General features: G+C 38.1%; 3 protein-coding genes and 1 long non-coding RNA gene across 4 annotated transcripts; all 4 read right to left on the bottom strand.

Annotated features, from left to right (window-relative positions):
* Nucleotides 1-26,950: 26,950 nt before the first annotated feature.
* Nucleotides 26,951-27,403, bottom strand: LOC115962854. Its single transcript, XM_031081734.1, has one exon. It carries the CDS (start codon nucleotides 27,401-27,403, stop codon nucleotides 26,951-26,953), a length of 453 nt encoding a protein of 150 aa, XP_030937594.1.
* A 10,450-nt stretch (nucleotides 27,404-37,853) lies between these two features.
* Nucleotides 37,854-46,129, bottom strand: LOC115975297 (mitochondrial inner membrane protein OXA1-like). Its single transcript, XM_031096025.1, has 10 exons — nucleotides 45,925-46,129; nucleotides 44,946-45,434; nucleotides 44,112-44,202; nucleotides 43,695-43,742; nucleotides 42,364-42,422; nucleotides 40,723-40,798; nucleotides 40,492-40,623; nucleotides 38,974-39,081; nucleotides 38,672-38,726; nucleotides 37,854-38,435 (listed from the first exon to the last, which is right to left on the bottom strand). Exons 2-10 carry the CDS (start codon nucleotides 45,422-45,424, stop codon nucleotides 38,176-38,178), a joined length of 1,308 nt encoding a protein of 435 aa, XP_030951885.1. The 5' UTR covers nucleotides 45,425-45,434; nucleotides 45,925-46,129; the 3' UTR covers nucleotides 37,854-38,175.
* A 1,243-nt stretch (nucleotides 46,130-47,372) lies between these two features.
* LOC115974922 lies at nucleotides 47,373-53,801 on the bottom strand. The gene is made up of 3 exons (XR_004088035.1): nucleotides 53,658-53,801; nucleotides 53,434-53,502; nucleotides 47,373-47,431 (listed from the first exon to the last, which is right to left on the bottom strand). It is a non-coding gene; the product is annotated as an uncharacterized LOC115974922 (long non-coding RNA).
* A 3,106-nt stretch (nucleotides 53,802-56,907) lies between these two features.
* LOC115962846 (probable inactive purple acid phosphatase 29) lies at nucleotides 56,908-63,881 on the bottom strand. The gene is made up of 3 exons (XM_031081722.1): nucleotides 63,608-63,881; nucleotides 57,529-57,968; nucleotides 56,908-57,363 (listed from the first exon to the last, which is right to left on the bottom strand). The coding sequence occupies exons 1-3, from the start codon at nucleotides 63,879-63,881 to the stop codon at nucleotides 56,908-56,910; spliced, it is 1,170 nt and encodes a 389-aa protein (XP_030937582.1).
* Nucleotides 63,882-72,089: the final 8,208 nt, after the last annotated feature.

Below are 72,089 nucleotides of genomic sequence, written 5' to 3'. Positions count from 1 at the left end.
AAGAAGAGGGAAGAGATGAAAAGAAAGAAAAAAGGAGCAAAAAAGGGAGAAGGAAAAGCACCAAGATGGATCTGGTGCTGGGAAGAAGAAGAAAGAGAGGCAAAAGGAGGCACCAGTGAACGAAGAGAGGAAGAAGCAGGGGCATATGGTCCCTGCCTCAGTCCTGACTCCTAACACACTGGTGCTGTGTTAGGTATGCTGATAAGAGAGCGGTTGGTACCGATGATGGATGTCCTCGACTCAGTCACGCCGAAAGTTTGACGTGACGAGTCCCTGCTTCGGATTTTGGCTAAAAGGAAGGTGAGATAGATTTTGAGTCTTCGCCATCCCTGCCCTGACCATGCCATTACGAGCTTTATTGGAACGTGGTGTTTACCGGGGGGGGGGGGGTATGGCTCCTGCATTACTTGTGGTTATGGTGAACGTATTATGATTTGGTATATAACTAGTGGGTAAAGTAAACGCTAAGGGAGACTAAGGATTTCAGATCTCAGAAGGATAAAAGGGTTTCTGTACGAGAGCAGTAGCCTCCTATTTGTCTTCTTATAGGAAGGGCAAAACGGAAGGTATTAATTTCATCCAGGTTTCCAAAAAAATCTGCAAACAAAGATGTATCCGTTCCACTTCCCCACCTCATCAAACGAGCCGTTGAACGTAAATGAGTCTTGTAAATAGAAGTCATTAAAAGTGCGTTTTGGATAACCAAACGGCGAGAACGCATCGGAGTAAAATCAAAAGAATGTCTCGTAGATCGTTACATTTCCTGGACAGATGGAAAACCGCCAACATAAATGAAAGGCCGAATTAAACGAACCATAATATAGGCCCGGCATTACCAAAACCCCCCTTTTCCAACCAAGGGGTTGGACAGCAGGGTTTTGAGGGGTTATTGTGGGGCCCAAGTGATTTATGGGCCAGGCCCATTCACCCATGGGGAATCCAAAGGTCCAAGCCGAGGAGGGCTATGGCCCAAGCTCGATAATATAGAACACAAGGTAGCCTTGGGATACAGCCGAGGACAATTCAGTCCTCGACAGACTCAAAATCCCACCGGAGAGAAGGGGTAAAAACGGTATAGGACTAAAACTTGGAAGAAAAATCTAAGAAATATCAAGGGAAAGCTGCCCTTACTGCCATTCAATACTCTGAACCTGACAGAGCCGTATTCTATGGCTTTTACAACCACCCCCAACGACTTTGGGTATGGGCTGATGGGACAAGTATCAGTCTTGGAAAGGTTGACCCTATACGTGGATGAAGGACAATGAACGCAGGCGGATATAAAAGGAAAAATAAATAACCTAGAGAAGAGGCTGGGAAAAATGACAAAAAACCAGAGCCTCCCAGCCCACCTCCAGGAGTAAGATTCCAGGGGTGAAGAAAACTTAACCATGTATGAACACCACGGAAAACCCACCGCCTGGTGACCAAGGCCTAGCCTTTCAAACCCACGCTCTACAAATGATATTGTATGGGCCTTTTTACGTGCGAGCCCAACACCGCTACGGTTCGTCACGAATTGAGTCCTTACAATTGGCGCCGTCTGTGGGGAAGGCTTGTGTATTGGCATAGACGGTTGGTTGAGAGAGTTCCTTTGCCATTTTTAACAACTGGTTATAGAGTTGTAGTGTAAAGATCCGCTAGGGGCTATGATTCTTGACTAGGGGCTACGTTTGCTAGCGTCGATCGCTTAGATAACTCTAGGGGCTTGGCTGAGGAGCTAACTCCCCTAAAACCAAGGTCCCACGCCAAAAACTAGAGGAAAACTAGGTTTTGGACAGAACCAAGGCATTGCATGGTCCTCGGACTCAAGCCTATGGGGAAACCAACTACTTGGATGAGGAAAACTAGGTTTTGGACAGAACCAAGGCATTGCATGGTCCTCGGACTCAGGCCTATGGGGAAACCAACTACTTGGATGATGAAAACTAGGTTTTGGACATAACCAAGGCATTGCATGGTCCTCGGACTCAAGCCTATGGGGAAACCAACTACCTGGATGATGAAAACTAGGTTTTGGACAGAACCAAGGCATTGCATGGTCCTCGAACTCAAGCCTCTGGGAAAACCAACTACTTGGATGAGGAAAACTAGGTTTTGGACAGAATCAAGGCATTGCACGGTCCGACCTAAGAAGGTAGTTCAACGCCGGCACGTTGACGAAATTTATCCGAGGAACAACGTGAACTTTATCTGCAAACAGCCAAGAAAAGTGGGGTTAGTTCATGAAATTTTCCAATTACAAAGGAAGCGAGAAAAATAAACCCCTCAACACTAAATCCTTTCCCAAAAAGGATTGGCCCTAGAGACGCCGCACCTGGGTTTCCTGCCCGAGTTGGACAATGAATACCATCGAACCACTCCCCTGAAGCAATAAGGAAGTCGTTCTTCACGGTCTTATTGGATATTGGGAGGCAAGAGATCAACCTAACGACCTCGGATCGGGATTTGAGACAATACCCTTCATCCCCGAGGCGGTGACACTCGTACAGATAAGCCACATCGTGCCAAGTAAGGCCTAGATTCATCCGCTCGTCTAAGACATCTACACAGCCTAGTATCTTGAACATATTCGGGGCACACTGATACGGCGTCAACCTATGGTTGAACAGGTATTCTCTTGTAATCCTACGCATGGGAAGTGTCATCCCTCCCTCTATGAAAGCAATCATGGGGATAACAACTTCTCCCTCGCCTCTATCTGTTAATACTCCTTCAAGAGGACAGTACTGCAGCCCCACCCCCGGGGGAATGTGGTATTTTGCCTAAAAGCCTCCATAGTGGCCGGAGTTTTCACTAATTTTTCGAATCTACCCATCTGAGCCGAACTAGAGGAATGAGGGTAAAGACCGAGAAGAAAAATAGAGTCCGAGGAGGGAATTGAAACAGCGAAATGAACGAAAAATTACTGGTACCTTCACAAAACGCTCAAATGGGACGCCTGGAAATCTCTCTTGGAGGAAACGCTTCACGAAAAACGGCTACGGTGGCGTAACGGACGCAAGTGTTCGTATATCTCTGGGATTCGAGGGAGTTCTCTGGAGTCCTTTGAGGATTATGAAATGCAGATAAAAAGAAGGAACTGAACCCCTCTGACGTCTTATATAGCCGAGAGGAGAGAGAAAAGATCACTCCTGCCTAAAAATACGAGAAAAAAACGATGGCCGTTCAATCCACGCCACACCGTTGGATGAGGGGGACATAACGCCTCCAGAAGTTAATGGCCGCGCCTCGTAAATTGTAGCGCTTCAAAAGTAACGGTTCGCACGCGCGCCCCAAGCTCTCCTTATTTCCATCCTCTCACTAACATCAAAACCCCGCTTTTCTCCTCGGAAGGAGATAAAAAATCGGAGTTTTGAAGGGCTATTGTGGGGCCCGGCCCAAAAAATAATAGGCAAGCCCAATTCAGGCCCGTCCGAGGAGCATACCGTCCGAAGAGAAATCACAGATAAAGCATTACTCAGTCCCAATAGCGCCAAAGAAACCTGTCCGAGGAGTAACTCCTCCTCGGACATTACGAGGCCCAGACGAGGAACTTACCCCAACCATTTTAGTTCATCCTCCCAACATATAAAATGAATAAAATCCAAAAAATCTCATGGAAAGCTGCCACCACCACATTAATTGCGCCCCAACCACCCTCTTGGCCGCATTAATGAGGAAAAGACCCCTGAACAGTACTGCCTTGGCCTCTGCAACTCACAAAGGGAGTGATAAGGGCGTTTGATGGGACAGGTGCTCAAGTAGATGCTTAGATGATCAACAAGTGTAAGGTTGAGATGAGAAGAGGAGAACTATATAATGTAGTGGAGTCCCTCAAAGAAAAGGGACGGAAAACTGTATTCGGAACTGAAGAAATAGAATCATATGTTAGAGATCCATTCTTGTGTTTTTATTTTCTGCAACAATACTGTCCATGTATCAGACCGAATAGGCTCACTGAGGCTAAGTTTTTTGACCCATCTTCTACAAATATTTATTGTGGGTTGCGCCTTTGGGCCAAGGCCTGATCAATAGAATTTGGGCCAGGAAAATCGTGCAACTACATTACCCTATAGATAATTTATTGTGAAAACCATTGATTTGTTTTTATGCTCAAACAAGCTTTTGTTGTGGAAATTTTAACAGTTCCGAATTTGAGAAGCTGAGCTAATATGGAAGGTGTTGGCTCAACATATTTGGAATTGGAGGCCTAAGTTATAATTTTAAATGAGTTTTTCTATATTTAAAATCACTTAACTAATATTTAGCTAGTATTTTATATTATAATGTTTTAAAATTAAAATTCATAATTTCTAGTTTTTAATATGACTAATTTGTTTAATGGTGATTGTGTTAGATTTTTATTAATCCATAATTTTTTTGGATAGAAATGCTAGAGTTATCTATACTACTAATAACATGATTCCCTTACTTGGGTTTCATCACTTTGCATACCAAAATATTCACATACAAATTCTAAAATCACATACTCTATAGTTTAATTTTATTTGCTATGAAATACAACAAAAAAGTTAAAAGTGTAATTTAGCATTATATAAACCACCCAAAATCCACTAACCATGTTCATTTCACCTAAGTTAGAATCCAAATCCCCTTAACTACATACCATTTGTTCTCTATTTGAAAAGTCTGTTTTCTATTTGAATTCAAAAACTCTCAATTATGTTCGATTACTTTTTTTTTTTTAATTGTTTTTAGGGAATTGCGAATGGTTACTTTAAAGAAAAGAAAAGAACCTCTCCTGTCCAAAACAAGCACAGTTCTATTTAAAAAAAAATAAATAAACACTTTTTTTTAAAAAAAAATGTTAATCTCAAACAAAAAGAATTAAATTTAAAATAAAGTGATTGTTAGAGATATATTAGCTCATTAGTATAGACCCAAACCTAATTCTACTTTGTGTACAAACCAAGTCTCCTACTTGTACTAGAACTCTATTAGTCTAGAGTTTAGTCTACTATATATACACATGTTATGATTCATTATAACACAGGATTTGTACTACACTCTAATATATTATTGATGTAGCCTTTTAAGATTTCCTCTGTAGATGTAGGTCGTTAGGTTGATCACGTAACCCTCATGTGTTATTGCGTTCTATACTTTATGCTTTCGCTTCTGCATCCATACTAGCATATTCAACATGGTGTATCAATGCTAATATTTAACATGAGTGAATGATTGTATTTCTCAGTGTTAGAAATACTGAATGATTGTATTGTATTTCTCAATGAAAGAATATACATGAGTGCCTTTATATAGGAGGCATATGAGTGCAGTACAAGTAAGAGTGTAGTACAAGAATGTGTGCTATACAAGTAAGCTAGTTGGGCCTAAAGCCCACAACACTATACACGTTAACAGCCTCTCTCAAACTCAAGGTGGATGTGAGACTACTTGAGGTTGTCAACCAAAGTACGAAGGCGTCCCTTAGGATGTGACTTGGTGAAGATATCTGCAAGTTGATCTTTAGAGGAGATTGAGATCAGCTTGAGAGCACCATGGACAAGATGAAAACAGATAAAATGACAATCGATCTTGATGTGTTTAGTCTGTTCATGGAAGACATTATTGTGAGCAATATGAATGGCACTCTGGTTGTCACAATAAAGAGGAGTAGCAGAGGATGTAGACACACCTAAGTCTTTGAGAAGCCATCGTAGCCAAAAGGGCTCAGATGTGGTATCAGTAAGGGCACGATATTCTGCTTTAGTACTGGAGCGGGCCACATGAGTTTGTTTCTTGTTTTGCCAAGAAATCAGAAAAGAACCAAGAAGAAAGCAATAACCAATGGTGGACTTGCGATCAGTGGGATCTACTGCCTAATCAACATCAGAAAATGCACGGAGAATAAGAGGAGACTGAGTAGAGTAGAAAATACCATGAAAGAGAGTGCCCTTTAAGTATCGAAGAATGCGTAGAATAGCAGCATAGTGAGTCGATCGTGGAGCAAACAGATACTGGCTCACCTGGTGAATAGCATAGGAAATGTCTGGACGAGTGACAGTGAGATAAACTAGGCTACCAACCAAGCGTCTGTAAAGAGAGAGATTAGACAACGGTTTTCCCTTTGAGGGAGTTAGATACGCATTAAGCTCAACTGGTGTGTTGACAGTCTTGCTATCAGTGAGTCTAGCTCAAGACAAGAGTTCAAAGGCATACTTGGCTTGAGTAATATAACGTTTATCTGTAGAATGAGTGATTTCAAGACCCAAGAAGTAGCTGAGATGTCCAAGATCTTTCATCTCAAACTGTTGACTGAGAAAATCCTTAAGTTCTTGAATGCCACTGAGATCATCACCAGTTATGATCATATCATCCACATACAGAAAAGTAAAATAGTACCTTTGTTAGTGCGACGAAGAAATAAGACAGAATCATAATTACTAGCCATGTAACCCAAGTGAGAGATTGTAGAGCTGAATTTGGCAAACCAAGCTTTTGGAACTTGTTTAAGGCTATAAAGTGCACGTCGAAGGTGATAAACCTTATTTGATTCAATAGAGTGACCAGGAGGAGGTTACATATAAACTTCTTCACTTAAATCCCTATTAAGGAATGCATTTTTGACATCCATCTGAAAAAGGTCCCATTTACTAGCAGCAACAACAGCTAAGAGGGCACAAACAGATGAGATACGAGCAACCGGAGCAAAGGTCTCTTCATAATCAATCCCATACTCCTTTGTAAAACCTTTTGCAGCAAGACGAGCTTTGTAGCACTCAATGGACCCATCAGAGCGAGTCTTAATCTTTAGATCCACTTACAATCAACCACAGATTTCCAAGGGGAGAGTGTCACCAAATCCCAAGTATGGTTTTTAGATAATGCATCAAGTTCCTCTTTCATTGTTGATGGTGTTACAAAAAACACCAACTCCTGAACTCGTCCATATGGCTCGTCCAATGAAAGACCGACTAGGGCGAACCAAGCATATGCAGTGATCGTCCCAAGCGTCCTTGATGACCTCGTCCGTCTTTGGACGGATGAGGTCCCATGGGAAGCTTGTCTATCCTTAGAATCATTTGGATAAGGACGAGTCATCCTTGATAGTCTCGTCTGTCCTTAATGAAGAATGGACGAGTTCATCAGATTGGACTACTATGTGCCAAATTCTCCATTAACCACAATGGAATGCAAGTCCAACTGAGGTAACTTCCATGGTGGTTATGGAAGTTACCCCAAATTCTCCGGACTCCTCGACAATAGGAACGGTTATTAAACAGATAACTGTTTCACACATGCTATATAAGCATTCTTCGATGAGAAGGTAAGCCATTCAGACATTTTTATTTGAGAAATCACTCCCTTCTTACAGAGAATTCCAAGTTCACTAACTTCATCATCGAAGGACTTTTGGCCGGTCCCCATCGGTCCCCTCTGACTCAGTAATTGCTTTCAGGATCAAGCCCTAAGATCATTAGCGCCCGAGACTCATCAACCTATTGATTTCCAAGGAGCTATCAATTGCAATCTGCCATAAAGGGTCAATGGAAGCCTCACGATAGGTGTGAGGCTCGTGTAGTGTAGCAAGGGCAGTGTAACAATGATAGTCAAGTAAATGTGCAGGAATAGATCTTACCCGAGTTGAGTGATGAGATGGAATGTCTTGTGCAAGATCTTCAGGCGGAGCAAGAGTAAGGGACTTAAGCTCAGGGTTGGGGTTGGGTAGCTCATCGTCGACCTGCTCATTAAAGGGTGAACGAGGAAAGGGATCAATGATATTTGGTGGTTGGACAAAGAAGTCTACAGGAGAATCATGAGCAACTACAGGAGGATCAGGAGCAGCTATAGAAGGAATATGTGTCTCATTTGGAAAAAGATTTAAGACAGAGAAGGAAGATAGGGTGGCATGAAAGTGAGAGAGCTCGACAAAGAGGCGATGTTCCCAAAAGACAACATTGCGGGAGATACAAAGACGATGAGAAACAGGGTCATAACACCGATATCCCTTTTGAGTTTTGCCATAGCCAATAAAACAACAAAGCGTTGACCGAGGCTCCAGTTTGTTATGCTCATGTAGCTGAAGAAGAACGAAACAGATAAAACTGAAGGAGCGAAGGTGATGATAATCTGGAGATGACCCAAAAAGACGCTCATATGGAGTTTGATTTTGGATGACAGGATTGGGAATACGATTAATAGTATGAAGTGCAGCTTCGCCCCAAAAAGGAGCAAAAACTTTGACAAAGAGAAGGAGAGCACGAACAGTGTCAAGAATATGATGAAGTTTTCGTTCGGTTTTACCATTTTGCTGAGAGGTACCTGGACAAGTTAGTAGATGAACAGTGCCACAGGAATGCAAAATAGCTTGGAAAGCATATTGAGTATATTCAAGAGCATTATTAGATCGAAAAATTTTGATGCATTTGGAAAACTGAGTTTCAACCATTTTTACAAAATTAAAATATACTTGCAATAATTCAGAACGATGTTTCATATTAAAAATCCAACTATAGCGAGAGTAATCATCAACAAAGATAACAAAATATCGAGATCCACTAATACTAGAGACAGAGGAAGGCCCCCAAACATCAGAATGAATAAGGTCAAAGATATCAGTGGATATTGATTTACTAGTATTGAAAGGCAAAGCTGGTTGTTTTCCTAACTGACATGAAATACAATTAAAATTTTCTGTAGACATTGAACCTAACAAACCTCTAGAAGCCAATTCTTAAACCCGAGAGGAAGATGCATGACCAAGTTGGGCATGCCAAAGTGCAAAGGAAGGAATAGAAGAAACAACAGCAATTGTAGCAACAGAAATAGAAGCAACAAATGGAAGACGAAGGTTGTCCACGGGAAACATACGCCTAACTCTGGGACCGGTCCCAAGCTCCTATCCCGTTCTTGAATCTTGCACAATACACCCAAAATAATTAAAGATAATGCGATAACCCAACTCAGCTAATTGTCCCACAGAAAATAAATTGTAAGAAAGGTTAGGAACATTAAAGACCGTAGGAATCGAGAGATTGGAGGTTAAAATGAAACCTATATTATGACCAGACATTGTGGAACCATTTGTTGTGTGAATATGAAGAGGGTGTGGTGTAGGTTTAAGGTCAGAAAATAAGGACGAGTGAGGTGTCATGTGATTGCAACAAGCAGAATCCATAAACCAAGAGGTAGGAGACATACTAGATAAAACCGAGAGAGAAGAGGGATAAGATGCATTACCAACCATTCGAATGACATTAACGATGATGTTTATAAGGTCATTTCTGGAAATGGTGAAAGTGGATCTAGAAGACTGAGACTGTGCAAAGACGGGAGCCATTGGTTGGACACTCTCAACTTTAGCAACAGTAGTAGTAGAAATTGAAACAGTTGAGTTGTTGTGATGATAGCAAGTCTCAATTTCGTGGCCAAAACGCTTGCAAAATTGCAAAAACGTTTGTTGGATTGTCGACGATGATTATTGTAACAAGAAGAAGACCTATCCTTATTCTTCATTTAGAAGTAAAATATGCAAAAACGGACTACAAAAATGAAATCTACGTGAAAAAACTGGATAAGGAGTACCTGGACTGCAAAAAGTCAACACTGGAGAAAAGTTAATCATCGGTCAAAGTTAACGCAAGTCAACGGTATGGTCAACAATGACGTCAGCTGACGTGGCGGGTGACGTTAGCAAAAGAGTGGACGATGATGTTAGCAGATGACGTCACCTAGGGCTAACGTCAGCAAGTGCAGATCTAGCGCGTGGAGAAGACTGTCAGCGCGTGGAGTGCGTGAGCTTTGGCGTAGAATCGTTGGGTGGCACGTGTAAGCTCCGATGACGGTCAGGTTTCCACGAAGTTGTAGATCAGCGGAGGACGATCTTAGTGGTACCTATAAAAACACAATCGGGGCAAGGATCACGGCGGCGATGGTATGGCAGTGGTCTCGAGACTCTGAATGACGGTGGTTGCAAGTCCGAAACTAGAGACGATGACTAAAATGCGTTAGAGGTTTAACGGCAAATGGCTGTAGCAGCAGTTGTAATGGCGGAAGCAATTGTGAGTTTGGAATAACACCATTGAGAGACAAGACTACAAAGAAAAAGTCAGAGCGATGGCTCTGATACCATGTTAGAAATACTGAATGACTGTATTGTATTTCTTAGTGAAAGAATATATATGAGTGCCTTTATATAGGAGGCATATGAGTGTAGTACAAATAAGAGTGTAGTACAAGAATGTGTGCTATACAAGTAATCTAGTTGGGCCTAAAGCCCACAACACTATACACGTTAACAGTGATAAACTTCAAACTGAACAATTTCCTTCATGCACGTCTCTCACTGAATCATGTTCAAATGATTAACACTTTTTTTTTTTAATCTCAAACAAAATAAAATAAAATTTAAAACAAAGTGATAAACTTCAAACTGAACAATTTCTAATAGTTTCCTTCATACATGTCTCTCAATAACTCACGTTTAAATGATTAACACAACCTTAATTCACAACATTCAAAAAAATTGAACTCTTCTACAAAATATCCCTTTGTAAAAATTTGATAGAGAAAAAAATGGTAACAAAAGACCAAAACCTCTACGTGGGATGCTTAAGATTGCGTTTGCAAATCAATTGATGGCATGTTAATTGATAAGGATAATTTTGCAATATTGGCACTTACCCATGATAAGGCAAAAAGCGATGGTCTTAAATAACCCCGTCAGCTTCACTTGCTTGGAAACGACAATAGGAGGTCTACAGCTCTACCTCGAAGCTGACGACAGTACCCTGGCTGACGAAATAGGAAGCTAACGTGAGGGAGCTGAAGACTACGTACAAGTCTAACAATGTTGGCGTGGCCTTACTTGGCCCCTACGCATGCGCATATAAGGAAATATCTTGCGCCCCACGTTCAATGCTAATTAAGAGGACTCCTACAAGGAAAGGACTTCTAAACCAAGGAATAGATGTCAATTCTCTACTACTATAAAAACCCTAAAACCCTCACAAACCAAGGTACACATAATTCACCCCAGCTTTAGCACTTTTAAGTGGTAGAAAGGTTTTTTGACTTAACTTTCGGAGGGTTTTTGGCTGGTACCACACCAGTACTCTCTTAAGGTTTTTCTTTGTTTTCTGTCATCGCAGGTATCATCTCGAACTCGTGAGTATCATGTGGCTTACTAATGATTTTCGGCATCATTAGTTGGCGCTGTCTGTGGGAACCAAACACGATTAGGAGATAAGCCATATTCATTGCTTCCCGAACAAAAAGTTGCATGATACTTACTGATTCAAGGCGATGAACCACGACTCATTGCCTTGGAGAGGCAAGTCCAAACCCTCACAGCAGCAGTGGAAAACCTCACCAAGCAGAATCTTGACCTAGAAAAACAGCTACGCCAGAAGAACGCGGCGATGGATACCCAAGAGGAAGACCAAGAAGGCACTAGCACTGAGAAAAGGAACCAAGAAGGACCAGAAGGTAGCAACGCCCCGAGCAGGCCAGAACGACAGAACACTAGTCGCCCATCCATCACTGATACGGTTCCACCTCATATAGTAGCCGAGATGTAGATGATAAAGGAACAGATGACTTTTATGATGAATGCCCTTAGAGGACGGGTGTCCACTAACCTCGATGATTTGGTCCATCGAACTGATTCACCATTCACAGCGTCCGTCACTTCATTCCCCTTTCCACCGAAGTTTCGCATGACATAGGTGGAAAACTACGACGGATCCAAGGACCCCTTAGATCACTTGGAGTCTTTCAAGACCCTAATGCACCTTCAAGAGATGCCAGACGAGATCATGTGCAAAGCCTTCCCCACCACGCTGAAGGGATTCGTAAGGATCTGGTTTAGCAGGCTGACATCCAACTCCATTGGAACCTTCAATAAGTTAAGCGCCTAGTTCGCCTCACACTTCATCGAAAGGCACATGAATAAGAAGTCTACTACGTGCTTAATGAACATTAAACAGTGGGACGACAAGACGCTGAGGTCCTATATCACTCGCTTTAACAAAGAGGCTTTCTCAATCGATGAAGTAGACGATAAGATACTCGTAGCTGCCTTCACGAACAGACTACAGAAGGGTAAGTTTCTGTTTTCCCTATACAAGAACGACCCGAAAACTATGTCGGATGTGCTATATAGGGCAACCAAGTACATGAACGAGGATGCGTTGCTAGCTCGAGAAGAGAAGCCCAAGAAGAGGGAAAGGCAAGAAGACCCGCGGTAGGACAAGGAGCAGAAGATGCCTAGAACCGAAGATCGACAAGAGGACAGACACTCCAAGCCCCCTACAGGGAAGTTCACAAGTTTCATCCCGTTGACTGCCCCAATCGACCAAGTTTTGATGCAAATAAAGGATGAAGGAGCCCTTACCTTTCCCAGCAAGTTGAAGGGAGATCTTAACAAGAGGTCTAGGGACAGGTACTATCGCTTCCACCGTGATCACGACCATGATATAGCTGATTACTACGACTTGAAGCAGTAAATTGAGGCCTTCATCAGGCAAGGGAAGTTGCAGAGGTTCGTCAACAAGGAGAGAACGGACCCACCATAAGAATAGGCTCCCCGAAGGGAAAACGAGCGTCCTAGGCCGCCTTTAGGTGACATAAGAATAATTATGGGGGGAACAACGACTGTCGAGTCATTTAAAAGGCCAATAAGATCTACCTGAGAATGGTCCACAACGTCCAGTTGACAGGTTCCGTACCGAAGATGCCGTGGATATACAACCCAGTCACCGAATTCTCGGAAGAAGATGCCCGCCATTTCCACCACCCACACGACGATGCACTAGTCGTTAGCATACGAGTAGGGGATTACAACACACACCGGGTTCTGGTTGACAATGGTAGTTTAACTGACATCCTTTACTACCCAGCATTTCAACAGATGATAATTGATAAGAGGGACTAGTTCCAACGAATGCGCTACTTGTTGGTTTCGGAGGAACAAGGGTATACCCCTTTGGCGTAGTCACATTATCCGTGACGGTGGGCGACTACCCCTAGCAGATCACTAAGGACGTAACATTCATTGTGGTCGAGTGCTCGTTCGCCTATAATGCCATCCTAGGACGGCCTACCCTTAATTCATGGAAGGCCGTAACCTCAACCTATACCTTGATTATCAAATTCCCCACCAATTATGGAGTAGGGGAGCTGTGTGGAAATCAAGTAGCCGCCCACGAATGATATATAGCTATGATGGAGATGGATGACCACCTCCAGGCCATAAACATAGAGGAGCACTGAACAGTGAAAGAGCTCGTCGAAGAGCTTGAAGAAATACTTCTCAACGACTCCAAACCTGATCGAACGACCAAAATTGGTACTTTAGCTAGCCCAACGATTTGCCAAGCACTTATAACTTTTCTCAAAGATAACTGGGATGTATTTGCTTGGAGCCATAAAGACATGTCAGGAATCAACCCCTCAATCATGGTACATAGACTGAATGTATTACCCTCATTTCCACCCGTTTGTCAGAAGAAGCGAGTATTTGCCCCGGAATGAGACCAGGCTATACCAGAAGAAGTTCACAAGTTACAAGTGGCAAACTTCATCTGAGAAGTTTACTACCCCGATTGGTTGGCAAACGTGGTAATGGTCAAGAAAGCCAGCGGGAAATGGAGGATGTGCGTAGACTTCACCGACCTAAACAAGGCTTGTCCTAAAGATAGCTACCCCCTCCCGCGGGTCGACGTCCTGGTTGACTTTACAGCCCAGCAGATTAGGAGAAGACTTCGTTCGTTACTAGCCAAGGCCTCTTCTGCTACAAAGTAATGCCATTTGGCCTCAAGAATGCGGGCGCGACGTATTAAAGGCTCATGAACAAGATGCTCGCTTAGCAGATTGGGAGAAATGTATAGGTCTATGTTGACGACATGTTGGTGAAAAGCCGAAAGGAGGAAGACCACTTGGGGGATCTTAGAGAAATGTTTGACACCCTTCGCTCCAACAACATGAAGCTTAATCTAGGCAAGTGTGCCTTCGGAGTGACGGCAGGAAAGTTCTTAGGGTTTATGGTGTCTCAGAGAGGTATCAAGGCCAATCCCGACAAGATTAGGGCCATAGTAGAGATGGTCCCCCTAAAGAACATAAAAGAAGTACAAAGTTTAAACGGCAAGGTTGCCACCTAGAGCAGGTTTGTGTCAAGGGCAACGGATAAATGTCTACCCTTCTTCCGAACGCTAAAAAAGTCCTTTGAGTGGATGGCCGAGTGTCAGCAGGCATTTGAGGATCTAAAGGTCTACCTTTCTTCCCCACCGCTGTTGAGTCCTTCGTAACTGAGGGAAGTGCTATTCCTCTATTTGGTCGTCTCCCCTGCAACCGTCAGCATGGCCTTAGTCAGGGAAGAAGACAAGGTTCAGAAGCCCGTATACTATACCAGCCGGGCACTTCGTGGTGTAGAAGAAAGGTACCCACCAATGGAGAAGCTCATCTTCGCTTAGTAACGGCAACCTGTAAGCTCAAACCATACTTCCAAGCCCATATGGTGATCATCCTAACTGACAAACAATTACGACGGGTGATGAGCAGCCCTGAAGCTACTGAGCGATTGGCACTATGGGCGATAAAGTTGAGTAAGTTTGACATTCAGTACCGCCCGCGTTCCGCCATCAAGGGACGGGTCGTCGTTGATTTCATAGCAGAATTCACCAACGAAGAAGGCAACGAGGCAGACGAGTGTCCTCGGTGGAGCGTACATATAGATGGATTGTCTAACAAACAAGTTGGTGGAGCAGGTATCATGCTTCTTTCTCTAGAAGGAGAAAAGATTGAATGTATGGTTTGCCTCAACTTCTCCACCACTAACAATGAAGCAGAGTACGAATCTCTAGTGGCAGGACTTGATCTTGCCAAAGTCGTATGGGCCACAAGTGTGGTCATTCATTGTGACTCCTAGGTCGTCACCAAACAAGTAAACAGAGATTACGAATGTAAAGGTGAAAGGATGAAGAAATACCTAGAGCAAGTAAAGAGAAGGGTGGATGACTTGTAGGCCAAGGTTGTTCAAATCCCCAGAGGAGAAAATGAGCAAACCAACTGCCTCGTCAAAGCCGCTTCAGCAATGTACTCTCCTTTGTTCAGCGTTCTCCACTAATAGATTTCGTCGATGTGCAGGAGATAGATTTTGAAAATAATTGGACCACACCATTAGTCTCCTACCTAAAAAGTGGCATGCTACCAGACGGGAAAGAAGCCGTAAGAAAGCTGAAAGTTCAAGCAACGCGATTCGTTCTAATAAAGGACATCTTGTACAAGAGAGGTTTCTCCCGCCCATACCTAAGGTGTTTGGGCACCGAGGAAGTAGACTACGTCATGAGAGAAGTCCATGAAGGGATTTACGAAAACCACTCAGGGTTATGATCGTTAGTACACAAACTAATTCGAGCCGGGTATTACTAGCCAAGCATGCAGAAGGATGCCCAAACTTATGTCAAAACCTGTGACAAGTGTCAAAGGTTCAGCAACATCATCAGACAGCCGTTCGAAGAGTTGACCCCAATGATGGCCCCATGGCCTTTTGCTCAATGGGGATTAAATATCATGGGACCATTCCCGGTAGTGGCGCGACAGTTGAAGTTCCTCATAATAGGCATGGACTACTTCACAAAGTGGGTGGAAACTGAAGCCTTGGCAACCATTACAGAGAAGAACGTGCAGAGCTTCATCTAGAGATACATTATTTGCAGGTATGGGATCCCTAAGGTCCTGGTCTCAAACAACGGGAAACAATTCGACAACGACTCCTTCTATGATTTTTGCTCGTAGTTAAGGATTAAAAACCACTACTCTTTTCATAGTTAAGCATACTATGAGGCTATGCGTCTGCAGCTCGATCTACTCGACGAAGTCAGGGCGACAGCTGAACAAAGATTGACACGGTACCAAGACCTCATGACCAAGCACTACAACTCCTAAGTCAGACACAAAGACTTTCAGGTTGGAGATCTCGTTTTGAGGAAGGTAATGGGCGCCATTAAAGACCCTACCCAAGGGAAGCTTGGCCCCAACTAGGAGGGACCTTACAGGATTACGTCATGGTAGAGGAAAGGCACCTACCATCTAGAGACACTAGATGGACGAAAGCTGCACCATTCATGGAATACCGAGCACCTACGGAAGTACTACCAATAAAGTTGATAGCGTGGAAAGCAACACTCTCCAATCTCCAGTTTACTTTAATTTTAGCTACACTCCCTAGTTTTTCAGTTTACCTTTGTTAATTTTTTCTACAATACTTTTTAAGCCTAAAGGGCAGGTCTTTTTCTTTAGAAATCAATTTTTCTACAAATGCATGGTTTATCATAATAAGAAGAGTTTATTCAGATACGACTAATGCATTTTTCTACAAAGTATTATTAAGTCCATAAAGTGGACGAGTTTATTATCAAGTCCATAAAGTGGACGAATTCATTAGTCCATTAAGTGGATGAGTTTATTAATTAGTCCATAAAATGGACGAGTTCATTCCAGAAGGATGAATTATTACTAGTCCGTAAAGTGGACGAATTCACTAGCAAATCCATAGAATGGACAAGCTTATCCCATAAAGATAAGTTATCATCATAAAGTCTATATAAGAACTCACAAGTCCATAAGCAAGACGAGTTCACCCCATAAGTGGACGGGTTCATGAGTTGGTCCACAAGTGGGCAAATCTATAATTAATGTGGATGGACTTATCAAATCCACAAGTAGACGAGTCCATCAAAACGAAATACCATCAAGTCCATAAATTAACTGGACGGGTCCATAATTAATCCGACAAGTAGACGAGCTCGGGCCGTGAGGGTCTTAAAGCCATAAAATCCTTGGGTGGACAAGTTTATTCAAAATCCAATAAGTAGACGGGTTCATCCTAGTTTACCAAGTACAAACACATTCTAGCATGCATACAGACGTACAAACAGAAAGCAACACATATATACTATGGATATAAAATAACGTAAATAAAGTGAAGTCTTTACAAACAAAGCCCAAAAAGTATTAGGGCATTTTACAGAGTCTTAAAGATAGAATTAATGTATGATAAATCAAAAGAGGAATATGTAAACCTACAAGGCCGGAGGGTTCCCGTCGTTCTTCTCTTGAGTGTCTTGGGCAATAGGGTCTTCAACGTTCACAGGCTCAGTGGACGAGAGCAAGGAAGTGACGAGAGCATCAGTGGCTGGCTGGGCGAGGACGACATTGTCATCTTTTGGATTAGACTCCGTGGAGTGTTAGTTTCTTCTTAGACAATGTCACCAGCAAGAGTTGATGGCAGGGGCTCGTCCATGGTGACCTTTGAAAAATCTAGGTGAGGGTAGAGGGACTTGACCTGTTTAAGGCAATCCTCGAACCCTTCACTGTAATAGCCAACACATAAATCTATGAATGGTTGTGAGGCCTTGTATTCGTTTATAACGTTAGCCTTGGCCGTTTCCACTTGCTCGAGAAGGGTCGTCAGCTCCTTCTCTACCGTTTCCTTAGCTTCTTGCTCTTTCTTTCCCTAACGAACCTCCTCCTCTGGCTTAACCGTCAGATCCTTTACCTCCTAGTTAAGGGTACAAATGACACCCTTGTATTGCTCCTCTTCGTCCGTCAGGATCTGTATGCGCTTATGTAGATGGGTAATCACCCATTCTTCCCTATCTTACAAAGCTTTCATATGAACCATCACCTACAAGGCAGAACAGCCGTCAGCCATTGAACAATAAAAATAAGTGAATCGAAAAAGTGAAGGCAAAAATGTATTGTTGCAAGATCGAAGAGGCTTGACGCCCCTGACTCCTTCGTCCCTTGCTCAACACAAGGGTCTACATCCTTGTCCCTAATGATGGACTCCATCATCTCAACGATGTAGTCCTTGTGTGTAAGGAGATGACGGTTCGGTCCTTGAGTGATAAGGCCTGATGTCGTCATCAAACCTTTACCTACCCCATGGCTAGGCTTGGGGGCGTCAACTTTTTGAGGGATTTGTCCCCAGTAGTGACAGAAGCCTACTTAGGAGGACAATGGTCCTTCTCGTCGGCTTTTCTCTTAGGAGCGCCCTTCCCGATAGCTTTTGGAGCTGACAACGAAGCCCCCTCCCCTTTCATTTTGTTTTCTTCTTTCTTCTTAGTAGCAGCGGCCCGCACCTGCGCCCTCAGCCTGGTAGCCTCCATTTCTGCAAAAAATAAGTGATGGGCATTAAATCAACCGACGAATAAAAAAAGAAGAAAAAGGAAAGGACGGCGGAGAGAATTACAAATACTTACGACAACGGGAGTAAGTGTTTAGCCTACGAGTTGCCAGTCTGGACCACCATAGTACACGTGTAGTGTGTCAAGGGTGATCAAATTCCAACATTTACGCCACTCAAATGGAATTTCAAGAACCCGTTGAATGAAGGCTTCCTGCTCGTCAGTTATGGATGGGCGGATACTAGTTGAAAAAGGAAAAACAACGACATTAGAACGCTTAATAAGTAAATTAAAAGATTAAAGCAAAAGCTAACGGCGTTAAACCTGAATCCTTGACAATGCCCCAAGTATTGTCAAAACCATAAGACATTGTATCCCACTCCTCCAGATGGCATACCCAATCCGTCCCCTTGACAAAAAAGTATCTACCATTCCAATTCCTGTTGGAGTCGGGCATGTTTGACATAAGCCCTAGTGCTTTTTTCCGTACAGCAAAATGATAAATCCCTTGTGACGAGACGATGTGTTGGGGCTTGTAGCACCAGAAGAACTCATCTAGCAAAAGCTGACGGTTCCCGCCACTTAGACGACCCCATAAGATCTCTGCCCTTATGAAGATCCTCCAAACATTAGGAGTGATCTGGCTGACGGATAGACCGAGGATGTTAGCCAGCTGACGGTGTAATGTCGTCAGTGGTAGCCTTAGCCCCGTTGCGGACGTAGCATCGTACATACCGACATCTGCAGTCTTCCCTGAGTAGCACTTCTCATAATTCCTAGGGAGACGAATTGGTATGTGTTCGGGGATTTGGTAACGGTCCTTCAAGTTTTTAAAAATATTGGTCATCATCTTCAATAAAAAATCATTGATGGTCCACATCTGAGAAAAGATGAACGGACGAGCGTGCCCATTCCCAAGACTTCCTGAACTCCCAACCTCAGGGGTCCTCTCATCCGCGTCATTCTTATCTCCATCACCTTCCATTCCCTCGTCACCTTCAACCTCTCCCTCATCATTAACTTCTCCCTCATCTATCTCTTTCTCATCTCTCTCTCCTATGTAACTTTCCCCGTCCTCATCAGAAGAACGGGCTGACGTCTCTCTCTCTAATGACCAGGAATGGCCCTCCTTGGGCTCATGACCTGTTTGGAAGACCTCATCATAGCCCGCTCCTTCACGGACTGACAACTGCTCACTAATCGCTTCTCTAGGCATTTTTTTACCTACAAGCGACAGAGGTATTCTAAGTAACTAAGTTGACAGCCTCACTAAAAAGTTACAGGATCAACTAAAACAAGCAAACAAAAATGGAAGGTAGAAGGAAGATGTGACTTACCAAGTAGACGGTCTCTGAAAAAATGATGGTCTCAGCAAAAGGTAGTAAGACGATAGAAGCAAGGTTCTTGGAGTAACAAGTTCTCTCTTTGGGTCAACGATGAAATAGGAAGAATGGGGGAAGAACTAAGATATATATAGAATGAAGAATGCACGGAAGACAAAGCGACACCCTCGTCCAGAAGCGGAACCAATTAGAATGCGCCACATGTTCAAGAATTTAATAAAGGCTACTCGAGGAATCACCCATAAATGCTTTTTCCTTATTCCTGAATAAACGAAATTAAATAAATAAAAATTACAAAAAACTAAACTCCATAACCCATCAGCTTTAGCTGACGAAGCAATGGAGTGTGGGGCAGCTGATAAGGATAATTTTGTAATATTGGCACTTACCCATGATAAGGCGAAAAGCGACAGTCTTAAATAATCCTATCAACTTCACTTGCTTGGAAACGACAATAGGAGGTCTACAGCTCTACCTTGAAGCTGACAGCAGTACCATGGCTGACGAAATAGGAAGCTGATGTGAGGGAGCTGAAGACTACATATGAGTCTGACGATGCTAGCGTGGCCTTACTTGGCCCCTATGCATGCACATATAAGGAAATATCTTGTGCCCCACGTTCAATGCTAATCAAAAGGACTCCTATAAGGAAAGGATTCTGCAAAATACGTTCATAGGGACTCATACAAGGAAGGGACTTCTAAACCCCGGAATAGATGTCAACTCTCTACTACTATAAAAACCCCCCAAAACCCTCACAAACCAAGACACGTATAATTCACCCCAGCTCTGGCACTTTTGAGTGGTAGAAAGGTTTTCTGACTTAATCTTCAGAGGGTCTTTGGCCGGTACCACACCGGTACTCTCTTAAGGTTTTTCTTTGTTTTATGTCATCACAGGTATCATCTCGAACTTGTGAGTATCGTGTGGCTTACTGACGATTTTCGGCATCATCATTAATCTTGAACACTCATAGGAAAAAGACAAAAAACAAAGGTTCTCTTTTTTTTTTTTTTCTCACTTAAATTTTTTAGTTAACCAAAAACAAACAAGTTGTTTATATACTGCTACTGTTTGAGTCTCTATGATTATTTGCTTTAATTTTTATTTATTTACAAATTTTTCGGCCCTAGATGTCCATGCCAAACTGCTAATTTTTCACCATTGGAGGTTATTTTATTGGCTAATTGAATCAATGCAAACTCTAATGCAATTCATGACAAAGTAGCTTCTGTTCCTTTTGGTGGTTTGATTCTAATTTTACATCTGCAGATGCTAAGTATAATTAAACTATGCAGCATGGTATGCATTTTACAACCTAATGGTCTAGTTTTGTTTTGGCATTTATTTGATGATTTTTAGTTGTTTTTTCCCCCCTTTAATTTTCTAAAAAATTATGACACTATTTTTTTTTTATATATAAAAAATAGCCTCAACGCACATGCAAATCATGTGTTGAGGCTAGTAAATTATAACTTTTACTACAAAAAACCTTACAAACTGATGTTACAATGAATGTGATCAGTAGCACTTCAAGAAGATAATAAATGAGTATTTGAATGAATGATACTAAGAATACTACAAATTTTACATGAGCCTTCGCCAATCATAAAAAGTAACTTAAATATGCATTTATTAGGTTGTTGTTGTAATTTGCAAATCATATTTATTGTCACATCATATTGTAAAAGTTATGTAAAAATTATAGTATCTATATATAGACTCTAGAATTTTCCAATTTGAATTACGTTTTGTGATTGCTGACACATCTATTTGTAATACTAGTGTATTTAAATTTATAACTATTTTTTTTTTCAATACCTCCTATTAACAAATGCCTTAAAGGCACTAGTTAAAGGTCAATAAATGTTTAATTATAAGATATAATGCACACTTTTCAAAAAATAATCTATGTTTCACCAAAATTCATTTTAGTCCTCTAATTGAGGATCTGTTTGGATATCACTTATTTTGTTGAAACTGAAAATTTATTACTGAAAGTACTGTAGATAAAGGTAAAAGTTAGTTGAAATAGTACAGTAGGACCCATGAATAATATCAAAAGTGTAATGGGACCCATGAATAGTAGCAAAAATAAACTGAATAGTAAAATAATTTATAATTTTCATCCAAATCCAGACACACACTTAATTTTCGTTCATTTCAGTCCTCTAATTTTCAAGTTTATTCAATTAAGACTTTCCCATCAACTTTTGTTATATGTTGTAATTAATTTTTCAATTTTTTAAAACTTTTCTTCAAAATTTTTTTAATTAAAAAAATTGAACTAATGACTTAAAAGTATTTTCCAGATTTTTTTTTTTCAAATTTTTTAACAAAAGTTGACAAAAATACCTTAATTGAATAAATTTGAAATTTTGGAAACTAACTGAAATGAATTTTGAAAAAACTTAGAGGATAAGTTTTACATTTTAACCTAAATTTATTATATTTATATTATGTACTTTTCTAGATATATGTATACAATTTGACTTTATTTTTTAAAAATAGGAGTATAAAACATTATTTAATAAAATGTTAAATGTACCTTCACCACTTAACCCCTCGCCTTACTTAACAAAATCTCTAAAAATAAATATCACTTCCTACCTCATATTTGGCCATTTGGGGTCCTTTATTTAGTAGGTCGGCCCTACGCCATGGCCTAAAGTGAAGCCGATGAATCTGGACTAGGAATAAGAAATGTTTCTTTTTTGATGAAAACAATGTTACTATTTGCTGAAATTTATTGCAAGAACTGGCTAGGTTCAAGCTAAGGGGCAGAGGTATCTAAGAAAATCTAAGAAAATGGGACTGCTGTATCATAAAGATCATACAGCTGACAGTGACATCAATGTACTCGTGCAGAGTATTTATAATTTATTGGTGGTGATTTTTATTAATTATTGTGATAAGGAATTGGCGGTGCAAATTTGATCGTGCATGATTCATGTCGACCGAATTAGAGGTGAACTGGTACATAAGTAAAACTATTAAAAGTAATCGCTGGAACATTTTAATAATGCAAATCGATACCAACGAATTAAAGGGGAACTAGTGCGGAGAAACAAATAAAATAGATCTATGTTTATCAAAAAAAAAGAAAGATAAATTATTCAGGAAAAAAAAAATTAGATCCATTTTAACCAGGTTTTTTTTAGATACAATAGAAATAGAATGATGTTTGTTTCAAAATAATTTTTCTTTACTATCTTACCAAGATATGAATAAATATATTTCCTTTTATTGTAAAATGAATTTACACTTGAATTTCTTGTTCAAAGAAAATACTTTTTTTTTTAATTTTAAAATTCAATAACTAAGAGAGAGAGGATTTAACTCTTAAATATTTTTGTTACAAATATCATAACTCATTAGTTGAACATCCACAATGAGGTTTACAATAGTAACAGGGGTGTGGTGGAGATGTTGAGAGCTTCAAAGATAGACTACAGGATTTTAGGCAAAGTCATCTCCAACATGTGAAGAGACAAAGAAACAAATCAGCACATATTTTGACAAAACACGCCAAAGGAATTGATAATCTTGTAACTTGGATAGAGGAAAATTCACCCAATATTGAATCAGTTGTAATTCAAGATGCTTTGTATTTATCTTCTTCATGAATAAAGTTACCGTCCTTCCCATCAAAAAAAAAAAAAAAAAACTCATTAGTTGAACTACAAAACTTTTGACAACAATACAATTTATTAGTTAAACTAACTTAACCTACTTAAACCTTAAGAGACCAGTATAATTATTTCTAAAACTCATAATTTATCATCAAACGATTGACATGACTTTACCTTTTTCCACTAGAACTGATCAAACAATTTTTTGGAATACCAATAACTATTTTTCTCAATAATTATTTAGTGTGTGCGGAGGAGGGGTTGAATATATCAAAAATATAATAATGTGCTCAAAAAAATTTGGAAAACCATACTAAAAAATAATTATCAATATTATTTATTAGGCTTCATATTGCCCTAATATCATGATGACTAGCTGCAGTCACTATAAATCAGGAATTTTGAGTTTAATTTTAATTGTTTGAGAGGCAAATAATTAAAGACACGGCAGGGGTGGGGGGAGAGATAAGTAGTTCAAGGTTGGGAGTTGGGACTTTAAAGAACCAACCGTATTGAATTTGTCAATAATGACTGATAATTGATTAAAGCCAGCACTATCGTGACTCTCAAGAAAATGACTCAACTATTTTCCAAACAAAATAAAATTGCGATGTTTGAATTTCCCTTTCAAATGTTGAGAAAAGCAAAAACAAAAGGAAAAAGAAATAAATCAGTAATAGTACTAGTATTCCGCTTCTATAGTGGATGTTTTGAGAGATGATTTGTGTATGTTTTGAAGATTGAAAAAAAAGTAAAGTTATACAATTTTTTTTTTTTTTTTTGGTAAGAATGGAGTTAATGTGACTGAAAAAGTAATTTAAGTGATAAATTTTTTTTTTGAAGGCAAAACGATAATTCATTCATCATTCAATAAACTAGCATCCAAGTACAAAGCATCAAGGGCTGGGGGTTGAGATTCTTCTAGCCATACAAGTTCCTCCTCTAAGTGACTGGCATAACGCGCCAGGCTATAGGCAACGGAGTTGGCACTCCGCTTGATACATCCAACAGAAAAACTTCTAAACCCAGCAACTAACGTGCGAATGTCATCATAAATGTGTCCTTGCCTTGATCTATCCAATCGTGGAGATACAATGGCCTTCATCACCGTGGCATTATCCCCCTCAATCACAAGATCCATAAACCCCACATCAATGGCAAACTCAACAGCTTTCCAACACGCTAGCACTTCTGCTTCCTCACTGCTTGCCACAGCCGGACCATGAGCTGACAAGCTAGCCATCACCTCCCCCAGACTATTTCGGATAACCACCCCCGCACCTGATGATCTTATATTAGCAAAGACCGCCACATCGAAGTTAAGTTTGTATACCGAACCTGTGGGAGGTCTCCAAGCCTAAACCGATCCCGAATTTGCTGAAACAGCTAGTTGAGCTTGTGTTCCTCTAAACTTGTTCAAGTAATCTCTTGCATGTTTGTTCATGAGTGTTGAGTTCTGTACTTTACCTCCATGCAGCGCCGAATTACGTTGACTCCAGATTATCCAACATTGAACCTAGAATAACTCCTGCTCTTCACTGGACAGACTAAGAATCAAATCCACCACTAGTTGCATAAAGTCTGTTTGCCCAGTTTTACCTTTTTGCAACTGCCTCAAGCTTCCAGCCCATATATCTTGCGCCACCCCGCATTGCCAAAGAACATGAATCACAGATTCCAAATTCATTTTACAAAACTCACAACCGTCATCCATAATCACTTTGTGACAAGCCAGATTCTTCCGAGTTGGTGAAACATTTTGGCAAGCTCTCCACCCAAAAACTTTTATTTTGTTTGGGAGGTGCAGTTTCCACAAGTGCTGCCAGACTAAACTTCCATATACTTCCCTTGAGCACTCCCCCATATCACTCTCCTGTTTTGCTATCCCTCTAGCAATATGATACCCCGATCTCATAGTATATTCTCCATTTTTTGTATGATGCCACATGAGCAGGTCAGAGGCATTTCTACAACTCAATGGCATGCTTAGAATTGCTTTGGCATCCTCCCTATGAAAGTTTGCTTCAATAAATTCCCGATTCCATGTCTTGAACCTCCAGTCAATAAGGTTAGCCAACCGCCACTCCCACTCCTCCTCTAATGGTGGGTGGAGAACCATGTTTGTTGGATGATTTAATATCCACCTATCCTTGGTGACATGTATGGATGCACCATCTCCCACCCGCTAGCAACACCCTTGTTTTAAGATTGGTTAAGTAGCCATTAAACTCTTCCATACATAAGAGCTGTTTGGAACATCCAAAACTTCTAGAAAACTACAACGTGGGAAATATCGAGCTTTAAAGCACCCATACAGCAAAGATCCTTCGTCTTGGAGCAATCTCCACCCTTGTTTTGCTAGCATTGCAAGGTTGAAATTTCTCAAATCTCTAAATCTCATCCCTCCTTCCTTTTTAGGTTTAGATAAAACACTCCAGCTCTTCCAATGAATTTTCTTCTCATCCCCAACCTGGCCCCACCAAAACCTAGCGCACATTGTATTAAGTTCATTACATAGCTTGACCGGCAATTGGAATACTCCCATTGTATAGGTAAGGATTGATTGAGCAACCGCTTTAATCAACACTTCCTTGCCTGCTCTAGAAAGTAATTTTCCTTTCCAACCTTGAATCTTCTTCCAAACTCTATCCTTCAAAAAAGAAAATGTTTGATATTTTTCCCTTCTAACCAAAGTAGTTAGTCCCAAATATGACTCAAACCAGTCAACCTCCCTTACCCCCAACTCATTTTCTATTTGTTCTCTTTGCACTTCTTTTGTGTTGTTGCTAAAGAAAACTGAGAATTTCTCAAAATTGATACACTACCTAGATGAGGCTACATATAACTAAAGAGTGTCTGAAATACACCATACTTCCTCCTAGTTGGCCTGGCAAAACAGTAATGAATCATCAGCAAATAATAGGTGGGATATAGTTAGTGCTCTCCGACAAATAGATACCCCATGAAGTCGTCCTTCTTCTGCTCTAGCTACTAATGATGTAAATCCCTCAACACATAGGAGGAACAAATAGGGTGAAAGGGGGTCTCTTTGACGCAATCCCCTTGTTGGGATAATATTGCCATAAGTTTTGCCATTGATGAGAACTGAAAAGGATGATGTAGACACATAACTCATCACCCGGTCAATCCAAGCCTAAGGAAAACCCAACCTGGGCATGATATTTTTGAGAAAATCCCACTTAACCCAGTCATGGGCTTTACTAATATCCAACTTCAGTGCTAGGGAGCCTTTCTTGCAGAAAATCCCACTTAACCCAGAACAAAGGCACTCTTTGTAGGAGAGATCAGCTGAGGAAGTATCTGTTTAAGCCTATTAGCCATCACTTTGGAAATAATTTTATAAATAACATTACATGGGCTAATAGGTCTATAGTCTGACATTTTTTTCAAGTGACTTAACTTTTGGAATAAGTACAATGTGAGTGTAATTTATATTAGGATTCATATTACCAGAATTCAAAAAGTCTAGAACAGCAGCAATCACATCATTATCAAAAATATGCCAAAATTTCTAGTAAAAAAGAGCATTCATACCATTGGGTCCCCACGCCTTTATTGGCCCCATTTGGAACAATGCCGCTCTGATTTCATCAGCACTATACTCATAGTGTTTTGAAATGTTATGGATGTAGAACTTGTCATAATGTTAGCACCATTTGTCTTACATTGCACACTGTGAGTAGTGAACAAAAATGATGGGTCTATGTGATAAAGACAGACAGTTAATCACAATCTACTACATAAAACAGTTGTGACAAAGTGTGTAGTACAGGCATTATTATTATTATTATTTGATAAAAAAACTGAAATTCCATTAACATTAACAAGAAGGAACTACATCAGCTGAGAGAGCATGTTCTAAGAAACAAGGGCTCTCCTCAATCCAAGTAACAAATTGCTTAACACCCTGAGCATGTTTTGCTAACAAATGAGCTACTTGATTACCTTTCCTACCAGCATGTGAAATAGAAAAACTACAAAAAGCACTTAAAAGAGAACTAATTCCACCCACAATTGATGCTATCGAAGATGGAGGAGGAGAAATGCCAGCAATTGCATTTGAAACCATGACAGAATCTCCCTTAAGAGCAATCTCACGAAAGCCCATATCTCTAGCAAACAATATCCCCAATTCATAAGCTTTTGCTTCGGCCTCCAAGGAACCCAGCTGCTGATTTAACTTCATTGACAAAGCTCCCATAAGCAATCCTTCACAATTACGAATTACCACTCCCAACTCCTGACTTTCTTTGTTGTGCAAAGACAGCCCCATCAAAATTTACTTTAAAAATAGAACCCGCTGGAGGTGAACCCACAACACCTTCCAAAGTGATGTCATATTGCTATTGTTTGAACTTGATCTTGAATCAGCTTGCTCTCTAGTCTCCATTGCAATTTTGTAGGCGCTCCTCATTGAGAATTTCCCATTTAGGGTTGCGCTCCATATCAAAACATCACTAGGCAGAGTTGAACTTAGTGGCAAACTAAGAATGAACTTAGCTTCTTGTGGTAAGAAAATTTGATGAATTAAATCAGCCCTCCACTCCCCATTCTCACTGTTAATCAAATCAGAAGCAAGAGCTTCACAACCCAACAATTTTGGTGGTGATATTACTTTAAAAGTTGATGGGATTGGTAGCCATTTATTAGACCAAACCCGAATCTTCTGTCCATTTCCAACCTGCCATCTTGCTCCACTCCTAACAATATGTTATGCAGCCATTATACTCCGCCACAAATAAGATGGACGCCTTCCAACAGTAGCTTCCACAAACTCACAATCAGGAAAATATTTAGCTTTAAGAACTTTATATGCAAGGGAATTAGTTTATGTCTGAAGCTTCCAACCTTGCCTAGCTAATAAAGCTAAATTAAACTCCTTAAGTAGTTTAAAACTCATACCACCCCGATTTTTTGGAACACAGATTCTCCCAACACATCTAAGTCATCTTTCTTTCATCACCCTTCTGCCCCCACCAAAAATTTCTTACCATACTTGTCAATTCCTCACAGATAAAATCAAGAAGTTTAAAACAACTCATAGTGTATGTAGGCACTGCTTAGGCAATAGCCTTTATCAAAATTTCCTTGCCAACTCTAGATAATAACTTTTTCTTCTACCCCGCCAATTTCTAGCTAACTTCTCTTTAAGTTCCATAAAGGTATTGCGTTTAGAGCAACCCACCAAACAGGGACGGAGCTAGGACTTAGAGTTAGGGGGGGCAAAAGTATAAACAATTTTTTTTTGAAACTCCAAGTAAGCATTCATTTAGAAGAGAAATGCTATGTCCACAATATTTTCACTACATTTTCACAATAAATCATAAGTAGTAATTTATTATTGATTGTTACGAGTGAGCAAAAAAGTAATTTAAGTTGTGGATTCAAATTAGAACCAATAACAACTTACCGCATGTGATTTGTTGTGAAAATGTTGTAGATGTAACACTTCTCAATTTAGAAAGTTAAGCTTTTTTTTTTTGGTGTCTTGTGTGTTGTCAAATGTGTGTGGGTGTTCACTTAGACTAGTTAGAATTGGCTTAGGAATTTTTTATTTTATTTTATTTTTTGTTTGTGTCTTGCGTGGGTTTGTTTGGGGGTGTTGTTTGGGCTTAAGTTTGTTATTGGTAAATTTTGTTGTTAAGCTTGTTAAAATTATTTCAAATTTTAGATCAATAAAATTTTTTATAGCCTTTAAAAAGATCAATAATATTGTTGAGAGAGCAAAGTGTAAATTTATTGAAACAAATTGCTAAAATTAATACACACATATATATATACACTAAAAGAAATTTGAAAAAATTTAGGCTGTCCAACTATAGTTCCGTCACTGCCACCAAAGATGGAAGTCCAAGATATTTTTAATGTTGGCGAATGACTTGGGCATCAAATCTCCTTTTGAATTCCTCCTTGATATTAGTAGGAGTATTTTTGCTAAAAAATAGAGAGGTTTTTGCTCAATTTAAAAGTTGACCTAAGACTTCTTCATAAATCCCAATTATTCTCTGAAAGATTCACACTCTTCCATGGAAGCTCTACAAAATATTAAACTATCATCTGCAAAAAATAAATAAGAAATACTTGGACCTCGTTTGCAAGCAGCCACCCCATGTAACACCCCATTCTCCACTGATTTTTTAATTAATGTAGAAAGTCCTTCATCATAAATCAAAAACAAATACGGAGATAAAGGATCACCTTGACGTAAGTCTCTAGTTGGAATAATAGAACCACTTGGTACACCATTGATCTTCAAAGAATAAGTGAGTGGTTATGCGTTGCTTCATCAAACTTCTCCACCTAACATTGAAACTCATTCTTTCCATTATCTTCTCCAACCAAATCCATTCAACTGGGTCATATTCTTTATTAATTTCACACGGTTCACACCGCGGACAACTGCACCATACATACAGCATCATTATTCTATTCTTCCCCACTTGTGAGGCAAAAACAAGATCAACGGGAAATGCAATGTAGGAAAAGGGTTCAGAATCGGCAATCTTCTAGATTTAGAAATTAGAACCGAACCCTACTTTCTATAGTAATATTCTATTTCGGTCTAGATCTGCCGTCCACCAGAGGGAAACAAAAACCAACTCTTGGTCCACTGCTATTGATTTGGACAATTTTTTCGACTATAATTTAAGTTTTAAACTTGTTCAAAGTATCTCGAATGTTAATATTATCCCAATAAAGTCAACGTTTACATAAGGAAAAACATGGGCAAAGTATATTTATTCTAAAACTTTTGAAAGTAACATTATAATTTATAAGATATTATTTTATATATAAATCATAGTCGTAAAAATAAATTGTGAGTTGTTCATGTAATAATACGTGTCCAGTGTCCATATTCAAAATTGTATTTTCAAGTAAAATAGAAACATAGGGGTTAAGCGATATTCAAAATGTCAAAGAATTTAGGGTTTTACAAAGAATTTACATGGAAATTTTGTGTATTCTTTTTTTCACAAATTTAAAAAAGAAAATCCTACACGCAAAAAGTTATGACTGAGCCGAATATACATACATGGCATAAGAAATAGAAAATTAGGGAAGAAACCATTTAGGGAGGGGAAATATTTTTCTTATTCTAAGTACATTTTTTATAATTTTGAATGACATTTTTTGTTATACATCTATTAATTTATAAAATACTTCATCTATGTGTTGAAAATGTTTATAATTTTTTTTTTTAATTTTACTATTATTATTTTATTTGTTTTTCTATGTGTCCAAAACTATTTGAGGGTCTAATTATTCTCCTTAAGTATGTGTGGTCCCCCTCTTCTACATGCATCATCTATACTATATATAAGAGGATTCTCCTCTTTGAACTGGACTTTAATATTGTTCAAAAATACTTTCATTAATAAATGACAACTTCTTTTAAAAATATGGTCATGAATATCAAATAACAAATTTTATTTTGAATTCAAAAAGAAAACTCCTAAAATTTAGGATTTTTTTTCCTTCACATTCATCTTTTTATTCCTAAAATTTACCTTTTTTATTATTTATTTTCTATAATAGATGCAAATTATTAACTTTTACTAAAAAAAAAAAAAAAATTAAAGAGCCTCTGAGCACGCACAACGCGCGTGCTTAGAGGCTAGTGTAATTATAGGGATAAATTATTAAATCTCTTGTGTTGCATTTGGATAACAAAATTTGGGTATGTGGATTTGGATTTGACCGATTAAAATTCAAATATCTTATTTGGATAATTTTAAAAAATTAATGATTTAGATTTGACCAAATCCACTATCTTTGTAATCTTTGGATTTGAAATCAAGGTATTTAAAATCTATTAATTTATCCAAAATCCAAATCCAAATTCAAATTTCCAAAAACAACCTTGGAGTAATTTTAAGATTTTTTTTTTTTTTTTTTTTGAGAAACAAACTAATTGCTAAACACACACACTTTTTAATTACATTCTCTCACCCAACTCAAACATATTAATAAACCCAAAGTATCACTACAAAAGGACCTTAATTTTAAAATATTGGTTAGGAGTTTCAAATTCAATATCTCATGGATATTATGAGACCTTGGGAACCACTAGAACAATATCTTATGTTTTTTTTTTTTTTTTTTTTTAACACTTATATATAAGATACTATAAAGAATATATTTTAAAATTAAATTTTAATTTGCCCCCAAAAGATAAATTCCTCGTTGGTTTGGTTTTAATATTAGCTCTGTTTTTAAATTTTTAATAATAGAAATTTAATTTAAATGACTATTTAATCTAAATAACCATTTAAATTTACTGAAATTTTGGTGATAAAGTTTCATCTAGAGCATAATTGTAACGGGGTAAAAACATTTTTATTATACATGTGACATAAGAGGAGCTTTTAAAACACCACTTTTATACTTGTGTATAAAAAAATGGAAGAAGAAGTAAAAGGAAAAAGAAAGAAAGAAGAAGCAATAGAAAAGATATTCTTCCAAGATAAAAATATTTGGAGGTAGTGAGTTATAATTATAAATATTGGAGGTATCAGTTGAAAACATTAAGAAATGTTAGTTAAACTATAAGACTTTTGACATATAATATCACTTTTTAAAAAGTAGTATGTTAAAAAAAAGGATTAATTATTTGGTCCCAATGATTGTGTCACTATCTTAGGGGGTGTTTGGTTCACTGTGATGTGTTCTTGATGTAATGCACATTACGATGATATGACATTAAGATTTTTGGTTTTTTTTTTTTTTTAACATTACTATAATCTAAAATTACAAAATATATTACATCACCTTAATTTCATTACATTTCTAAACAATGTAACGTTATATTCATGTATTGAGATCACATTAATGTAAAATTACAATTGTAAGGACCAGATTTGAGTTCCCAGCCCACTATGTGGATGGACTTAGGCCCAAAAAGCCCAAAAACAATGAATTGTAGAGAGTGGGTTGCAAAAATTGAGCTTTAGTTAATCAAACAAACACTGGGAAGGATTCAGATAATAAGAGGATGAAAAGAAAAAAAGGGTTGTATTGAAGAAAAATTGTCCTTGGCAAAGTCCGAGGAGGTCTGTTTTTATATATTACTCACAAGTCCGATTACAAGTTTGGTTCTGGAATGCTATCTTGTTTCTCTTTTCTCCTTTTTTTCTCGATCCCCTAATCTCATTGCCTCCTTCTTCTTTTATACTCTCTTTCCTTTTCATCTCCACCTTCCACCTGTATACTAGATGGTTAGTGCTGATACTTGTCCCATCAGCACCTCCCATAAGTCCTCATGTAGTAACTATAAGGCTGAAATACACTGTTCAGGTATCACTTCTATATTAATGTGGCCAGAGAGTTAACTGTAGTGCATTTAATGCAAAGGTAGCAGCTTTCTCCCCAAATATTTTGGGGCTTCTCCTTATTTGATATCTTTGCAATGCTTGTCCACCCCAACTGAATTTCCGAAGTTGTCATCTTTGCTGTCAAACCATCTTCTAGGACCTCGGCCTAGTCTAGCCGAGGACGTTTTCATCCTCGGCACACTCTCCGGAACTATTATGACCAAATCCCACCTTTCTATTTTTAAACACAGTCTCTTCTAACGAAGGCCTCTCCTCCTCGGGTGGGTTCTTGTCCTCGGCTTGGGTCATAGGCCCAATATACGGGTAGATAATGAACCTTAGGGCTTACAATAGCCCCTCGAAATTCTTCTTTTTGGCTCATCGGGAAGAAAGGAGGATTTCGATGTCTCTACATCAGCTCTGTGCCCATTTCGCTCTTCCTCTGATTGTAAAGACGCCTTTTTGACTGCCCAAGACACACTCCTGGCGCTGCAGCGTTCAAGACATGTCCTCATTAAATTCTTGCGGCTCTCTGTCCCCCATGTTCTACGGTGTGATGCGAATCCTACGGTTGAGGGCTTTGGTAGGAATCGAACGGAAATTTTCTCGCTCTCTGCTCTCTCCTTGGTATAAATACCGCTCAAATCAAACTTTTTTTTCTTTTCATTCTCTTATCATCTGAATCCTTCCCAGTGTTCGTTTGATTAACTAAAGCCCAATTTTTCCAACCCACTCTCTACAAATTCATTGTTTTTGGGCCTAAGTCCATCCATATAGTGGGCTGGGAATTCAAATCTGGTCCTTACAACAATAATGTAATATTACCAGTGGCGGCTCCAAAAAAATTTCTTTGGATGGTCATGAAGAAACATAAATTAAAAAAAATAAAAAAATAAAATAAAATAAACCAAATACATAAAGTCTTACAATTTCCTTTTACGAATTTTTTCATTTTGAAATCGTTACATGATAATTTCATTATTAATACTGCAAGCTATATCTTTTTCAAAATTTTAGTTAATTAAAATTTTTCTTGGATTTTTCTTTTTGTTTGTAAGGGCTCAATATATTGTTAAGAGGAACAAAGTTTGAGAACAACATTTGACTACAAACTTAGTTGTAGCCTAAGACTACAACTTTCACTAAACAAATTAACATGACTACATATTTTAAAAATCTAATCATTGAATTATATGTTCTTTATATTCTTAAAACACATGTTAAATTTCATGTCAATCGGATGTTATTTATTATTTGATCCATAAAATTATTTTTTGCGTATAATTTTAGACTACAAAAACTTGAAATTTAAACATTTGATTGATGAAATAAGCTATTGATCTTTGATCTTCTTGACATTTTGCAAGCATGGATGATATAAGCAAAAAAATGTAATCTAATTATGGATTTGTCAAGATTCATATCTAATAAAAAAAAAAAATATTAAGTGAAGTTGTAGCCTTAGTCTACAACCAAGTTAATTTATTGCTAAACTTTGTCCAAAGTTTAATTACATTGGGTTTTAAAAAATTTAGGGGGGTCACACATTTTTTTAAGGGTAAAAAAATTATAAAATTTTTAAATTTTATATATAATAATAATATTTTTTTTCCAGGTCAGGGTGGTCTTGTGACCACCCTAGCTCTAACGTGGAGCTACCAGTGAATATTATGGTATAATGTAACATCACGGCGAACCAAACGCCACTTAATTCTGCCATTAAGCTCTGCTATCATGTACCAAATTCTACGATACAGCATCAGCTGAAGGCTTCAAGTATTAAAAAGCTATTAGTTTTTGCACCTTTTATGATGACACATTATAGTGTGCTCTGTGCACAAATACATGGCAATTGTTGTTAGCTGAATCTCTCTCTCTCTCTCTCTCTCTCTCTCTCTCTCTCTCTCTCTCTCTCTCTCTCTCTCTCTCTCTCTCTCTCTCTCTCTCTCTCTCTCTCTCTCTCTCTCTCTCTCTCTCTCTCTCAGCTGAGTTTAAATGTCAAACACATAATCTATTTATATATCAGGGTAACCATAACAAGAAGTTCTTAGGGTTTGGGCAGAGCCTTTAGGACTAGGCAGCACTGATTTATCTTTAGCCCAGTGAGATTTTGGCTAAAACTTATATATTAGATGTAAGCCATTAATGACCCATGTCAAGTTGACTAAAACTCTAAAAGTTTGTAAAGGAATAAAATAGAATAATTCAAGATAATGGAATGGAAATTTATATATAAATAATGAGCATAATAATAATGGATTGTTTTGTTCGTTCAAGTTTTGGAAAAATGTGTATTAGATGCATTATGTAACAGAATTGGACATTCTCCCCTTCCAGAAAATTCTGGCTGAGACAGGCATATAAGCCCATTGTCTCACTGACATGTGGGCCAGACAGGCATATAAGCCCATTGTCTCACTGACATGTGGGACCCACATATCAGTGAGACAATGGACTTATATGCCTGTCTCACCTAATACCTTATATTCTCCTCCTACCTCGTCCCTATTCGTTTCCTACCTTTTTTATAAATCCCTAATAGACAGGCATATTATATGGTTACAGATACAACTAACAACTCCTAAAAACCGGCCCCTCCCTCTTTGGCTTTCTTCTTATTTTGGTATAGGTTCACACATCTCCCAACCAAGGAAATATATAAGGTGCGTTTGGTTTATTGTGATGTACCTTTAATATGATGTATATTATAATGATATGACATTAAAGTTTTTGGTTTATTTTATTTTTCTAATATTACCATAATTTAAAATTACAAAATATATCACATCATTTTAATCTCATAACCTTCTTAAACAATTTAATGTTGTATTCTTGTATTAAGATTACATTAACATAAGATTACAATAGCGTAATATTACGGCATAATGTAACATCACAGCGAACCAAACGCTCCCTAAAGAAAACTACTAAATTAAAAATAATAATAATAATAATAATAATAATAATAATAAAAACTAACCAGTTCTTACAACATCAAACTTAATTTACATAACTAGTGGCATGCTATCGTAGTCCCAATGCCCTCACTATTTGATATATATATATATATATATATATATATACACACACACATTGTACACAATATAAGGACATCCATAATATATGTTTAACCTGGCTTTTTGTTCCTCTTCTAAAAGAGCTCCCTGCAATTATAAACCAATGTGGAAAGATCCATGACACAATCTTCTCTGTTAAGTAATCATTTTTTCTATGGGAAAAAATTGCCAAACAGACTATTTGTGGGAAAAAATTAGGCGCGTGACACGTGTTCAAAGTTATTTAGTAAGTTAGACTGTTTTTGAAAGTCGAGTTTGGCAAACTCGACTTTGGGCTGAAAAACGAACACTATAGTGGCGTTTTTTTAATGGCTATAGCAGCGTTTATAGAAAACGCCACTATAGGTGACCTATAGTGGCGTTTTTGACAAACACCACTAAAAAAAACACCACTATTGTGTCTGTATTCCAGCCCAAAGTCGAGTTTGCCAAACTCGACTTTCAAAAACAGTCTAACTAACTAAATAAGTTTCAACGCGTGCTGTCCGGCTAAAATTTTTCAGAATTTTCACTGTTTGGCAAATTTTGCCAAACTAATCATTTTGAGTTGTGATAGGACCACCAAAAATGGCACAACTTTGTGCCACAACTCACCACATGGTGAGTTGTAATTGGTGAAAATATGTCTGTGAGCCATGTGGGGACATACCTTCACCAATCACAACTTATCACGTGGCGAGTTATGGCACAAAGTTGTACAATTTTCGGTGGTCTCAGCATTTTCCAGTCATTTTTATTACTAATTCAGAGTTTGATTCTAGATTGAATGGCATTCTCATAGCCCAAATTCCGTGCCATGGTTAGCCCATGTTGAATAGCCCATAATTCCACTGAATTATTCGTTGTATTACCTAAAGGTATTGAGAATCCTATAATCCGGTTCCCCTCTTGATCTCTCACTACTCCTCTAGCCCCTACTTGGCTAGGATTGCCTTGAATTGAACACTCCCAATCCGTGTTAAGTTTAACATAATTGGCTGTTGGCAACGTTGGGGTCATTTTCTCTTTTTGGGTAGAGAAAAATAATTCATTTGCGAGATACACAATTGTATGAATGCAGTCTTAAGGGAATACAATCTCTAGGCATAAAGCTATAAAGATATTAGCAAGGATTGTGAAGTTTGGAATAATTATTAGGTATTTTCGAAATACAATAAAATAGTACTCTTTTCTTTCACAGAGTACACGTTACTGTATTTCAAGATTACCTAATAGTTTTCCAAAAATTTGTAGGGAGAATGATTGGGAGAGACTGCCACATAATCTTGGCCCATCGACAATCCCTTAGCACGTGTATAGTTGTTTCCTGTGATTTGCATAGAGGGGCATTGTTGTTCCCTGGTGCTATGCGTGCCAACAAAACATGTTGCTACGACCACGAGTCAAGGTAGCTTTTCCAAGTAAAGTATTTAATATTTTTTGGTATTGATAGATTTTATATCCAATTCCCCCTAAAGTCCCTCTAATTGATTAGTGTTAGTTGGAAAAGAAATTGGCTTGCCACTTTCACAGAGTAAATTCCATCTAGCTTCCTCTAAATTTGTTTTCAGGGATATTGTTTCTTATTGGGATTGGTTGTGCACAAATCTGGTCAATATTTTTGGGGATGTCAAAGGAGATGTTTGATAAATCCCACTTTTCTCTAGACTTTAATTAGAGAAACATATTTGAGAAAAAGTAAGAAAATCTTAACCTAAGCTTATCAATCTTTGAATACAAATCAATTCTTCTACCCACAGCCAAGCTCATCAACTCAGACCAAAGGAAGTGATTTGAATGGCAGTAGTATTTGAGGAGAAGAATTTGGACTTCAAATTTCAATTCAAATGACTTGAATAAAGTATGAAATGGCAATTTTGTTATTCTTGATGAAATTTATGGATTTTTAACTTAATTAATGTGTGGATTTAAAATACTTAAGCGTATTTATATTAACAATTGTTCTCCAAATCCTTTGATTTTAAAAACTGAATGACTCCAGATTGCATCAGAAGAAATAGTGGCATACCTTCATTAACTCGTGTTATGTAATGAACACGACAATTCAAGACTAAAATATGAAGGATCTCTCTATCCCTTTAACATACACAACTAGCAAAACTTTCTAATGTCACATGTTTGGCCCGAGGCTGAAACAAGAGGAAGAAGTAACTGTTTCTGGCTGCACAACCGCCTGAGAGATTTTCAATACCGTGACGATGAAAAAAGAGGCCACCCAAATAATGTAAATCAACACAAAAGTTTAAAATACAACAGGTATCTGGTTTTAAGGCTGAGTTGAGTCAGAGTTATGAGTTTATAATATCATCCAAAATTCATATTGAATATATAGACATGGGAGATGGAAACACAAATGGCATTCAAAATAGATGCATCTTCGTGTTTATATTCTACTAAAGGATGTGAGCCTTGAATAGCCTCGTGAATCCATTCAGACAACAGATATTGCCCCCACAAGAAACACATATCCTTACAAAAAATTTCAACTCATTTGGAAAATTACAAAAACTCTCTAGTTTTTCACCTAATTATTGAATAACCTCCTTATACTGCTCTCTCTTTCTCAGGTATAGACCCTTACCCAATAAATAAATTTTGACTATTTCAAAAAATATTACATTAGCTTAAAAAGCAGTTCTAACAACATACTTTTTTCCTCACCTCTTCTTGTTTTTCTTTCTTCCTTTTGCCTGTTTCTCTAAACTTTTAATCCTTTGACTAAGAACTGAAGTAGAAGATATTCTTTGGTCTGGAAGCTTCCCTGATTCAAGAGGTACTGCGGTAGATTCTGCTTTGACTGCCATAGCACGTTTCAGGGCTTCCATCGCAGAGAAGGCAGGTTGTGGAGCAGTAGTTGGCTTTGTAACAGGTATTTCAGGAACCCCCAAGAACTTCTTTACTCCAGGATATTTAAGCACTGGAAAATTCAAAAAGAGTGCCATTCTTTAGGCAAAAAGTGAATATAAATTTTTGTTAACAGCAAGAAGTGGAGTTTTTCATTCAACTTCCAGTCTTCTACAGTAGAAATTAATGCAAATTGGTGCATGACACAACTAAAGAGCATATCACTGAAGAAGCTTTCCACAATCCTTAAGATGGAAAAGGTGAAACTGAAGTAAAATTGCTGACAAACTAGAATCTAAAAGGACTCACCCAGTCCATACGAGAGCGAGAACAAGTTGGATGTAATCCAGTAACAAAATATAGCCTGCAGTAAAATAAATGTTTATGAACATGTAAACAAACGAAAGAACCATTCAAGCGGAGAGAAGTATGCAATGCTGTAAACAACTGAAAGAGGCTTATGAACATGAAACACTAAATCCATATGGGCAATTTTACAGGAAGAACCATTTAGTGCAATCATTATTGCCAAACTCATGTTCATATTAGAAGTGAACAAAGAGAAACTTGTAAAATGTAATGTCGAAAGTAACTAAACAATGGAGAATTACCTTAGGAAAACTCATGGTGAATGGAACTGTAAGAACAGCTAGGCCCCTTGAAACATTTTTCATGGTGCCAGCAACAGGATTTCCTTCCATACCCTCCTGCATGTTGCACTGAGGAACAGACAGAAATGAGTTAAATTTAAATTGGTTCTAGAAAAAGAGGGAAAATGTTAAGAGTGAAGCAATTAGGTTCCAACCCCAAAAAACAAGAACAAAAAATCAAAAACAAAAAGACACAAAGCTAAACTAATATATAAATAAACAAACTGCAAAAGTTCATAGTGAAGCAATTAGGTTCCCAACCCAAAATGGAAAAAATTAAAAATAAAATAAGAAACAAAATTAATTTTATTTCAATCTAACATCTAGCATTTAATACTAGATATTTTCTGCATGGATCAATTGCTTCATTCCTGGTTCACATAATACTAGTGGAAATTTTTAACCATAGAACATTCTATAAAGGAATTGATAATTGGTCAAATTGGTTCTACATTTAATTAATGGACATAGATGCAAAAATAATGCACTTTAAACAAATAAGTCAACTGCCTATGTTCAGATCTAACGGAAGCAACCTTATCCCGATTAGAGTCAAACACATTACTCACTCCACTTGAAATGAAGGGAAACAGTAATGATAGTGTTCAATCAGTACTTGAGTCAAACTCATCATGGTAATTTCTCAGCCTCTTCAGCTTCACTTTAAACAGCAAGTAGGCCTGTCCAACAAAACCGCGGACCTGGCCCACCCTGCAAAACTGACTAGACCCGAACCGACAACCGCCCAACCCGACTACCTGGCGGTCGGTGGCAGGTCCCTGCCATCCCAAACCAATTCCGGCGGCTCGGATGGCAGGTCTTCCCTTCCAAAACCCGATCCACCCAACCTGACCGTGTATATAACGCAGTTCTTAGTCATTTTATATTCTCCTCCAGTTCAGACCATCACCAGCTCACTCACCCTCAGTTTCTGTGTCCACTTGCTCTCTCAGTCTCACCTCAGAGTCTCACACTCTCAATCTCTCTCACGCTCAATAGCCAACACCATTGCCAGCCAACACCATCGCCGATCTGAATCTTTAGATCTTTGAACCTCCACCATCGCTGAGCTACGAATCTCCTTCATCGCACCATCGCTGATCTGCAAGTAACACTCTTTATTTCTTCGTTTTAGTCTCATGCAAGTTCAGATCTGCTATTATTTCTCTCTATTTCTGTCTGTTTCTTCGGATTTGTGGTTACTGATATTTGGGTTTGTAGATTTGTTCTTAAGATTTGTGAAATTTGTACCAAGTTTCGTCTTTGTTTTCAGTCTTTTGGTCGAGTCGGGTCCAACCGCCGTCCACCCGAGGCCGATCCGACTCGACCCATAGTTTTTCATGGTCAGCAGCGGGTCCACCGTCCTTCAACCCGACAGAGTTGGGTTGGTTCCAGGTTGAGCCCAAACCCAACCCGTGGACACCCCTAACAGCAAGTAAGAAAAGTTGACATAGATGATTAGAGATAGTAGACACCTACCTCCACAGTAATTAAGAATGACAGTGCAGTCAAAACTGGAAAAATGTATAAAGCATCAGGAGTTGTGAGATCCAAAAACCAGTACGCACCACCAGTTTTGAATGATGGGACTTTCTCTGACATATTTCTAATCTGCCAAAGAAAATGTTGTCAGAGATATATCTAAAGACCAAGGATAAAAGCAAACAATTAATCATTTGCAAGATGTTATGAAAAAGAAATTTATCTTACAGCCATGAAAAAACTGATGAAGACAGGACCTTGTATAAAGAGTCCCTTCAGTGGAGTAAATGGATTCACACCATATCTGTAGAACCCAATCATAATGACAAAATGAAGATGTCAGGCAAAACAAAGGCCAGATAGGGGAGAATTGACGAATTGAAAAACATTAGACATAAGAAGCATATTCTATTCATAACACCTCTTTAGCACTACAGAGCTACCCACATGGGATCCCTTTCAGTCAAGTTGGTAAAATTGGGAACAGAAGGAGGTGAGGCTTGCATTTTTGCTATATAAACACACATCATGCACCACCCCTTGTATAAGCACACATCTCCTTTTTAGCTTTATGGTTAACCTAAGCTCCAAAGTCAAGACCATGAAGAGATGAATCACAAACTGATTATGTAACTGCCAATTTGAAAACAAATCCCATTACTAAATTTATGAAGTTGAAAATCCATTCCTCTATGTCATTTGGATCCTTCCCTTTTTTGATAAGTAAAATACTTTATTGGAAATGGAATGAGAAAAAATACAATGACTATAAGGCACATAGGCAGTGTTCTATAAAAAAAGCCAGAATATGTAAACTAAATAGCAGTGGAAGTATAAAAATCAAGTAAATCAGGCAGAGAATTAAAAGTAGAAACACCTGAAGCATTTGCCCACTCAAACAGAGTATGAAAGAAGGAAAGCTTTAAATCATGAAACGGTCTTTCATTTCCTTTAAAAATATGTGCATTCCTTCCCTCCAAATAACCCACATGAGGCAATGAGGGATCATACTCCATATAGCATTCTTTTCTGCACTACTTTTATCAAGTTCCTCTCCTTTACCCTATTTTAGAGATCCAACCAACAAGACTCCAAAAGAAAAGTGAAACTCTTCTAATTGTCATAAAACATAAACCCTGATTTCTCAAGTATCTTACTACTGCCCAATATACCAATTATTAATAATAGAATTATAGTAACAATCTTCCAATTAGATAATTCACCAGCACATTAATCCTACGCTATATTATTTGCAACTTTTATCCTATATTACCATTATACGGTATGAAGATATGTGAAATTCAGGTAGTATGAAAGATGGGTCAATCCACTGAAGGAAAATATGAAATTATCCTACATATCCTATTAATTCTTCCATTTCCAGACACTTTGTGGGTCAATCCACTGAAGGATAATATGAAATTATCCTACATTTCCTTTTAATTCGCCCATTTCCAATAATTTCCTGGGTCAATCCACTGAAGGATGAAACATGATACAAACATGATACAGAAGTCAAGGTTTCAAACATTGGGCTATAAGCATGCACCATAATCACTTTTTGACATTGGCAGAAATAGCAAGGGAGCTATTGTTGAAGCGCTTATTGTTCTCAATGGTCAAAAACATTGAACAGGGCCCTTAATGCAAATCAAAGAAGGAGCTGGCACTATAAACTGTAAATTAATTGATTTGAATGACGGAAATCACAGAAAATGTGGCATGCATATTATCATCTCAGTTAGTAATCTCTATCACCATCAGGCTCTTTATGGAACCAAAACATAACTACCAAAAAAGGAAAATGAAAGCCACCAAACAATTAAATTGCCATGGGTTCCTATTGCAGGCCGTGGAAAAGTTGCTTACTCCTTAAACAGCTTCTGCATTCGTTGCTGACCGTCGGCGATGGCATTGGGATCCGTAGCCTGAAAAGGATAAATGAACATTAACATGCTAAGAAGAATCCTTTCTAAAAGCATCCAACATCCTATGGTATACATATCCACAGTAGATACAGGCCTAACAAACAGAGTCTACATCGGCACAAGGAGATCTTGAGACCAATTAGGACTGCCATTATTTCAAGAATGCAAATGCATGTTTCTCAAAAGCAAAAATACACAAAGTTGAATAATTTTTTCCAGCAGCTTATTGAAAAAGGACAGAAGCTTGAATGGGCTTTGATATCAATTTTGATTTAGGATCTTTACAAATTCAGAACTAAATTAGATTCTTGACAAGATCTTGAATGGTTATGGCTATTCATTATTGAAACAATGAAAAGAACATGAAATAAAGGAAGATAAAACACTAAGCAATCACACTTAAGCAGGAGAAGACAATCACACCCTACAACTTAAAATAAGCTGCTGGAATTTTATTAAAATCACTCTCTCTTTCAATGTTATTCACAATAACAACTTTATATAGGCTAGTGCTAGATCCTTTTCTAGAAGGACTAGGACTCCTAAATAACCTAGGATTACTAATAACCCAAAAAAAAGTACTTAAAAACTTCAATGGACTCAAAAAGCAAAATACGATTCATGGGCCTTTGGTACAGCCAAGGACAGCCTATTCTAGAAAATATGGAAATCATCAATTAACCTTATTCTACAAAACTTAATTAAAACTGATCCAGCAACTTTCTAACCTAAAAAACTTAAAACTAAGACTCAATAAGTAAAATAACTCATGAAATATATCATTCTTACTTATAAAAAATAAATAAATAAATAACTCATGAAATTTCCAAGAAGTCCCACATCAAAACTAGACCATAAATCTTGATCTTTTTGTATTTAATCTTGTTTTTGCTTGAACCCTTTCTTGTCTGAGTCATTTAAAGGAAGATTCACACATGGTATCTAACAGCGTAGGCAGGTGAGTGATGAGAAGCTGAGTTAAGTTAAGTAGCATCCTAGATCTCTCATAGCTTTACCAAATTTAAATCCTAAGCTAACCAATCATGGTATTTGTGGATCATGTGCATATCCAAGCAAGCCCCAACAAAATACTGATGAATAGAAAGATGTAAAATCATAGCACAAATATGATATTGGCTGATGGCAGTGATTAACAAATGACATGATGGGCCTTGTCCTTAGTGAGTGACACTGGACTTATGGTTAATTTGTACCAACATGATTATTGCAGGTAGTGATTTATAAAGTGATACAGTGAACAAATAATATTACCTTATCTTGCATCTCCTGCTTTATTTCCTCCAAATGTGGCCTCAAGAGCTGCAGAACATGCATAAACCATTATGGATGTGTTGCCATCATTTTAAAATAGAAGGATGTACATTATATGATAGATTAAATGCAGATTAAAATGAAAAGTAAAAAGAAAAAAAATCATAGATTTATGTAGTTTTGTGGCACTTAAACAGGTCTGCCCTCATAATTTCAATGAAGAAAACTACTTTGTAGAAGTAGTAAAACAATTCATAAAACATACACCACGTCAGCAAAGACTATTTACAAGTAATTAATAAATTCTTAATTGATCTGCAGGTATGAGGGCATCAGATTGTCAACAAGCATATCCGACAATTATGTAAATGAATCACCAAAAACGCAATGCTGTAACTAACAAGTACTGCCACATACAGTGAGTTTTGCAGTAGCTTTAAGTTGATTTATCAAAAGTGGAAGTGTTGCCCCCCGAATCACAAGAGTTGTTAAAGCTATAGCAGCCCACCTGAAAGAAGTAAAAAAAAATTAATATTAATAAAATACTTCCATATTTAACATATTAAAAATCCAATGTTGGTGTAAACTAAAAAGCTATTAAATATAAAATCGCATATTCAATCCATTGGAACTTGCTTGAGTAACTAGAAACCTTGTACTGCAACAATAAAAATTGGAATAATCATAACGAAGGTTGTTAACATCTAAATTATCTTTCATTGCATAACAAAGGAGGTCATCATCTTTTAATGAGAAAATTTGTATGCAAATGAAATGAATAGCTAAATTTCTTCATTATGTGACTTTCTTGGTGACAGCAGCTAATGCACAGGCAGATATTGTTATTGCTTACTATTGTGGCAAAAAAGTCAGCTTTATGACACTGTGTCTCACTACAATTGGGTAATATGAATCCAAAGAACTGACAGTTCAACAAGCCAATTTTTTTTTTTGAAGGTAAAAAGCCAGTTTTGTAATGTCAGACTTTTTGTAATTTAATGGTGGTTCATGTCAAGGTAGTTGGGTAAATGAGGTAATCTTCATGAACATCCATTTAGGATTCTTTGTGCATCGTTTCTTTCAGTAATCAGCAATTCTTAGTGCATGTTCTTAAGCAATTAATATAAACAATGTTCCACCATATCTGAATTTTGTAATTTTTTAGCATTCAATCCTACAAGAAACCATAGCAGTATAAAGAATTAAAGATGTCATTAAAAATAGAAAATAGAATTGCAAATGGCTCCTCACCAGTTCAAGCCAGTATAACAGTGCACATAATCTATAATGTACTGCAACATCTTGACTGGCAAGAAAGAATCAGCAGCAGCAATGGCAACTTCATTCACTGCCGCGGCCTGTGCAGCTACTGTTTCCATGGATGTATTTGAGAGAACCTCAGCAACATCACTGATTATTTCAACTTTGTCCGGCCCTCCACCAACTGTGGTCGACATATACCTGCAGAAAGAGGAACCTGAACTCGGCAGAAGAAACTCGTGGGAATATCTTCTATCTTGGAAAAAAGCACCAAACCCGGCTGAATTATTGAAGCTGCGACTTCCAAAGGACCTCCTTTGGAGAAAGCTATCAATTCTTTGAGAAGACAAGTCCTCATCAATCGAGCGGGTTTTACTATCATCATCATTATGGAGAACATAACTAAAAGATGGGTGGCATCTTCGAGCTATAATCGTAGCTCTTGTAGATAAACTACGCATAAAAGCCATTGATACACTTCTGAAAACAAATTTCACAAAAACCTAGATGAGATATAGAACCCTAAACTCAATTATATAAAAAAAAAATGAAAAAATCTCACTTTTTCGAAAGTGTAACAAAATTACATAAAAGGTTGCATTAACATTGCAATTAGAATTCAAATTACAAATCAACAATGATGGAATATAAAAATGAATACACGAATCAAAAAAAAAGAAAAATTCTTAAACCCTAGCAAAACCCCAACACCATCTATTGCCCCACAAGGTGAAAATTCCTAAAGACCATGACTTTAATGACAAACCAAAACCACAAAAACCAAAATTTAATTCATGGGCATGAAAGCTTTACAAATGCATAGCTTTAGTGAGTAAGGGAAATGGATCCAATATATATTAGAAACCAAAGTAAAGGACTTTGAATTCGAATTGAAGTAAAAACCCCTGATTTCAAAGCTGTGATTCAAAAGCAGAGGTTTTGTGAATGGAAGATTTGGAAAAGATCTCACCCTTACGAATCAGCTCCACAGAGAGGGAATTCTAAAATCTCAGAGGGGTCTGAGACTGTGTGTCAGACTCAGTTTGGGTAGCGAACGAAGTGTGGCCTAGTCCAAGAGATTGCTTTGCTTACTTGGTAGTTGAACCCAAACTAGGCCAATGGCGGTCTAGGGCTTAATTGTACGGTTCGTTAGTTTAGTAATTAAGGAAAATTCTTAGTTTAGATAAACTTTTGAGGATTCTAGCCTTTTATCCTTATTTTTTAAAATATTTGACAATATGTTTCTGTTTTGAAACTATATAGGTTCATGCTCCTATTTTAAAACTCAATTTTAATAAAATTGAGTTTCAATCAAAAAACTCAATTGGTAGAAAATCGAGTATGGTACGATCAAACTTTAAAAAAAAAAAAATTGCATGGAACTCAAGTTCTTAGAGCTCGAGTTCCATACCTATAGCAGCGTTTAAGAAGACCTATAATGGCGTTTTAAGCCCTATAGCGGCGTTTTCATACAATTTTTTGTTTTTATAAATTTGATCGCCCCATACCAGGTTCAGTGAGCCCTATAATTGCGTTTTAAAGTTCTATAGCGACGTTTTCATGCAATTTTTTGTTTCTATAAGTTTCATGCAATTTAAATGGAACTCGAGTTCTATGCAATTTTTTTATTTTTTTAAGTTTGATCGGGTATAACTCGATTTTAAACTAATCGAGTTTCAAAATAGAGACACGAACCTATATAGTTTCAAAACAGGGGCATACTGCCAAATATTTTTAAAAATAGGGGTAAAAGGCTAGAATCCCCTAAACTCTTTCTCCAAACATATATATATATATATATATATTTATTTATATAATGTAAGCTTTTTTTTTAATTTTTATTTTAAGAAACTAGTATAATGTAAACTAAATCAACATGAACTCACTATATTGTACATTTAAGTAATTTAGGCCATTTTCTATATTTAAAAAAAAAAAAAAAAGAGTAATTGAGACTCAAATAGGTGACCATTCGTGTTCACGGGTCGAGTTCATATCATTTCAAGTTATGGTATTTAGCTATTTATTAAACCTAACTTGTCTAATAAACATGTCAAGAATTTTCAACCCTAACACAACCCAACTACTTGACATAACACGTTTAACCCGTTTAATTAACAAGTTATATAAATGTCAATACAAACTAGCCTCTAAGCACAGACTCTTTTATTTTTTGGGTAAAATTTAATAATTTGCATCAATTATAATTTGAGATTACTACATTTTTCAATTACAAAATGCCCAGGGGTGTGATGAAAAAAATACCTAGGTATTTACAAAAAATACCTAGGTTTGGTGAGTGTTATGCATTTATGGATGAAATATTTTTTTCATCACACCCCTAGGTATGATATTTACAAAAAAAAAAAAAAAAAATGGTCTTTAACAACTACTTCATAGATTGACTACCACTTCGCTCACCAAAATTCATCCAATGTGTCTGCTATGCAATCTAACAAAATTGTTGATATGTCACCCTAAAAAAATACAAAAAAAAAATAAAGAGTAAGGCTTAAATGTAAGAAAAACAATAGACAAAAATAATTTGAGGAAGAGAGAGCATCACTTAGAACATATACACTAAAATAATTAGTCAAACCTGATAACCACAAAAGACAAAAATATATATTATTCCCATTCTTTAAAAAAGACTCATTAATTAGAGAAAACATTAAATACTTATCAAACCAACCAAATAAAAGAAAAAAAAAATGTAGAAGAGCAAGACTTAGGTACAGTACTTAGGTGTTGTACCTTAGGTTCTTCTTTTAAGATTCTGTCATGTGAATTTTTTTCTCATGGAAAAGAAATGTATTTTTTAATTAAGTAGCCACATGACAGAATTTTAAGACGAGAACCTAAGGAACAATACCTAAATTACTATACCTAAATTTTATCTAATGCAGAATATCCACACCTAGTGAGAATGTGCACGTTCCTTGAAGTTACACATTGATGCTATGAATGCTATAATTTTAGTTACAAATTGATGCATGATGGTGCCAATTAAGTACCTACAATTGTGCTCTCTACGCACCGAATTTATTGGACATGATAAGTGTGAAATGCTTAAACTTGACTAGCCTCTAAGCGTGCGCTCACGCGTGTGCTTAGAGGCTCTTCTATTTTTTGGGTAAGGGTTAGTTTATCGCATTTATTATTGTAACGATCCAAGGAAAAGTACTAACCACATCTGCGCTATACTTCTAGTTATTAATAAAGCCTAGATCTACCCAATAAATACCCGATGTGAGACTCGTCACACACCTACACGCATCACACAATCAATCAAATTGGGGCATTACAATCTCCTCCACTTAAATCCCTAACGTTCTTGTTAGGGCCCACTTTGTGGGCAGTGTCTCTAAGCCCACACGGGGTTACCGGGACGACTCTAATACCATATGTAACGACTCAAGGAAAAGTGCTAGCCACATCTGCGCTATACCTCAAAAGGGCTAGTCACAATTGAAGCTTCTTGTAGTTGTTAATAAAGCCCAGATCTGCCCAGTAAATACCCGATGTGGGACTCATCACACACCCATACGCATCACACAATCAATCAAATTGGGGCATCACAATTATAATTTGGGATTACTACATTTTTCAATCATAAAAAAACCTAGGGGTGTAATGAAAAAATTATTTCATTCACAAATGCATAACACTCACCACACTCTTAGGTATTTTTTTCGTCACACCCCTAGGTATTTTGTGATTGAAAACTGTAGTAATCTCAAATTATAATAAATGCAATAAATTAACCGTTACCCAAAAAATAGAAAAGCCTCTGAGCACACGTGTGAGTGCGTGCTCAGAGGCTTGTAGGTATATTTAAGGGTGTAGGTTTTTACCCCTAAAAGTTAGTCTATTATTTAGAAGCAATTTTCACCACAATTTTTAAATTTTATCTTTAAAGATAACTTCTCCAATATCATTCTTGTTTTTGCAAATTTGCATATATGGCAATTGCTTACAAAATCATCAAATGTGCAGTGACAGGCACAAAAAAGGACAATATTAAATTTCATATGGTAGGATATTTACAAAAAATGTTTTTTAACAACTACTTGATAGATTGACTACCACTTCACTCACCCAAATTCATCAAATGTGTCTATTATGCAATCTAACCAAATTGTTGATATGTCCCCCTAAAATAGTAAGGCTTAATGTAAGAAAAACAACAGATAAAAATAATAGGAGGAAGAGAGGACACCACTTAAAACACATACACTAAAATAATGAGTCAAACCTAATAACCAAAAAAAAAAAAAAAAAAGACAAATCAATATATATCATTCCTATTCTTTAAAAATAGTCATTAATTAGAGAAAATACTTAAACACCCATCAAATTGACCAAATAAAAGAAAAGAAAAGATTAAAAAAGATAATGATATGGAAAGAATAAGGATAACAAAGTGTGGTCCTATTTTATAAGCACTATTTTACGTGAGAGTTAAAAGTTTTTTTTTTTTTCTAAGTTAGCAGTCATCTAAATTAAAAAATAATATATATCAATGATGACTTAATAGAATTCAATGACGACTAAACTATAACTCCATAGAATTCAATGACTACTAAACTAGATGACCAAAAAAAAAAAAAAGACGAAATGGTGATGAATTGCTAGTTTGAGGGCTAAGAAAGCAACATGAACTTCATCAAGAAGGAGCTCCAATATGGGTAACAAAGAAGCATGGGCAAAAATAGCATTTCGATAATCTTTTTTTTTTTTGGTTAAAAGACGATTTTATAAAACTTAAAGCATTACATCTAGATTAGTACAGACTCTGTTAAAGAAAACACCATTACAATCATCCTCCAAAGCCTTAGCTAAGTCCATAGGCGGACTTGAAAACAACATGTATTCTAGTTCTTGGACAGCCCCTAGTCTAGCCATCAGATCCGCGCATCGATTAGCCTCGCAGTAGCAATGCTTCAACTGAACTTGCTGAAATCTGGTCATCAACTGCCTACAATCGTCCAAAATGGGAGATATAATCTGATTTACATAAGCAGAATTCTTAATGACATCCACAATCACTTTGGCATCTATCTCAACAATAAGACAAGAGATATTCAAACTACTACACAGCAAAAGACCATCCCTCAGCCCCCACAATTCAGTAGCAAAATTGTTAGTTGCTCCTACATGCCTAGTGAATCCAGCAACCCAATTCCCATGCTCATCCCTCACTACCCCTCCAAATCCCGCCCGCTCCATACACCCAATAACCGAGCCATCAGTGTTTAATTTTTTCCACCCTAAGGGCGGCTTCTCCCACCTGATTCTCTTGCTAACTCTACAGACTGGGTTATGTGGAGATGAGACACAAAACATAAACTCAGCAGCTTGATTAGAAATCTCCCTATACAGGTTCAGATTTGGGCTCTTCCTATTAAAAACAAAAGAATTCCTACTCTTCCAAATGCACCACACAGCAAAGTTAAACATGATTCTCCAAGGAGGCTTCCCTTGGATAAGACTACATCTCACTTTCCCATTATTTTGCAGCCACTTATGCAGATTACTCCTCCAAAAATCACTATTATCTCCCTTCACACCTAGCTGATTCCATATTTGCTTTACCCTTGGACAATCTCTAAAGGCATGCAATATGGTTTCCGGCTCTCTCAAGCAAACGGGACACCCTTCATCATCCCCAAATCCTCTTCTAGCAAGGCAAGTTTTAACTCTTATGCTATTATGAACACATCTCCATAGGAAAGTCTTAATTTTAGGGAGTGTATCTAATTTCCAAATCCAATCAGCATCTATAATTCCCACATCATCCACATCCCTAGCAAAGGAATAGGCACTTTTAAGATCAAAACAACCTCTAGCATTACCTCTCCATCCTAACCTATCCATTCCTCCATCCCCTAAGGAAATAGGAATGGCTTGGATGATCGATTTAATTTCAGTTGTAAGCTCAAAGGGAATTCAATTCCAATCCCAACCTCCACTTACCAAAACATCTTTAATCTTCCATTGGCTTGCTCCACGGTTTAAAAGACCATGAATGAGGCTACAGATAGGACATTTACATTTCCAATTGTCCAGCCAAAAGCTGAGAGTACTGCCTCTATAAACCACCCACATGCTGCCTTTGTTAAATGTTTCCCTACCCTTCTTGATGGCTCTCCAAATTTGAGAACAAGGCAGCCTATCCATATTAACAGCATTTAATCTCCTGTTACTGCAATATTTTCTTTTTAGCACTCTCACTCACAAAGCATCACCTTCCGTATGAAACCTCCAATTTAACTTGGCAAGGAGAGCAGTGTTTCTACCCTTCGCTTCTTGCAGACCCAGCCCACCTTCTTCTTTAGGATTTGTTACTTTCTGCCAGCCAACCCAATGAATTTTCCTAGTAGTCTCTGATGAATCCCACAGGAAGTTTTTATTAACCCAGTCTATACCATCCAAGATTCTTCTCAGTAAGGAAGTGCCTTGCATGACGTAAGAAGGGATTGTTGACGAGGATGCTTAAATCAAAATAGCCCTGCCAGCCAAAGAGAGCATGTTAGCTTTCCACCCAGCCAATTTTTGCTTAACTCTATCCAAGATAAAATTAAAGTCTTGAGTGGTGGCACCCGGATGTTTGATGGGAAAACCAAGGTATTTGCTAAGAGAGGCCGTGGAAGCAAAACCAAGAATATCACATAGTGATTCTCTTGTATCCTTATCCACATTAGGAGAGAAACACACTCTAGATTTGGTAATGCTCACTGATTGTCCCGACATGCTACAAAAATCATCTAGAACATCTCTAATAACAGCACACCTCCTCCCATCTGCCCTCCCAAATAACACTAAATCATCCGCGAAAAATAAATGCGAAAAGGATGGCCCACTTTGAGAAGCCATAACAGGCTGCCACAAATTTGCCTCACATTTTTCTTGGATAAGTTGGCCAAGGAAGTCCATACACAAAATAAACAAATATTGGGAGAGTGGGTCTCCTTGCCTAATCCCTCTCGATGGATAAATGGGGTCTAAGGCTTCTCCATTCACCAAGATTGAGGTTGAAACTGTAGAAACGCAACTCATAATAAGATCAATCAGATCAGCGGGCAAATTGGCTCTAATAAGCATACCTCTTATAAAGCTCCACTTAAGCTTGTCATACGCTTTCTCTAAGTCCACTTTAATGGTCATATACCCTACTTTCCCCTTTTTTTTGCTAAGGGTATGAACAATTTCCTGCACAATGATTGCATTGTCAATGTCTTTCCTCCCCGGAACAAAGGCAGCTTGAAGAGGGGATATAAGTTTCTCCAAAAAAGGCCTAAGTCTAGCAACAATAATCTTTGTAATCACTTTATAGACTGTATTGCATAAACTAATAGGCCTATAGTTACCCAACGTCTCCGGTCCTTGAATCTTTGGAATAAGGACAACGTGAGCCCTATTCAAGAACTCTGGAACTTTCCTCTCAGCAAAGACTTTCTTCACCAAATCAATCACAGAATTGCCAACAATCAACCAAAATCTATGAAAAAACCCCGCATGCAAGCCATCCGGTCTAAGGGCCTTAAAAGCCTTTAGAGACCACAAGGCATTTTTAATCTCCTCCACCGAAGCATCCCCACTAATACTCACCCTTTCCTCATCCGACAATTTTCCTTGCCATATAGTGGTAAAAGGAATCGACCAAGATGCACTAGAAAGAGAGGATGAGTACACTTCATTGAAACCACTCCAAATGACATTTTTAATAGCATCTTCTTCATACAGCCACTCCCCTACTGGATTTTTAATAGCCAAAATCTGGTTTCTTTTTCTCCTAACCAAAGTAAACACATGATAGAAGGCAGTATTTCTGTCTCCTTGAATAGCAGCAACAATAGAGAATAGATGTATAGAGAATCCATGTTGGTCCCATAATGTACGTGTTGGTGATGAATCAATTGATGCTAATTTTATGACTAACAAATTAAAAAAGAAAAAGAAAAAAGGAGTCACATAATACCACGTAGAGTCACACTTAGTGACAAAATATAATAACAAAGGAAACTCACACAATACTACGTAAGAACCCAAATACCAAGTGAAACTGAGTTCCCAATGCCTTTCTTATACAAACAACAAAGTACAACCCGGAAAACCAACATAAAAAATTACAAAGACCCATCAACATTTTAATATTTTTCATTATACAAACAACAAAGTACAACCCAAAAAACCAACATAAAAAACTACAAAGACACAAATGTAGAGAAGAATGAAGTCGAATAGTACTGAACTCAAAGCCTACACATTAGTGAAGAGTCATTCAAAATGAAACATCTTTTAATAGCGTCTTGTGAAGGCCTGTAAAATAATAGACCAAAAAATATCCACTAAATCTCGAAATAACAATAAGCAAAACATGGCCAAATAGAGAGAGAAATTGAAGTGAGAAATGTAGAAATAAAAAAGTGAGATGAGAGAGAGAGAGGGCTGAGATTTGATTTGAGAAAGAGCTTACCTCAAATCTACCTGTTGTTGTTGTTATTTGTAGTAAAATCTGAAGCAAAGAGGTGGGTGAGAGAAGTTTCTAAACAATGATGATAATGGTGAAAAGAAGATTAACATAGAGTTGAGAGAATGACCAAATAGAGAGAGAAATTGAAGTGAGAAATGTAGAAATAAAAAAGTGAGATCAGAGAGAAAGAGAGAGAGGGTTGAGATTTGATTTGAGAAAGAACTTACCTCAAATCTATTTGTTATTGTTGTTGTAGTGAAATCTGAAGCAAAGAGATGGGTGAGAAGAGTTTCTTAACAATGATGATAATGGTGAAAAGAAGATTAACATAGAATTGTGAGAATTAGAGCGAAGTTGTTGTTCGTTCATGGTTGTTGGGGGAGGACAAAGCTGTCTTTGTATTTTTTGTTTTTGTTTTCTTTTTGTTTTTAATTTTTTAATGTCAAAAATGGTTTGGGCTTTTGTGAGTCTGACTCTTCTGTCTCCAAACTAGAACCATAGGACATGAGTTGACAACTTGGACTTCAACTATCAACATCAACTGTCGACCGACGTTGGGAAACAAAGGCTTTTTTTATTTTTTATTATTAGACTGAAATCATTAAAATAATAATGATGAAAATTCAAAAAATACCCACTGAATTTTAGGTCATAAATTCACAATCAACCAACCCCTTGTTGTTTTAAATTTTTAATTATTACTTTATTAGAGTCAAACTTTGAGAAATTAAGTCAAATAACAAAAGAATGAGTTTGACAAAAAAAAATGTTATGACCTACTGAACACATTATTCATTTTAATGATTTTTTTTTTTTTTAAGAATATGAAATAAATCATTTTAGAGTAAAGCTTAATAAAAATTATTATAAGATTCGAAACACCAAACATAAACTAAAAAAAATTAATAAAACTTAACAACTGTAGGGACACAATTTCTAACGACCCAAGGATGGGCTCGTATATAAAGGGGTTCAAACAATACGATTTGTAGAGAGTGGGCTTAGAAAGGCTTGACCTTGGTCGTCGGGCAGCGATTTAGTCATGGTTTTTCATGGGAGCCCATACGAAGGTGAGTTTGGCCTGAATGACTGAGCCTTACACGGGTGTGGCGTGAAGATCTATCTCCTCGGAATTAGTCCGAGGAGAGTCTCGTCCTAGCCACCCTTCTTTTTTATGAGTTCGTTCTTCTCCCTTTTTCTCTCCCTTCTGGGCCTCTCTCTGTTAATGCAGCAAGCTTCCCTTTTATACTAGTATTTCCTTCCCGTTCTTCACCTACGTGTCCGTTTCTCCTTGTTCTGGGTGGTTACTTATCTTGTCAATCCTCACGTCAGAGTGGTTGGGGATAGCTGGATAGCAGGATATGAGTATGGGTTTGTCAGACGCTGGGCTCCACATTAAGGTGCTAGCAGCCTTCTCCCTTGTGCTGTTCCTGTGCTGAATCTGTCCTTTTCTTCCAGCGTTTCTGTGGGATATTGGACGTAAAGTCGTCCTCGGCCACATTCTTGGGCCTTCGAGGAGTTTCCATTCCGCGTCCTTGACAGTAGGGCTCCTCGGCTTGGACTTTGGGCCCTTAATACAAAGTGGGCTGGGACCTCAGATCTTGGGCCCCACAACAACAATATTAATATAAGAACAATCCAAAACACCAAAAAAGCGTAAACTAAAAAAAAATTAATAAAACTTAACAATGATTAATTGAAACAATATTAGGATAAAATTTCGTTTTCGATAATCTATTAAGGTTATTTTTTTTGTAGAAATTATAATTTTGGCCATCCAAAACATATTATCAAATAAACAATTATTAGCAAAATCTAAGAATTAAATTTCTATACATGCATTGTTATAAAATAATAATAATAAAAATAAAATTGCAAAAGTTAAAATTTGTCACCTATCCGATTATTTTTGTTTGGCTAACCTTTACTTTTCTTTAAACAAATGGCATTATAGAGTACTTCTAATACAGCTATTAAGAGTACTTTGTCCACCACAAAGGATTAGAAAATAAACAAAAATTAGTAAAGTCTCATAGTTTAACATCTAAATTGAGCACTATAAAAAATCATGATATGTAACAAAATAAATACCAAATTATCCAAATCATGCTATGTAATAGAATAATATTATATTTTTATGTGCTATATTTAATTCTTTAGAACGCAATATGATAACATTTAACAATCAAAGAAAAATAAAAAAATAAAAAAACAATAACAACAATTTAAAAAACAAAACTAAATCGCATTAACCCAAAATAGAGTTTTAAAGAATATAAAAAATTATCAACCTAAAGTAAAGATGCAAGAAAAAAAAATCCACCAAAATATAGAGAGAGAGAGAGAAAGGGAGAGAGAGAGTACCATTTTTTTTGTGAGAGAAAACTATGCATAGAATAGAAAAAATAGTGACAAATTTATAATAAGAGGGTGTGAATAAGAAGAGACAAAAATAAAGGAAGATGAAGGGAAAGAGAAAGAATGATATTAATGTAGAGGGTAGTGGGGAGATGAAAAGGTAAGGGAGGTAGAAAAATTGAAGAAGTAGTGGGGAGATGAAATGGTAAGGGATAGAGAAAGGTTGGAGAAGTGTAAATATTAAAAAAATAAATATTAAAAATAATTATAGGAAAATTGAAAAAAAAAAAAAAAAAAAAAAAAAACCCTAAAGCTTAAAAGGATTCAATTTTTTTTTTCTTCTTTCCTTTAAGCTGAAAAGGCTCACACAAAACCCTAAAATTGAACTGAAAAGGTTTTGAGTTGGACTTGATAGTGGAACTAAATAAATAAGAGGTGGATTTGATTAATTATACAGATTTATTGTAGGGTGATAGTAGAAGTAAATAAATAAGTAGTGAGCTGGATTTATTATAGAGTGATAGTGGAAGTAAATAAATAAGTAGTGGGCTGCATTTATAGGGTTGAAAATTGTAAAAATCATTTTAAATTTGTAGGAAAAATTATATTTAAAATAATAACAAAAATGACGTGGATGCTAATGTAGCGTAACGTGAAAGCAGCAGTATTTAACGTTACGCTTCAGCTTTTAGTAATATATATAGATATAGATTGGGTTCCCTAAATCCATTATACACATTTAAGGATTAAAACTCAAGAAAACTTTTAAGGATTAAAACATTTCCAAAAGAAGATTTTGTTTAGAAATGATTGTCCCATTGTTAAAGACCATTTGATAAGGATGTTGATAATGTGGACAAAGATTTTTTTTTTTTTTTTTTTTGAGAATAGTGGACAAAGTAGTTACTAATGAATATTTAGAAATAAAAGTTTAGAATGCATTCCCTAAAACATAAATGAATATTTCGAAATAAAATTTTAGAATGCATTCCCTAAAACATAAATAGATGACATAACCTCATCAAAAAATTCTAAAACATAAAAACCAATTTGAAAACAAGAAAATGACAATGCTAATCTTCTACCCTATTTGACTTCAAATTGAACAATTGAACTGAACTAGGCATACTCCAAATCCCAGAGTAGCTGATCATCAATGGCGGTGAAATTTGCATCATCAAGGCGCTTCCGAGTTTTGATTGACTGGACTGGTCCCCAGCCATTTTCGGTTTTGTCCAAGTTCACAACCACAACTCTTGCTCTCCTTGCCCATCCAGCCAGACCATAAGCATGGTGTCCAAATCCTCCACCGTAACAGAGTTGCAAACCAAATAGTTCAGCACAGTAGTCATTGATGTGATCATGGCCAACAATAAGAGCCTTCACATCTTTTGCACCAGCCAAGGATGTGAATAAGCCAGAGTTCACAGAAGGACTGCTAACACCTTCTTGTTGCACACCAACTTTTTTCGACAACATACTACTGTTAAATTCTGGCGGAGGAATGTGAAGGAATGTAAGTGCAGGTGCAGCTACTCTCAATTTTAGGGCCTCTGCATCGGCCATGTATTCTTGCTGCAATGAAAAAAATGAGAAAAATTTTGTTAATGCACAAATTTTTCATTTAGACAAAAGCTAAACTCTTATTGTTTTCAAATGACACAAAAACAAAAGATAAAAAGCATAGTAATCCTTGTATCAGTAATAATTAATTGAATGCATCTTATATGAGTTAAGTACCTGAAGCCTTTTAGAAGTCTGTAGGAGCAAAAATTGTTGAGAGTTTTTGACCCAATCATAGCCATATACAATTCGATGAACCTCCGACGGCCCTGGCGATGGAAAATCTCTATCCGCACAGCAGTCTGCATTATTGCCACTGTCTAGGAAGTAGAGATTGAGGGCCGATTTGTTTTCAAACTTAGAGCCCTCAGCTCCACCAACTTCCAGGTTATAGTTTCCAAAACCTTCAATATAATCAGCACTCTCAGGATTAAATTTAGACAGTGTGTTCTTTAACGTAGCCGTATATTTCATTACGTCTTCCCTTGAGAGTGAAGACTCATCATCATGGTTTCCCATAATGACAGCCCATGGGATGTTGGATGCGATTGCTGGTGCAAATGCATCACTCAGAGACTTCTTTGGATTGTGACAGTCGAACCCATAGATATTATCTCCTGTTGCACGTAATCAAATACTTCAATGGTTAGAACATCATGATTAAAAAGCTTAAGAAAGTGAATTTGTGACTAAAAAAAAAAAGACTGCATTTTGTATTGTTATATGCCCCCAGTCTCAAAAAGTAAAAAGAACCAAATTCTATATATAGCATCCTATGTGTAGGGACGTAAACTAGCCGACTTTTGACAAGAATTGAACGTTCAAGCTCTGGCTCTATGAGAAAAGAAAGAATTGGGAAAAACTGAATTACTTTGATTAATTTACTTTGTGTCTTTATATACATCACCAAGTCCAACTAGGAACGAGAAACAGAGCACTGAGCACTGAGCTAAGCTAACAGATCCTAACAACTTCTCTCACGTGTAAGTAACCAACCTACTCACGTGTGATTACTAATGGAAGAAAGTAAAAACTAAACTACAAGTCGTATATTGCTAATGAAAACAAATACAGCTACTAAACGACAAGAGCTTCAGATATGACTTCTTGAACTTCTGCTATACATGTTGAGCCGTGCTTCTTCTGCTCCAATTGCTTGCTCTGTTCTAAGTGTTTGCCTTGATCTTGATACTCCCCCTCAAGATGGACTGTAGGTTGATAAATGTTGATGAGTCCCATCTTGGATAAAAGCTTTGAAAACTGTTTATGGCTCAAAGCCTTAGTGAGCAAATCTGCTAATTGGGATTGAGTTCTAACATGGATAAGTTTGATAACTTTCTCCAACACTTTATTCCTTACAACATGGCAGTCAATTTCTATGTGTTTCGTTCGTTCATGGAAAACAGGATTGGAACCTATGTGGAGTGTTGCCTGGCTGTCACAGAACAACAAAGCTTATCTGCTGTGATTAACCTGAAGATCCTTTAGCAAATAAAGAATCCAAACTATCTCACAAGTTGAAACAGCCATAGCCCGATATTCTGCCTCTGCTGATGGTCTGGAAACAGTGGATTGTTTCTTTGATTTCCAAGAAACTAATGAGTCTCCAATGAATATACAATATCCAGTAACAAATCTTCTGGTATCTGGACATGAAGCCCAGTCAGAATCTGTAAAACCTTTTACATGCAACTCTGAATTTGCTGAGAAGAAAATGCCTTTACCCGATTCATTCTTCAAGTACTGCAAAACCTTAAGTGCTGCCTCAAGGTGTGGTTTTCTTGGTTTAGCCATAAATTGGCTTAGTTTGTGGACTGCAAAGGTGAGGTCAGGTCTAGTGATGCTTAGGTACAGCAACCTTCCCACCAATCTTCTATATTGCCCTGGATCATCAAGTAATAAACCTTCATGTTTGCGGAGCTTCAAACTTTGATCCATAGGAACTTTTACAGGTTTGCACCCAAGAAGCCCTGCATCCTCCAAAATCTCAAGAGCATACTTCCTTTGACATAGGGAAATGCCTTTTTCTGTCCTAGCTACTTCCAAACCAAGAAAATATCTCAATGCACCCAAATCCTTCAGCTAGAATTTCTGATTCAACATCACCTTAAATTGATCAACTTGCCCCTTATCATTGCTTGCTATGAGAATGTCATTAACATATACTAACAAAGCAATGAATGAATCTCCTTGTTGCCTAGTGAAGAGTGAGTAGTCAGCCTTAGATTGAGTAAACCCAAGTTGAGTCAATGTGTTTGAGAACTTAGAAAACCATTGTCTGGAGGCCTGTTTAAGTCCATAAAGTGACTTATTTAATCTGCATACAAGTTGTTCTCCATGCTCCCCCTTGCTGTGAAAACCAGGTGGAAGAGCCATGTAGACTTCTTCATGCAAGTCACCATGAAGAAAGGCATTATTTACATCAAGTTGGCTAAGGAACCAGCCTTTCACAGCAGCCACTGCAAGTACACACTTCACAGAAACCATTTTGGCAACAGGGCTAAAGGTTTCAAGGTAATCTAAGCCCTCCTTTTGAGTAAACCCTTTTGCAACCAACCTTGCTTTGTATCTTTCAATAGCCCCATCAGCCTTATACTTAATCCTATAAACCCATTTGCATCCTATAGGATGTTTATCATGAGGCAAAGGAGTGACAATCCAAGTATTATTGGCTTCCAAGGTAGCAATCTCAGCATTCATGGCATCTTGCCACTTAGGATCAGTTGCAGCTTGTGAAAAATACTTAGGTTCTGTGTTGGTACAAATTGAGCAACAAAAGGATTTGTAGGTAGGAGATAAAGTAGCATAAGAAAGATAAGAAGAAAGAGGATGGGAAGTGCCTGACTGGGACTGATTGGAGATGATGGTTGATGAAATTTGGTTGCAATGATAAGCCTTAAGGTAAGATGGAGGTTTAGGTACCCTATTAGACCTTCTAGGAGCATCAGTAAGCACAGCTAGAGTAACAGAAACAGCATGATCAAGAACATCAGTAGCAACATGATCAAAAACATCAGGAAATGCTTGATCATCTAAGTCAAGATCATGATGAATCTGAACAAAAGAATCAACATTGACAGGTGATATAGGATCAAGCAAGGCATGAGGGATGGAAGGAATGCTAGGCAAAGGAATTAAGGCAGATGAAGGAAGAGGAGTGTGTGAAGTAAAAGGAAACACCTTTTCATGAAAGATGACATCCCTAGAGATGAAAATAGAGTGAGATTGAAGATCAAGCAGCTTGTAACCCTTGATATTGAACGGGTATCCTAAGAAAACTGACTTCCTAGCTCTAGGGGTGAACTTGAGTTTATGTGGATTGACATTAGTAGCAAAGCAAATGCAGCCAAAGGTCCTGAGGTGAGAGTAAGAGGGGATTTGATTGAAAAGCACCTCATAAGGAGACTTATTTTGCAGAAAAGGAGTAGGAAGTCTATTGATCAAATAGACAGCTGTGAGGATGCAATCACCCCAGAAAACAAGAGGAATGTTGGACTGAATTTGCAAGGCCCTAGCTGTTGCAAGAATGTGCTGATGTTTCCTCTCCACAACTGAATTCTGTTGTGGAGTGTAGACATAGCTTTGTTGATGAATAATGCCATTAGAGGTGTAAAAATCAAACATGTTAAACTCTAAAGCATTATCAGTTCTAATGGACTTAATAGGGGTTTGAAATTGAGTATGGACCATTTTGTAGTATGAAACAATCAAAGGCCTAACTTCAGATTTAGCTTTCATGAGGAAAACCCAAGTGGCTCTTGATGCATCATCTACAATTGTAAGAAAGTATTTATGTCCAGCAGTAGTAGGAATGGAAAATGGCCCCCAAACATCCATGTGAACAAGATCAAATGAATGAATAGCTCTTTTATTTTCAAAAGGAAAGGGTAGCCTCTTTTGCTTTGCCAAAGGGCATACAATGTAGTCTTTGGTACAACAATTTTGCAAGAAAGGAAAAAGATGACCTAAAGCATGAACTTTCATATCATATGGATGTCCTAGCCTAGAATGCCATAGAGAATACAAGTTGCCATGAGAAACATAAGAGGAAAAGGCAGTGAAAGAACTAGACTTATTCTTGAGAAGAAAATCATCAAGAGACTTGGAAGCATGAGAAAGGCTAGATGCTTGTAACAGATAGAGTCCATCATGCATTCTGCCTATTCCAATCGTGTTCCAACAGGTAAGGGCCTGTATAAAACAATAGTTGGACAGAAATACAAGACAAAAGGGTTGAGATTGAGTCAAGGCACTAACAGATATCAAGTTAAAAGAAAATGAAGGCAATTAAAGGACATTTGTTAGGGTAATATGAGAGGAAAGCTTAATTGTACCAACATAAGTCACAAGTGCAGCCTCCCCATTGGGTAATTCAACCACAGAATGTGAAATTGCAGTAAAAGAAGTCAATAAATGCATTGAACAAACTATGTGATCTGTAGCACCAGTATCTATAACCCAAGTTTCAGCACCAAAAGCCTTTCTATTCACAACCTTAGCAGAAAAAACTGAATGAGGTGAACAAGGAACAGTACCTGCAACTGTATTGGATGGCAATGAAACGGTATTAACTTTGTGAGGCTCTTGAACTGTTGAAGTTTGGTGAGCTCCAATCAATGACAAAAGTTGGTGATACTAATCAAGAGTAAATGCAGGTGCTTGAGCAGTGACAAATTGATTATACTCAGTAGTTGGAGCCAAGCAATGCCCTTGAAACTGATTTGTAATAGGATTATGATCAGTATTAGAAGCCAAGTAATGGCCCTGGAACTGATTTGCAACAGCTGAAACTTGATGAGTCATCATATTCCTGTTCTTGAATTTGTAGCCAGGTGGAAAACCATGGAGTTTATAACATTTTTCCACAATGTGTCCCAACTTTTCACAGTGAGTGCACAATGGCCTTTCTTTTCCTTTTGGATTTATGCTTGAGCTCTTGGCAGCCAAAACCGTAGATTCAACTCTAACAGAATTAGTAACTGATCTTTGTATTTCCTCTTGGATAAACAAAGAATGAGCCTTATTAACAGAAGGCAGTGGATCCATGAGCAAAATTTGTGTTCTGACTTGAGAAAACACATCATTGACTCCCATGAGGAACTTTATTGTTGCTTCTTTGATTTGAAGATCCTTCAATCTCTGATTAACATTGCACACGCATTTGCCACAAGTGCATTGAGGAAACGGACTAAGATTCTAGAGCTGATCCCACAAGACCTTAAGCTGAGTGAAATAATCAGTGAGTGATTGTTCTCCCTGATGGAACTCAGCAATTTACTTCTGGATGTTGAAAACCTTGGTTCCATTTCCTTGACTAAATGTGTCTCGAAGCTCAGTCCAAATCTCAAAAGCAGTATCTCTGTAAATGATACTACCCTGAAGTTTTGGTGATACTGAGTTGATGATCCAAGTACCAACTATATTATCATCACGAATCCATGCTTGAACAGCCGTTGGTGAATTCACGAGTGGAGAAGAAATGGTTATAGAACCATCTATAAAACCAAGCTTATTTTTACCAATCAAAGACTTTCTCACTGATCTTGCCCAAGCAGAATAATTTTCTTCTCCAACCAAAGGTTGAGAAGTGAGAACAGCCCCTGGATTTTCTCTTGGATGTAAGAACAGGGGATCATTGAGATTATATGAGTCTTGCAAAGAAGATGAAGATTCAGTGGTAGAAGTATTAGCTATTGTGGCAGCCATTAAGGCAAAGAAAAAGCTTGAGAAGATTTTAAGAAAGCTTGAGAAAGCTTGAGAAGAGCAACAATGGTGGACGATGAAAGAGAAATTCCCAAATTTGTAAAACCCTAGAATTTCAAGCTTTCTAGGAGCTTTGATACCATATGAGAAAAGAAAGAATTGGGAAAAACTGAATTACTTTGATTAATTTACTTTGTGTCTTTATATACATCACCAAGTCCAGCTAGGAACGAGAAACAGAGCACTGAGCACTGAGCTAAGCTAACAGATCCTAACAACTTCTCTCATGTGTAAGTAACCAACCTACTCACGTGTGATTACTAATGGAAGAAAGTAAAAACTAAACTACAAGTCGTATATTGCTAATGAAAACAAATATAGCTACTAAACGACAAGAGCTTCAGATATGACTTCTTGAACTTCTGCTATACATGTTGAGCCGTGCTTCTTCTGCTCCAATTGCTTGCTCTGTTCTAAGTGTTTGCCTTGATCTTGATGCTCGACAACAAATAGAAGAAGAAGCGTCCTATGTTAGCACAAACGAATCCCATACCTGTGAAAACAATGAGATCGGGATTCTCAGCAAGGATCGTGCATTCGAGAAAGGCAGTGGTGTTGAGGTCAGAGCAATAAGGCTCTTGGCTCGGAAACACATCTTCACAAGTCGTGTTTTTGCCGTTTGCATAATGCATATCTGCCACTCGCAGTATCTTAAAGGTTCCATCTTTCCTAAAACGTAGTAGCATGTCAGCCAAGATGCCGATCGGGAACAAAATGAGACAGAGCAGTACTGCCTCCACAAAATTTGAAGAACAACCCACTTTCATTTTTCTTCTTTCTAAGCACTTCCTTTCTCTCTTATAAAACCCCAGTCCGAAAAATCTCACTTTGCTATGCTCTGTTCTGCTCTGCTGTGCTCCCTTTAAAAAGGTAAATAAATCGGTGGGAATGGTGATTTGAATGTTGTATACAGTATACTTCTTCATCGAGAATCTCTTCCTTATAGAATTCGAGATCATGGGAGATAAGAATATAAAGTATATTCTCTCTATAATATTGAACCTTATCGTTATCACAAAATTTTGAAAACAACAGATTTACACTGGATACGGAAGAAGAGAGAGAACGAATAGATGTGTTGTACCCGTTGGTGTTGATTTTTTTTTCTTTTTTTTTTCAAATATCTTTTTCCCTTTTATTTTTCTGTATGCCATTTGTGTTTTTATTTTACATTTTTACCGTTAGTTTTTGGTGCCGTTTGGATTCAGCGTTTTCCGCTGAATCCAAGGCTGTGTTTGGTTGCTGTAAAACGTTTTCCGGAAAATACATATTTTTTGGAAATGCTAATTTCCGAAAAAGGAAAATATTTCCATGTGTTTGGTTGCATTTCAAAAAATTTTCCGGAAAATATTTTCTGGTGTTTGGAAAAGAAGAAGGAAAACACAAATCCAAAAACACAAGCCACAACCTAGAAAAAAATCATCAACGATCGCGATCAACGTCGCGATCTTGCGTTCGCGAGATCGCAAATGACGCTTCGCGAGATCGCGCCGTCGATCGCGATCTCGATCCGGCGCGATCTCGCGAAGGCGAGATCGTGATCGACGGCGCAATCTCGTGAAGCGTCGATCACGGTCGTCGGACTGGAGCTCGCGAGATAGGCGTGGACTGGAGCTCGGAGTACGCCGGCGATCGTCGAATTGACTGGAGCTCGGTCTTCTCCTCTCGCGCTCTCTCTCTCTCTCTCTCTCTCTCTCTCTCTCTCTCTCTCTCTCTCTCTCTCTCTCTCTCTCCAGAAATACTTTGAAGTGAAAATGAGGGGAGAAAATCATTTTCGGGTCAAAGGTGGAAATATTGGTCAACCGGAAGTCATTTTCCGGAAAATATCATTTTCCGTGATAGCCAAACACGTGGGTTTTACGGAAAATGATTTCTGGAAACGGTTTTCACCCAATTCAAACACAGCCCAAGCTGCATTTTTCCTTTTTTTTTTTTTTTTTTTTTTTTTTTTCCTCACTTCACGTGTTCCAGGGACAATAAGCACTGTAGCGCACTGTAGCAGTACTGTAGCAGCACTGTTTATCACTGTTCACGCACTAAAAAATATTAAAAATGGGTCCCACAATACTATTCACACATTTAAAAATTATTTTGCTATAGTACTTTTAGTTTTCAGTTTTCAATTTCAGCAACAATAAGTAATATGTAATCTACTAGCTAATTTTGGTGTCAAATATAACTTTTTCTAAAAAATATAAAATGGTCTTCTAAACATATTTGTTTGGTTTTTAATATTTTAAAAATTGTTCTTAGAAATGGGAGCCAAACATATAAGGTCTGTTTGGTACATAAACTTAAACACATATTTTCAGTTTTTAAACAACATTATATCTATTTTCACATATTTTTTCACCCACACGTATTTCAAAAAAAACTGAAAACTATTGTTTAAACACACGTACCAAATGAGCCCATAATAATACAAAAATTATTATCTTAAAACTAGCTTCAAATTCAATTTTTTGAAAACTATTTTCACACTATTTTGAAAACAAAAACACAAATCTACCCACTAACAACTTGGGCTTTAGCAACCAACATCCTTCTTAAGTTGGTGTATTAGTCACATACTTGAATCCATGCATCAATTGGTTAGTCACGTAGTGGGAGCCGTGCATTGAAAGGAAAGATCGTCACTATATTACAAGTTCAATTGTGTATTGGGGTAAGGGTTCAACTGTAGTTTGGTATAAGGTACTGTGATTCTTTTACTTGTAACTGCTTGTTTTGATAATAGTGGATTCTTAAAAATGGTGACCTTAAATTTACCCGGTGGGGTTTTTGCCTTGAAAGTTTTCCCTATTCGTAAACAAATCACCGTGTCAAATTTATTTTTCCGCTGCATTTAACTTAGTTGATGATTTGTTTGTGCAACCACGCATATTGCATGTTAATTGACCTAATTAATTAACTTGGCTAATTAATTGGTTAATTTACCTTAAGGAGTCAATACATTCTTGGCCTATTACGGCATATAATACCACCCGCACACTACCATGAAGGGATAGGTGGTCGTTGATTTCATCGCGGAGTACACCAATATGGAAGGCCAGGGGGTAGAAGAGCACCCTCAATGGAGTATCCACATGAACGAATTGTCCAACAAGCAGGCTGGCGAAGTAGGTATAGTACTCCACTCCCCAGAAGGGAACGAGATCGAGTGCATGATTCGTCTCGACTTCCTTACGACCAACAATGAGGTGGAGTACGAAGCTTTAATGGCAGGATTGGATCTCACCAAAGCAGCAAGGGCCATAAGTATGGTTGTTTATTGCGATTCTTAGGTGGTCACAAGTCAGGTGAACAGTGACTACGAATGCAAAGGTGAACAGATGAAGAAATGTCTGGAGCAAGTAAGGAAACAGGTGGGCAACCTTTAAGGCAAGTTTGTTTAAATCTCAAGGGAAGAGAACAAGCAAGCTTACCGTCTTGCGAAGGCTGCATTAGCAAAACACATGCTCATCCCCAGTAAGGTACTTTCTTTTGTTCAACTTTCACCTTTGATAAATGGCGTCGATGTGCAGGAAATAGGCTCCGAAATCAACTGGACCACACCGATAGTTTCGTACTTGAAAGACGGCATACTACTTGACGGTAAAGAGGCTGCAAGAAAGCTGAAGGTTCAGGGGGCACGATTCGTACTAATAAAGGATGTCTTGTACAAAAAAGGCTTCTTCTGACCGTACCTAAGATGCCTCAGTTCCGAGGAAGTGGATTATGTTATGAGGGAAGTTCACAAAGGGATTTGCGAAAACCATTCAGTGTCACGGTCACTGGTGCATAAGCTGATTTAAGCAGGATACTATTGGCTTACCATGCAGAAGGATGCCCAAGCCTATGTCAAAGCCTGCGACAAATGTCAATGGTTCAGCAACAACATCAGACGGCCAACAAAAGAGCTCACCCCGATGACAGCTTCGTGTTCTTTTGCTCAATGGGGGTTAGACATCATGGGCCCATTCCCGACAACGACAAGACAATTGAAGTTCCTAATGGTCAATATAGATTACCTTACAAAATGGGTGGGAGCTGAAGCACTAGCCACCATCACGAAGAAGAACATACAAAGTTTCGTCTGGAGAAACATCATCTGTAGGTACGGGATCCCTAGAGTATTGGTCATGGACAACGGAAAACAGTTCGACAATGAGCCATTCAGAGATTTTTGCTCACAGCTGGAGATCAAGAATCACTACTCCTCACCCGCCTACTCTAAGGCTAACGGACAAGTTGAGGTCACGAACCGATCCTTACTCAAAATCATCAAGACTCGGGTCGAGGGGGCAAAGGGCATATGGTCAGGCAAACTGCTAAGTGTACCATGGGTGTACAGGACGACGACCAGAACACCTACAAGAGAGACACCATTTCGACTAGCATACGGGAGCGAAGCTATTATCCCTGTTGAAATCAAACTCACAAGTTATAGAGTGGAGAACCATGATGAGAGTAGAAACGACGAAGCCATGCGCCTACAACTTGACCTAGTAGACGAGGTTAGAGCAACAATTGCACAAAGGTTAGCACGATACCAAAACTTCATGGCAAAGCACTACAACTCCAGAGTCGTACACAGAGATTTCCAAGTTGGAGACCTTGTCTTGAGGAATGTGACGGGTGCCACAAGAGATCCCTCCTAGGGAAAGCAATGACCTAATTGGGAAGGACCTTACAAAATCACATCATGGCAGAGGAAATGCACCAACCACTTGGAGACGCTAGATGGACAGAATTGCATCATCCATGGAACACTGAGCACCTAAAGAAATACTACTAGTAGACGATGACATGCAGAACACCACTCCTCATTTCCAGTTTTTTTTTTTTAGTTAATTTTTATTATCTATAGTACTTTTTAGCCCAAATGGCAGCTTTTCCTTTTTTTAGAACGATTTTTGGCTTATATTTATCATAATAAGAGGAGTTATTTAGATAAACCATGCACATTTCTACAAAACTGTGTCTACAACTAAGTCCACAAATGGATGAAAGAATCCCAAGTGACGCTTCGATGTTTATTAGCATCCATGAGTGGACGGATGCATCCTGAAGGGATGCCTTGAAATATGTCCTTAAGAGGACAGACACATCCCAAAGGGTGCCTAGAAAAATACAAATCCTAAGAATGGACGGACACATTAATTAATGGACGGATACATCCCACGGGATCCATTGAAATTCTCATAAGCCCCATGGAGTGGACGGATACATCCAATAGACGCATCGAAATTTATATAAGCCCCATAAAGTGGACAAATATGTCTAAGAGATGCATCGAAATATATATAAGTCCCACAAAGTGGACGGATGCATCTCAGGGATTCATTAAAATTTATTAAAGTCCATTAGTGAACGGACACATCCCAAAGAATGCATAAAAATCTATACAAGTCCCATAAATGGACGGATACATCTCAAAAGATACATTAAGATTCATTAAAGTCCATTAGTGGACAAATGCACTGGATTTATTAGTGGATGTATATATTAAATTTTAACAAAGTCCATTGGTGGACAGACACATCCCAAGGGATGCCTTAAAATTTAAACAAGTCCATGAATGAACAGAAGAAAGTGACCCCACAGGGTACATTGAAATTATATATGGATGGACACATCCCACTTGAAAAAGAGACGGATCATTCCTAGATATAAATCTAAGCGAAAAGAAGCCAACAGGCATAAAATTGAAATCTCCTAGATGGAACGGAGGCAAATAAACTTAGAATCAAAAGCCCAAAAATATTAAAGTTATACAACCATTGTTTTCTACATGATTTCAATAATAAAATAAAAATAAAATTTCAAAATCTAAGGCTAGTCAACAGGGGCCTCCTCGTCCATAACCTTCTTATTACCAGCCGTCTTGGGCTCCTTAAAAGGATGGTTCTCATCCTCGACGGATTTAACCTATTCATCTTGTAGAGTGGCATCTCCATCAACTTGAGCGTCGGGAGTAGGGTTAGCCTCAAACAGCACGTCAGTACCTTCAGACTCAATGGATCTGGCTGGGATCTGGGCCATGGCATTAATGGAGATCTGAAAAATGTCTAGGTTAGGGAAGAGTGCCTTGACCTGACGGAGGCACTCATTAGAGCCGTCTGCATAGCAGCCGTCGAGCTTGTAAAAGAATCCGTCGAAGTTACAGAACTCCATTTTCCCGTCCTCCTTAGCTCGAGGACTTGCTTCCTCAACAAGGAGATCTCCCCATCCTTGTCCTTGAGCACCTTCTTCAGAGCCTCGGCATGACTCTCCGACTCCTCCAAGGCTTTCTTCGTCACATCCAACTTCTTAATCTGCACCTCCCTCCAGGTCTTAAGCTCGTTCAACCCCGTCTCCGCAGCCTCAACCCTTTCCTTCAGATAGTTAACTAGCTTCTTTTGGGCCATGAAACAGTCCATTAAGCCCTTCATCATCAGCACCCCTTGCAAGAATCAAAACAACATTAGAAATAAGGGTAATTGAGGGACGAAAGGGAAAGAGGACGGTTACATACTTGAGCCAAGCTGAAAAAGGCCTCTCTCCCCCGTGGCCTCGGTTGCATGGTTGCCCAAGTCTTCGTAATCATCATCCTTGATGATAGACGAAAGTTGTCCGATGGCATATCGTGAGTCTTCACAAAGGAGGGGAGGACGCTACTCAACAATGGGACCTTTGGCCGTCATTAAACCTTTGTCGGTCCCATGATAGGGCGGAGGAGGTAGATTAGCAGATGGAGGCGTCTCCCTGACGGTTGGAGAAATTACAACTTTAGGCTTCTTAGCTGGATGGTCAACCTTGTCTGTCATCTTCCTCTTAATAAATGGCTTAATGGGGCCTGTCCCTCCGGCAAGGGGCAAGCCCTCCTCCTACTGCTTTTTCGCCTGCACGGTGGCTTGCTGATGGATAAAAGCCCTTCTCTTACCATCTTCCATTTCTGCGCCAAAGGGGACTAGGAGGAAAGAGTTAGGCATAAAACCTCAAAAGAACTAAATGAGTAAAGGAATAAGCGACGGACTCACGTTAGCATGCTTGTGCGTCGTAGCAACGGGCAGTGGCTGTAGGCTCGGGACCCTTATAGTACCAATGCAGGGTGTCCAAGGTGACGAGCATCTTCCACGCCCTCTCTTGCAGTGAAATTTTGAAGATCTTCTCTAAAAAGTTCCACTGTTCAAGGTCAACCTTTGGACGGTCCTAAGTTACAACAAAAGACAGTTAGATTAACAAGTAAAACAGACGAAATAAATAAACGAGCAAATTTAAAGCAAACGGACGCCTACCAGACGGTGGCATTATTCCCCAAGTTCTATCAACAAGGGGCATGTTCTCCCATTCATTGGGGTGGCATATCCAGTTGTCTCCCTGGATGAAGAAGTACTGGTTCTTCCAGTTTCGGTTGGAATCAAGGGTCTCGTACATCGCCTGAGCAATGGTTTCCTTGGTAAGAAACTGTAAATGTCCCTAGACTTAACAATCTCAGAAGGACAATAACAATGGAAGAACTCCTCTACGGTTAGTTGACGTCTCCCTTTAATTAGAACCCCGTATAACACCTCTGCACCAAGGAAGATTCTATAAGCATTCAGAGCAATCTGGGTGACAGCTAGTCCTAAGTATTGGAGTAAGCAACGGTGGATAGCACTCAAAGGCAATCTAAATCCTGCCTTGAACATTTGCTCTTTAATGGTCGAGTTAAAATCGTTGACTGTCCACATGAGGGGAAGAACGAAATTCCTGAGGCTGTCAGGGCCAATGATAGATCTAATAGGAGATTCAACATTCTCAACGTTCTCCTCGCCATCTGAGTCTCTATTTGTATCACTCTCTGACTTGTCCACGTCCGAATCCTCATCCTCCTCCTCGGAAGGTAAGTTGGCAGACGGAACCCTTTTAGAATAAGAGGCGCCGAGGTCATTTTGACCTGACGAGTACACCTCATCGTAGCCTACTCCTTCGCGGACACACAATTGCTCACTTGACGCTTCACTAGACATCTATTACACCTACACGTGATGGATAAACTCCTAAGACTCTACAGGTCTGCATATGCGACGGACATACAGTACTTAAAGAAAACAATAAGAAAAAAAAATGTGTATAGGACAGAATGCACTTACAAGTGTACAATGCAGAAAAGGGACAAAAATGGCATGGTGAACGGACACACTGAGGTGACAGAGTGACAGATTCCTACAGGTGATGGTGGCTCTCTAGCACTGGAAAATGGTTGCGAAAAGTAGTAATGGAGGGGAGAAGCAACATATATATAAAGGAAACGACGCGGAAGATGAAGAGACGCTTCGATCCGAGTAACCAACCACTGAAATTGTGCCATGTGTCCCCTCAGCATTTATAACTCTCAACTACCCTGTCAATCAAAACATGACTCCCTAGAACTAGGCGAGATCGTCACTCCACGTGTCCGTCTAGGATACCAGGCGATGGACCCATAGAATGAGGGGGCAACTGGTAGGGATAAACCCTAAGGCAGATGGATCCAATCAATAGAGTTAGTCATAAGTGACGGTGTTGCCAAAAGAGACGGTCTAGATAGCTTAACAGTCAAGGAATTGATAGAGGGAATCATGTCTCGGACAAAAAGGTAGAGAGACGGGTGGATTCTTTGAAGTAGACGAACTCAAGTAAGACGGACGGATTCTTTGTAGTGGACGGATTCCAATGAGATGAGCGAACGCAAGGGAGACAGGTAGTAAAGCCACATGGCATCCACATGGTCTAAGTGGTCTCCAAGAAACCTAATATGGAAATGTCTTGCATCTCATGCTCAGAATCCCTACAAGGAAATGTTGGTGCAAACACAATAATAATGGAAATAATACACAAAGAGAAACTGAATAGTACTTCTGAATATTATTAATATAAAGAAATGAAATACACAACACTATTTGGACTGAGGCGCGGCACTCGCTCTCTTTAAGGAGATTCAAGCCCTTGGTTGGCTAACTCTTGTAACCGGTGCAGACCTTCTCTGACTT

The sequence above is a fragment of the Quercus lobata genome, chromosome 2 (genome assembly GCF_001633185.2).
Source record: "Quercus lobata isolate SW786 chromosome 2, ValleyOak3.0 Primary Assembly, whole genome shotgun sequence".
Taxonomy (NCBI): domain Eukaryota; kingdom Viridiplantae; phylum Streptophyta; class Magnoliopsida; order Fagales; family Fagaceae; genus Quercus; species Quercus lobata.
This window is presented reverse-complemented; position numbering and strand designations above follow the sequence as displayed.

Bases quoted from the DNA above. Each gene is read 5' to 3' on its own strand.
- LOC115962854 (XM_031081734.1), bottom strand. From the start codon at position 27,403: ATGGGGCTGTCTTTGCACAACAAAGAAAGTCAGGAGTTGGGAGTGGTA.
- LOC115975297 (XM_031096025.1), bottom strand. From the start codon at position 45,424: ATGGCTTTTATGCGTAGTTTATCTACAAGAGCTACGATTATAGCTCGA. The intron at 43,743-44,111 runs GTATGTGGCAGT...CATGTTCTGCAG, and splicing joins AAGCTACTGCAAAACTCACT to CTCTTGAGGCCACATTTGGA. The intron at 40,624-40,722 runs GTAAGATAAATT...TTTCTTTGGCAG, and splicing joins TCATCAGTTTTTTCATGGCT to ATTAGAAATATGTCAGAGAA.
- LOC115962846 (XM_031081722.1), bottom strand. From the start codon at position 63,881: ATGAAAGTGGGTTGTTCTTCAAATTTTGTGGAGGCAGTACTGCTCTGT. The intron at 57,969-63,607 runs GTATGGGATTCG...TACGTGCAACAG, and splicing joins CGATCTCATTGTTTTCACAG to GAGATAATATCTATGGGTTC. The intron at 57,364-57,528 runs GTACTTAACTCA...TTTTCATTGCAG, and splicing joins AGACTTCTAAAAGGCTTCAG to CAAGAATACATGGCCGATGC.